This window comes from Lygodium microphyllum, chromosome 20, assembly GCF_053477565.2.
Source record: "Lygodium microphyllum isolate KBCC chromosome 20, Lygodium_microphyllum_v1.1.10, whole genome shotgun sequence".
Taxonomy (NCBI): domain Eukaryota; kingdom Viridiplantae; phylum Streptophyta; class Polypodiopsida; order Schizaeales; family Lygodiaceae; genus Lygodium; species Lygodium microphyllum.
This window is the reverse complement of record NC_141154.1, coordinates 86510724-86582812: the sequence shown is the minus strand read 5'-3', so window position 1 is coordinate 86582812 and position 72089 is coordinate 86510724. Positions and strand designations below refer to the sequence as shown.

General features: G+C 39.5%; 1 protein-coding gene across 1 annotated transcript; it reads left to right on the top strand.

Annotated features, from left to right (window-relative positions):
- Window positions 1-52004: 52004 nt before the first annotated feature.
- LOC148019107 (14-3-3 protein 7-like) lies at window positions 52005-55808 on the top strand. Its single transcript, XM_087701692.1, has 7 exons — window positions 52005-52214; window positions 54023-54329; window positions 54444-54531; window positions 54670-54779; window positions 55017-55165; window positions 55265-55314; window positions 55400-55808. Exons 1-7 carry the CDS (start codon window positions 52142-52144, stop codon window positions 55400-55402), a joined length of 780 nt encoding a protein of 259 aa, XP_087557818.1. The 5' UTR covers window positions 52005-52141; the 3' UTR covers window positions 55403-55808.
- The last annotated feature ends 16281 nt before the right edge of the window (window positions 55809-72089 follow it).

Here is a 72089-nt window from a genome sequence, read left to right as displayed (position 1 = left end):
CAAGTCAACAACAATCGTGTAAATAATCACCCTTCTAAACAAGGTCCTCATTCAAATCAATTTTGGCCTCGTCAAATAAGTGGATAGCAACCACAAATGAATGCCACAACAAATATACACTCTCCAATGTATGGACATCAAGTCTATGGATAGCCTCATGTTGTTGGCAACTCTTTTTTCTACCACAAGGACAATTTAATCAGCCAAATGGGTTTGTACCTACTCATGGACAGCAACAACCATATGTTCATGGAACGTGGAGTAACGATGTTCAAAAGCAAAATTCTTTTGGTCCAAACTTTAATGGATAGCAACACAATAATGGCAAATCTCATCAATATGAGCGGGAATATAAGGAGAAAATAACAATTTCTAATTTCAAGGGTAAAAATCCATCCTCTACCAAGCTAGAAGATGGTTTGACAAGCTTGAGATGTATCCTAGATCGAAGAATACCAATATTAAATTTGTAGCCCCACATTTGGAGGGGCATGCACACACTTGGTGGTGGTACATGTCAAAGATTGGTAATGAATTCTTGACATGGGATGCATTAAAGAGGGCAATGATCGAAGTTTTCGTGTCCCCTATTGAAAAAGAGAAGTTAGAGAAGAAGTGGTATGCTCTTGAGAAAAAGGGATTATCGGTTAGAGATTATTCTAACCAATTTCTTAACCCCTCCATGTAGGTGGATGGAATATCCGACAATGACAAGCTAAATAAGTATATATTTGGGCTTGAATCTTCTCTACCTTCGGAAATGGGAGCTATGAAACCATCCTCTTTACAAGCTGCCATACAATTGGCTGAAAGGTATGGTCTAAAATATAAGAGTTTTCAACAAAGAACAAAGCAACTTTTTCAGCCAAACCAGTCCATTAGAACAACTACAAATTATGGGCAAACAAAGACTGAATTTTAGCAAGGAGGGAAGCCAACAAATACCTACATCAAGATTCCTACATTTCCTTCTCTTTATGGATCAAAGCAGGGCAATTTTCACATTTAATGTTGAAAATAGATCAGATGGAAAGAGGACTGAAATAGGTGGCAAAAACTCAGCTCCTATGGTGCAAGGAAAGCATTTGTCTAATGACAAGCTGCAGGATTTGTATGCGAAAGGTCTATGCTTCAAATGTGGGGAGAGATGGTCTCCCGACCACAAGAATTGAGTGCTTTCCTACTCTTGAGGAGACACATGACCATGATGATGATTACCATGAAGAATCTTATGACCCTATGGATGACTCGGGTAGTTACTACATGGATGATTGTTGGACAAATTTGGATTCATTGAAGCTTTATTCTATCTCCTATGATGCATGGAATGGTTCCAAAGGGGACAATACATTACTCCTTAAAGGCTACATTAATGGAATAATTGCTCATATTCTTATCGACACCAGGAGTACATATAGCTTCATTAATACACAGTCTCTTGATGGGTTAAAGTTGTACACTCAAGAAGTGCCTTCATCACTAAGAATCCAAGTGGCAAATGGAGCTTATGAGAGCAGTAATCAGATTTGTTCTAATGTTCCCATCGCTTTATCGTCGTCTTGTACCACTTCGGTGAGTCTTATTGCCTTGGAGATGGGTCCCATTGATGTTATACTTGGCTGCAATTGGCTGAAAAGTATTGGCAGGTTTGCCATGGATTTGAATAGGCTGCAAATGGAATTTCAATGGCATGGATAGCAAGTTATTCTTCAAGGGATTGAGAAGAAGAAGCTAGAGGTGATCAGCCCCAAGAAGATTAAGAGAGAGATCAATGAAAAGGCATGTATGTTTGCCCTTCTCTTGTCAAAGATTAATGAGAATCAACCCTCTTCAAATCAGCCTTCTACGCCTTCAAAAGATATGGATCCTTGTCTTTGTGAATTGTTGGAAGAGTATGATGATTTATTTCAGCCACACCTTCCTCTTTTCCTCCAAAGCGTGAAGTGGATCACCCTGTCAACTTGCTTCCAAATACCAAGCCTATAAATAAGCATCCATATCACCTTTCAAAGGTGAAAGAGAAGAAGTTAAGTGCCAAGTAAAGGAGCTACTTGAAATGGGTCTTATACAACCAAGTCAATCTCACCTTGCTTCTCTCGTTCTCTTACTTAAGAAGAAGGATGGTTCATTCCGCATGTGCATAGATTATCGGGACTTGAACAAGGCTTCTATCAAAAATAGGTATCCATTACCAAGGATTGATGACCTCTTGGATGAATTGAAGGATGAAAATGTCTTTCCAAATATAGATTTTCTATCGGGATACCACCAAATACGCATGAAGGAGGGGGATAAATACAAGATTGCATTTAGAACCGAGAGGGGATTGTGTCATTTCATGGTTATGCCCTTTGGTCTTTCAAATGCTCTAGCCACATTCCAAGCTTTAATGAACAAAATACTTCCACCACTTTTTTCCAAGACAGTTTTGGTATTCTTTGACGACATATTGATATATAGTAAGGACAAATAAGAGCATTTACAACATGTTAGAGAAGTTTTTGACATATTGAGGAGTCACAAGTTGTTTGCTAAAACAACCAAATGTACATTCATGGCCAAAGGAGTCGAATACTTGGATCATATTGCTGGAGAAAATGGAATCAAGGTTGACCCGAAAAAGGTCCAATGTGTGAAAGATTGGCCTACTCCAACAAATACTACTTCATTGAGGGGTTTTCTTGGTTTGTCTTCATTCTACCGAAGATTTATCAAGAATTATGCTCATGTGGCTACACCATTGACTAATAGGTTAAAGAAAGAAGCTTTCTTTTGGAATGAAATAGTCGACAAAAACTTCAAGGAGCTTAAGAAACTCCTCATTTTAGCACCTATATTGGTTTGTCTCAACTTTTCTAAGGTCTTTGTGATCTATGCGAATGCTAGTGGGAGAGGATTGGGGGTTGTTTTAGCCCAAGAACATGGTGTCATTGCATATGAGAGCAAAAAAATTGATGAAAAAGAGAGGCAAATGCATGTGCATGAGCAAGAGATGCTAGCTATACTACATGCAGTCAAAAAATGGCATCATTACCCCTATGGAAGTCACTTTAAAGAGAAAAGTGATCATAGGGTGTTGAAGTACTTCCTCTCTTAGCCCCAACTTGTCTCCTAAGCAAAGAAGGTGATAGGCAACTCTTCAATCAAACGATTTTGAGATGGCATACACAGTTGGAAAAGACAATGTAGTGGCGGATCTCTAGGATGTGGATATGTAATGTATCTACCATCTCCACTATATATAAATATTGGATAAACAACATACAAGAGGAATATATGATGGAGGAGCATGCTGCCACAATAATGCATAAATCACAGCAAGGAGTAAAAGTAGAATATCCAAACTTCAAATGGCATAATGGACTTTTACGGTACAAGGGAAATGTCAACTTGATTCCTCAAAGCAACTTTAGGTTGAAAGTCCTTTAAGAAATGCATTATTCGCCCTTGGCTAGTCATCTTGGTCTAGGCCTTCTTTAGTTATTTAATTAGGTCCTATCGCATTTATGTGTGACATTTAAAATCAACTTCCTTAATTTAAGCCTTTTTAGGGAACAGGGTTCATTCGCATAATTTATAGCATAGACACAAATACAGAGCAAGCAGTCCTTGTGATAAACAAATTCAAACAAGTTCCTTAACTTATCTTCAAGTTAATCTTTGTCTCCTTCCCATCCACGAGAAATTATGTATCCCTTCTGCCCTTTGCAGAGGTAACTGGTCCAAATCACATGGCATCACAATTTCCATCCTTTATCTAGAATAGGATCTTCCAACGCCATACAAGTTGGGGCCACAAAGGTCCTCAACTCCTTTCCGAACTTGGAAAGGGGTGTCAAGAGCTCCACTTGACCCACAAGCTACCTAGGAGTGAAACATTATTTCTGTGGTTGGCCTTTTCACCACTTGACCTTCGGCCCATGAATCGAGCAGTGCTATTTTCAGGTTGCGATCATGGAGGTGATCCACCCGTGCAAAGAAATTTTCCTTAATTAATTCATTTAAGAATCAAGCACAATCAACGCAATCAGTCCTAATATCATCTTCCAAGAAAACATTCCTTTATCCCCGTGGCAATTTGTCATCACAAACCCCTGCCATGAATTTACCATCAATCACAAGCACTTGGAAAATAATCATCCAAATAACAATCCAACAATCCATTGAATGTAAAAAAATTTGGATGTTGTTTGATCAACCAATGAAACCAATTGTATTTTTCCAAACAATGCAAGAATAGACGCAGCAACATTTCCATCCGCATATTCGCACTCCCCCTTGGGATCTAAGGCGATACTATGAAAAATTTTACTTAACACTCCCTCTATTTGGCTAAGGTGTATGATGAGGTCTCCTACAATTGTACGAGATGTAAGTTCTATCATTTCAATGCGAGATAATCAATCTGACAAGAGCATTTATGCCTCCTCTCTAAGTGACATTTATCTTTAAGCCTTTCCCTAGTGCAATACTACGCAGAATTTTAACGTAACTTTATCTTCTTTTCTCTTAAGGCAAAGAATGCAATACAAATTTGTAATAATTATGATGCAAGGCTATCTTTCAATGTAAAATAATTCTTGAATTATTGTGCATGTTGTAATCAATCCATGGCTTGACAACACAAGGTAAACTCTTTAGCCGTTATTTAATGTGAAAGCTTCATAGGATGGATGCAGGACTTTTAATGCAAGATCATTTCATGTACCATTGATGTATGTTTCATATAATCTTTCCCATGCATGTACCATCTATGTGCATAACCCTCAAGGTAACCTTGCGAACCTTAAACAATATTGTCCTAAGTAAAGACTAATTGAAGACTTATCGATGCTTAATACTTTATTAGAGAGAGTGAAGAACTCGAACCTGAGTGGCTAGAGGTGGGGTGTTGCTCATAGTTCCATCAGCTCTTCTCACACCTACCGTAATTGGATTAACAATGATGCCCTCGCCCGAAGCTTTGTTGCTCGTTGTGGGATTGCCATCCGTGCATGAAATTCTCCGCTTGGGGGCCATTCTCGATCTTCCTCTCTTTTAGGCGTAATTCCCACAAGACTTCAGCAGTCTCTTACTCAAGAAGAGGGGGCCAATTGGGGGGAAATTAAGCTTGTGAGGTGGAGAACAATATCTCAAAAAAGGGAAAAAGATAAGTGTGTGTGGCCACCCTCTGAGGGGAAAGGGAAGAACCTTCTAGAAGGTTCTCTCTCTCTCTCTCTCTCTCTCTCTCTCTCTCTCTCTCTCTCTCTCTCTCTCTCTCTCTCTCTCTCTCTCTCTCTCTCTCTCTCTCTCTCTCTCTCTCTCTCTCTCTCTCTCTCTCTCTCTCTCTCTCTCTCTCTCTCTCTCTCTCTCTCTCTAAGTATGCCCAATGGAATCCTCTTCTCCTTGCTTCTTTTTGTTCTGATCGGGGGGGTTTGTAGTGGGAGAGTGGTGTGGAGGAAGTGGAGTGGTGCATGGTGGCAAGATTTCTAAGCCTCCTAGCTGGCTGCGGACTGACCAAGAGGCTTGGGGGGTGATAGGCTACGTGGCCTCCCCCTCGACTTCATCTTCATCATCGTCTTCTCCTTCATCATCATCGTCTTCCTCCACTTCAACTTCATCGGCGTCATCTCCATCTTCCTCCCCCCGCCACCTATTCGGCAACGACAGGGAGGAAGGATTAAAAAAATTTCAAATATTTTTATTTATTCTTAGGGGGGATTCCTATGCACAGAGGGGGTGGGGATATTATAGGAAGTGTTGAGAAATAGGACATGGGCTAAGTTCATATCATATGTGTAGAGAGAAATAAAGAAAAGGATATATGTAATGTGACTAAAAAGGAAAAAACTCAACAAGATATACTATTCACTTTTGTATCTCCATCATGTAGAAGAAAAGTGAAAGAAGAAAAATGAAGAACAACAATGGAGAATGAAGAGAAGACTACCGTTGAGCCTCTATTGTGCCCATCTATCTTATGTTGTGTCTAATCTCTTTCATTCTCAATCATGTTCATTTGGCATCAAAGCAAGAGCTTGGATTTGGAACCTACTTGGAATGAGGAATGAATCAAATCAACAACTATGCCAAACTCTATGCTTTTTTTCCATCATACTAAGTAAGTCCCCTAAAGGAAATAAACCAGTAACCCTACGACTTGGGATACCTTACTCTCAATGTGGGTCAATGTTTATGAAGATAGTTGTCATGCATCCAGGATGATACCATGTGTTGAATGCAATGCAATTGTAAATTATTCATAGCTCTCAACCATTTCTATTCATTTAAAACAACATTGTGATAGTACAAAACCATTTATTTTCATGCTTTCATTCTGAGCATAATTGTTGCATTGCATAGGGTCAGCATTGAGCATGCTCGTGCTACTGGACCCTTTAATTCTCAAAACATAGGTATCCTATATGCAATGTGCATTTAAAAAAATTAGATTCAGCATTTAATCAGCACTTATTATCCCCTCCTCTCCCTATCGTTTAGGGTTGTGCATTCAGTGGTAGGTTTAAAGAGTGTTTTGATGTATTTTTCTTCATAAAGAGCGATAAATGCTCACTTTAACATAAAGATAGGAACCTTATGCTTCAACTCTACCATACATCGATAAACACATATATTATTTTTTCCTATGTTTTAAGCGCGTAAAATCTATTTTTTATTTTTCTCTATTTTTATTTATTTATCAATAAATATTGATTTCTTGATTTTTTTATGTGACTTGATTAGAATTGCTAAAAATTATTTTCATTTCTCATTTCATCCCATGAGAACACCATTGACACAACAAAACCTCCAAAATCTATAATTTACCTTCAAACTGCAATTTTGTGGGTTTAAATCATTTTCAACCATTTGCAATCAAGGTTTATGATAAAACAATGAAATTTATCACCTATCATAAAATTGTGCTTTATCTCACATGTATCTCGTATTTGGAAGGCTGCTAATGCTCACTAAATAGTCGCTAATGCTAATCTAATCTTCAATCTATGCTCCATTGTGTCTCAACATCATCTCCCAAAATTGAAACCTCTCAAATTAGCCCACCCTCTTCCCTCATATATTAAGACATAGAAACATGCATCAAGAGGAGAGAGAGGGAGGAGAGAAAAAGACTGAATTTTGAAGTTTCCATTCAGGCAGCCATTTAACGTGAGGAAGGTAGTGATGAAGAGCAAAAAATTTAAGAATTCCACAAGTCTGATCAGTTATGGCACTTGTTCTTTGCCCCCCAACACCCTTTCTCTCAAATTGTCTCAAGAGGGAAAGGATGTGCTGTTTCTAATCGCCATCGCGACAAAAAATGCCCCCCTTCTCTCCCCCCCCCCCCCCCCATAATCATTAAATTTTTTTGGGGGCCCAAGCGCCCCCCCACCCCGCTCAAAAGGCCATAACCATTAAAATCTTGCACTTTTTGACCCTTAAAGTGCTCGGCTTCTTGCATCTTCCGTGTCATCCTCTAGAGATCGATTCGAGATCTTGAAAATCATGTGCATCTGGCTTGAGGTCTTGAACAGTAGAGACATCATCTTGCTTTAATCCGAAAGTCAAAAAAATTATTAAAATTTCTCGATCGCCACAAAAATGTCAAAATTTGCATTCCTGTCTTCTGCGGTCACTTAAAATCGTCAAATGCGCATCTTCCGCTTCCTTTGGGCTTTGAATTTCACATAAAATTTGCATCATTTTGCACTTTTTTGGCATGTCTTGGGTTGTTAAAATATGCTCTCATAAACCAAGAAGATAGATCATACCTTAATGAATCCTTCACGTGTATAAAAGAGCCTCCCATAGGGCAAACATAGTAGGTAGACTAAGAGTTCATGAGCAATTGTGTGTAGAACTAAAAAAGGATGCAATAAAGAACATATAGAAACTTTAAGAAAGATTAGATGAAACTGAGAATGACTACAAGTTCTTATGGAATTTGATGAGTAGGTAGATGAATTCTAAATACAACTCCAAGAAAAGACTCAAAACTTCAAGAAAAATACTTTGAATGTAAAGAAAAATGTTGAGCACTTAAGGCAAGGGAGAAAGATGTAGAGGATCTATGAAAAAAGTTGTTAGAAACAAATCACAAAAAATCACTTATGTCAAAAATCACCAAAATTGATTGATGTCACACTCTAATTGATTGATGTCACCAAAATTTAATAGATATCACACTCCAATTGACCCAAGAGACAGAAAAAATAGCCTTGTAGAGAGAAAGCTTGGAGCCTCAGTACATATAGGGTGCTAGCTTGATAGAGGCTATACCCCTTATGGGAAATGAGATCCAAAGGCTAGATGAGGCCAAACTAATGAAGATATCCAATAACCTAGGAGCAACAATATTAAACAAGGTTAATATAAGGTCCAAATTGAAGCTTACAAGCATGTGATGGCTAAGCACCAAGAACTTTTTAATAAGGAAGCTACATTGCTAGCTGACACTCCACAAATGGAAGATCTCAATGAACTCAAGGCTTTACTTGGGTTGATTAGTGGAACCTTAGAGGACATAAAGTACATCCATGAAATCAATCTAATGACCATAGAGCAAAAATGGAGGACTTGATCCATCATTCAAGGAAGATTGTTGGGGGTCAAGAATTGAAAGCAATTGTAGCCCAAAAACACCCCACCCAAAATCTCCCATTGCCATAGACCCACTAATGATTATGATTACCCCATTCATCTATTAGAGCTACTAGATTTCGATGTAGGTGAATTCAAAGAGCAGACAATGAAAAATGAGAATCAAGAGTAAAAAGAGGCATATGTCACCATGGTGCAGACACTAAGAGCATAGTCTTAGAAGGTGATAGAACATTATCTTCCCCTTGAGCTCCTACTGCAAGAAGAAGAGGAAAATCTGGAAGAAGTGATGCAAGGTATTAGAAAAGACATAGGTTAAGAACCTTAGTAGCCTTTGACTTCAAGGTGAAAGAGGATGGCAAGTTCAAAAGACTACTATCCATATGCATAATATGACTACTCATATGGATAGCCAAGAGCATAGCAAGTAAGTTGTTTGATCCATTAGATCTCATAGCCTATTGAAGGTCTTGTTGTGCATAGGGAAGCAAGGGCAAATATCTCAAGTAGAAATCGAGGGAAGCACAATTAAATTAGCTAGAGTGGTGATACCCCATCCTTGAAAACAAAAAAATTCATGGGAAGATTTTGTCACTCACATGAAGATGAGAGAGAATATCCACTCTATTGACCCTATCCATAGAGGCATGGCAAAGAGTATCAAGAAAGTAGACATGGTACATTTAACTTTCCTAGAATTCTGAATTTAAGGGACACCCATACAAATAATTTCTACTTGTTTTAACCCATAGACCTAGTGCCATCATTTGGTCATTTTGTAAGAGAATTCACAAATTTCCTAGACCTCTCCTTTATCAAAACATGGAATTATCTCAAACTCTTGATAAAGCTACTATAACAACTAGTTAAGCCATATGAAGATGGGCTCTATTTTTTGACATAAATGCAAGTATCGATCAAAGGGTGATGATTCAATGCTAGCTCAAAGTAGCATTGTTATCTACATTCTACATAAAATCATTAGAAGATATCGAGGATAGCATATTCATTGCCCATGTATGCACACCCCTTCTTCTTTGAGTCACCCCTTTATAACTTTGTGACACCATAAAGAAATGCCTCCTCAATAAATGATGCATTTTTGGAGAATATTTTGGCCACTTTTTGAGTAGTGCACTACTTTCCATGCACTTAGTCATAAAAGAGAGAAAAAAATAAAATAAAATAAAGAAAAAGTATTTCAGACTTTCACTACACTTAGGGGTCCTCAAGTTAGAAGCATCTGATGGCTTTGGTTAATTGATTCCTTCTCTAATACCCTAGCCTATACCCCTTACATCACAACCTTAGGGCACATCAAGTGTGGGACACCTTGGGCTTGCTCAAACAACGTGTCACCCTAAGATTGGCACATCATAATAACTTTAAACCAATTGGGTCCTCAAGTGTGGAACGACATTCCAAGTTCACTTGGAATTTGACCCAACTCCCACTTGCACATGCACATGGACAAATCATTACACAAATAAGGCAGAGATACCCCTTGCACACGCAAAATAATTGCACAAATAAGGTAGACATACCCCTTAGAAAGATTAGGAGTGACATAATAGGTGCAATGGATTCTTTGTAGATCCTTAAACATAGGTGGCCCATGTCAACCATGATCCATGCCTTTATTCAGCAGATAACCACCACCCTCCAACTATTTCACATAGCCATGTCAAAGTACACACAATTTTGTACCCTAACAAGTTCACCCATCTATGCCTAGTTCTTTAGTAGGTAAACACCATTCCTCCTCTACCAAGATTTTCCCACTGACCATCCTAGTATTTCTCTCCTTCAACACTTGCTACAATAAGTTGACTCTTGTATTGCATGAGAGCCATGGGATTGTCATTCATATATGAGGGGGGCATAATGTTAACAACATCTATAAAAGGACTCCATAATTTTTGAAAATAAATTGTTGTATTAATCAATTGGATATTTTATTAAGACTTGGCTCCCTCTTGTACAAATTGTATACAAATTGAATGGCACCATAAGATTAGGATATACATGAAATAATTTTTACATTTAGAGTAAGATCTAAGTGCATGCAAAAGGAGGGAAGACTAGTCATGTGACCACAAAGAGTTCTAGATTCCCAAGGGGAATGGGAGAACTGTAACCCTAGAAATCATGTGTATAAAGGATGAAAAATAATAGAAGAGGCTATTCAGATGCTTGCTAAATTTGGTTTCTATCTCTCTTCCTACTCTATTGTCCAAGTCTGTAAGAATGAAGGAGAGGGAGTGAGAGACTTGTGTATGGTAAATCCTTATATACTCTCTTCTTTCCTCTTTATCTCCTTCCCTTTGTGGTGAGTTGAGTGCTTGAGCAAGAGTGTGTGATGTTGAGCGTGTGTGAGGGAATGAGAGATGTACAATGTGGAGCTATTTTCCATGTCTTCATATCATCTCATTCATGGCATTGACTCCTCTCAAGAACTAGGATGACAATGGAAGCAAGGGGGCAACTGAGTGAGTACAAGTATGGATTGTGGAGGATAGCTTGTTGATACAAATAATGATGACATGGTAAGTATGGGTAAGTTTGCTTGATACATTGCAATGCGTTGTTAGATACACGTGCATGTGTGAGTAGGCTAGGTAAGAGATGGTTATGGCTTCATATGTTGAATCCTTTAACAAATACGAGTGTGTCCAATGATCTTGACATTGAGCTCATAAATCATAATATATGGCATAGGGCTTTGATTGCATGCTTTTGTGCCTAACTTAGCCTGTCACCTAACATACAATGTCCACTTTGCACCTATGTGGTCTTTGAACTTTGGTCTTGGTCAGGTGGGCTTATTGCCACCCCATAGCTTGGTAGCCTCATATCAAACCCATGCTTTCTAGATAGCTATTAGACCTTACGCTTGTCTACAACACTAACAAGGGCCATGTAGGCCAAGTTCTTAACATCTTTGACCCTTAGCGTTATGACTACTAGTGGCAACTAGACTACTTAGACACTCAAGTCATGTAGGCTGGGTTCTCAACATCTTTTGACCCTTAGCATTATGACTACTAGTGGAAACTAGACTACTTAGACACTCAAGCTATGTAGGTCAGGTTCTCAACATACTTTGACCCTTAGTGTTGTGACTACTATCGACAATTGGACTACTTACACACTCAACATCAACCATGGCCTTGGCCTCAACCACTCGGCCTCGTCATTTGCCTTGGCCTATCCAACTCCAACTTAGCCTTAACCACCTTCAACTTAGCCTTGGCCTCTCCAACTCCAACTTAGCCTCCTCAGCCGCCTCTAACTTGGCATTAGCCTTTCCAATTCCAACTTGGCCTTGCCCACCTCCAACTTGGCCTTGATCACCTTCATCCCCAACTCAACCTCTCATCTTCTCTTTGGAGGACCAACTACTACTTGGCCCCTCCCACCTTCAAACTAGAGCCTTGACCACACCTTCTTGGCAACTCTCAACTTGTGTTATGCCACATGTAATTGCCCATTCAGCTGCTCATATTTGCTTTCCACTTGCCTTCATGACCCAATTACTTGGACACCACCATCCTTGGCCTCTTGATGATAGCTACTAATATCTAACTTGGCCCTCACATGATTTTGTCAAACATATAATGATTGGAGCTCACAAATAGCATTCATACCCCTAGATATGCACTCTCAAGGATAGTTCGCATTATTTCATCCATTGCATACACATGATTAGGCACCTCAAGCCAACAAGCACCTCAAGCCAATATCTTAGTATATCCCTAAAAAATAGTACAAATGAGATGTTGGGAAGTGGTCAATACATTAGCATGACAATGTAGACAAATACTCTGCAAAGGAAATCTTTGTCTTATCAACTAGCTGCAAGTTTCCTTTCACCAATAAATGGTGGATACCACCCTGTCAGGCTATATTCAGCCCTATGATTAAGGCCTTGTATTCTACCATATTATTAATAAAAGTAGTGCTTAAATAAACTCCCATTTTCATAATGACACTACATCGAGGGTCTTTAATAACCATACCAACACTCGCATGCTTAGCAGGCCCTTGTGAGGCTCCGTCAAAATACAAAGTATAGACCCATTCTTCATTGATAGGCCACGCTATACTAATCAGCCTACTCATACTTATGTTAGTGAAAGTCTAGCCGAGAGAGAGGATGTATGATAGGTACAATCCCTCCTTCCTCACTAAACTCAATAGGGATGCTAATAAGAACCCTATGACAATGGTGGTAGTAGACCTTAATATCCCACGAGAAAGATTTGTCTTGCAACTCAATAATATGACAACCCTTACTCTACCAAATCACTTGACCTTGGTGATAACGCTCCTCTAAATACAAATGTTCAAGGTAAGGAATGATTCTACCCATTAAATTGCCTTGGTACCTACTGCAAGTTTAAGCTGGATTCTGGAAAACCTGCAAAGATAGCAAGTCCAATGTCAACCCCTACACATAATAGAACTTCAACATATTAAAGTTTACTTTAGATTAAACTCTTACCCCCTGAAAATCTAGTAAAGAGGCTATAGAGCCATTCTTTTATAATCTTACACCCATCTAGGAAGCTGGATTCTGGAAAACCTGCAAAGATAGCAAGTCCAATGTCAACCCCTACACATAATAGAACTTCAACATATTAAAGTTTACTTTATTTTTAAACTCTACCCCCCTGAAAATCTAGTAAAAAGGCTATAGAGCCATTCTTTTATAAGCTTGCACCCATCTAGGAAGCTGTAAGCTTCCTTGTCTACCACTCATTCAATCATACCTAGTATGTCTTAGAAAAGATTGGACGCCCTTGTGGTTGACAAGTGGTGGGAGATCCATTGTCGCTTTAAATCTTTGTGGTATCTCTCACAATGCTATTCTTAGATACTATGTGGCTAAGATATGTGGCTAAGATGTGGCCCAAAATGATGTTGTACTTAACCCAAATTTGGCATTTTAGGGAATTGAGTTGATACTATAAACACCTTTTAAAGATTGAGTACAATTTCTCAAGGTTTTCTCCCAACCAAAGTGGACACAAATATCTTCAATGAACACCTCAAGCCATTATATCAGTATACCAGTGAAAATGCTGCAAATGAGACATTGGAAAGCGGCCAATGCATTGCTCAAGCCAAATGACATGACAATGTAGACAAACACTCTCTATTCAGTGGTGGCAAAGGTGGTCTTTGGCTTATCATCTTGGTGAACTTACACGTATCTAGGAAGTTATAAGTTTCCTTACCTACCATTCATTTAGTCATGTGATTAGTGTATGGAAGTGGGTAATAGTCTCACTTAGTTGCAATTTAAGCTTTTTATAGTTGATGTATACTTGTATTTTATCATTTTTCTTAAGTGCCACAACAATGGGTGATACCCAATCCGTATGCTAAATCTCATAAATCAATTTGCTTTTTGCAATTGTTTTAGATATTCTCAAACATGGTGTGCATAACAAGGATTGTCATCCCTATGCAAGTGTTTGAACAGATGCCCGAACTAAATTATTGTTTCTTCAAAGACCAATTTCCACACATCTAAGTTGCTTGCAAGGACAAATAGCAATGGAAGCATCTACTTCAGCCTGGTAAAAATCCTCCTTAAGAGCATGTGGTTCAGTGTATGGATTGTCCATTGCAATTCTTGTATTTAACTTTTCATAATTTCTATTTGGTAGGATGCAAGAATTGAGCATTGAGAATATATGCAAGAAGAAGCATTCAAGATCCATGTGAAATACTCTTTGTGGGCTTTGTATATATTAATTAGATCCAAATCGGACTTTATTATTTGGCCCATCGATACCGTAGTCATCGATGGATTCAATATAAGTTTAATCTTCACTTCCCTCATCAATTATCTCTTCCTCTGCTAGTTCTCTTTCCTCAATGTATACACCTTGCTCTCACATTAGGGAGATAAAGTGGTCATTATGATAATCAAATAGGACTTGATGGAGGCTCTTCCATTGCTAATTGGGGCCATTGAACAACAAAAATATGGCTACCATTGCCTCAATGTTTTCTGTAGTTCAAGCCTGTTTATAGAAGTGGGATAGCCCTTGGTATGGTTTTGTGGCATTAAGTCAAGGGCCATTATGAAGAGAGGCACTACGACACAATCTAATTGAGAATTGATCATTTGAACTATGGATTCTTGTGCTTCATGCCGGCTCGGGTATTCATATGCTTCTTGATACTTTGGTTCCTCTATGAATGGAAATTCAAGGGTGGCAAATATATGCATCCAATATTGCTCTTCCTCAAGGACATGGGATGTATCTAGTGAGATTGTTAGGTAAGAGAACAACTAGTATCTCACACAACATGCTAGAAAATATATCAAGATCAACTGGAAAGGTTCTCCACATATGTTGGCCAAAGTATAATGGTTCGGTGGTAGACTCGCCAAGGTTTGGGGGTTAAGTAGGGGAAGACACATGCAAAACATGAGAGAGGTTGGGAAGACTAATGGTCTCCATAGTTGTCTATGCATGGTAGTTTCTCTTGCATTACTTTAGCCCACTAGGAGAAGCCTCAAAAGACTTCGAGGCCACCATTACCAATTTCTAGTATGCTTCTAACTTTGATGTCTCAAGCATGATCCTTGAGGCCATGCAATTGAAACTCCTAGAGTTGAATAGGCAAGGGACAAATACCCTCAACTAATTTCTGGGCATCAACAACAATATTAGACATCTTGCAACCATGTAAGCGATGCATATTTCACTGCATAAGCATTTTGAAGGCAGGCACCCACACTGCTCAAATCCTCTTGACTAGAATAGGGAGCATGTAAGGAAATAAGGATTGGTAAAAAATCCCACTCTTGGTCAAGAAGTTTGCGCAATGAACAACCTTATGGGTGATGCTAAGCAAGTGTGAGTAGTTGGATTGTGCCTAGGTGAAAAGGGGCAAAATTTGGTTCATCGAGCTTGATGCCACTAAGAAAGCCTCATCCATACTCCTCAAATATCTCTTTATCATATGCTTTGTAAAGGCTAGTTGCAATGACAATCTCATTGTCTAGTTAATGAATATTGAGCAACAAGAAGAGCAGAGCATGCAAGACTATGTCTCAAAGGTGAGTCTCTTTAAAGGTAGTCTAGTTTTCAAAAGACCCACTACCAAGGCCATAACTAAAGCTTCCATCAAGGATATTCATGATGAAAAGATCCACGAGACCATAGCAAGAAACTTTGAGACTTAATTGCTTCGATATCAAATATGTACTTGATGAGACAATTTACATTAATGACCTACACAAGGAGAGAAACAGAGACAATAAAGCCCTAGGTAAGTGATAGGACTCTCAACTAAGCTAATAACAAGGCTAAAGCAAATGTCATACAAGAACTTATCGGCAATGTTAAGAAACAACTACAAGAGCACTTACAAATAGTGGAAACCCTAAAGTTGTCCCAACCTTATCATTAGAATATGTACTGTATCCATTGTGCCAGAGACCACCTCCCTTTGTCTTACTTGAGGCTAGTATGCACTTGCACAAATTGTGGACTCTTTGAAGCTATTTATTGTACAGCTCCTCAAAGATCCCTAGGCCCTAACCCTAGTTTTGGTTATCCTCAATTCAACCATGGTATCAACTATCTAAGACAACTAGAGATAGTGTTACTACCCAATAGCCTTACCAACTTCCTAGGAGCATAGGCAAATAGCACAAAGAAATGAAATTAATCCTTCAAGAATCCCTACATGACCAAACCTGATCATTACTGACTCTCCTAGCGATGCTCTAATTCATTACATTGAAGTGCTAGTGGAGGATGAGGAGTACACAAACCCCTTTGTTTGCTATGACGAAGAGGGTCATCCTATCTTGATGGATGATCATGATGTTAGGATAAAGAAGAGGGCACAAAATAATCTAGCCTCAAGAAACAATGGCTTGTTGGAACTATAGGTAATTGGGACATTTTTCCTCGTGCTATCCTCAAATACAAAACAACCCAAAGAAAACATAGTAGACCAATGGTGCCCTGAATGTGGAATCAATCAAATGTATAAAGATAGCCCTAGATGCAAGGCCAATAGTAGCAATGCAATTATGCCCTTGGTGTCCTCGAGTCTCTTCTTTGTTGAGATAATACAAGATGAAGATGTTATCTCTTGGTGGATTCTTAGTCTAATTCTATTGATTCTTGCATTTTGGCCTTTTCAATTTTGGTTCAATCTTAAGGTTTTACCCTTTTTATTCCGATGTATATCCTGTTATTTAGTTGATATTTGTGGTTTTGTTGCCCGATAGAGTGTAAGGGTCTATTCTTGTGCACGTGTGTGTGATGATGCACTATCTATCTTATATACCCTAGTGTTGTGGGTCATGTGTTTGGTAAGTATACTAGGGAGGTGTACTAGTACACATGCACATGTGCACTAGGTTATATGTGCGCTAGCCTAGGTGTAGTGGATGTGAGACATTTTTGAGCCTATATGTAGGTGAAGGGGTGGTGTACAAGGGTTAGTGTGCAAGGGTTATGTGCACAAGAGTGTGTACTATGATACATGTACAGGGGTCACCATGCACTAGGGTCATATGCTAGTGTAGTAGTGTAGTGCATGTGCACTAGGGTATGATAATGTGGATATATGGTGGATAATGCACAAGAGCACATTGAGTGTGCACTAGGTAATGTATGCAAGAGGGGTACAAAATGGTTGTGTGTGTTTGTGTGAAGGACTAGTGCACTTGTGCTTGTGCACTGTGCACTAGTGTTGTGTGTTACTAGGCATACTAGTGCACTAAAAATGAGTTGGGGTGCCTATGTGTAGTGATTTGTGTGTGGAATATGCAAGGATGAGTGCATTAAGATGGTTTGCAATGGTGTAAGAGGATATGCAAAGTGAGTGCACTAGTATGTGTACCAATACACTTGTGTGCACTAGGGGTGGGTCATGTGCACTAGGATGAAATATACCCTAAGTGTAATGATGTGTATGAGTGGGATTTGCAAAGATAGGATCACTAAGAGGAATTAGGTTGGGGAGCACTAGTGCACATATGCACTAAATGTTGTGCACATGTACAAGTGCATGTGTGCTAGTATAGTGCATTACTATTGTGTATCTAGACTTAGAGTGAGGTGTAGTGCACTAAGGTGTGGTGTAGTGGTGATCCTAGTGCATTGTGCACTAATGGTGGCCTATGGCTAGGTGCACTAGTGCATGTGTGCACTAATGGGTGTACTAGTACACTTGTGTGTAATAGGTGTAGTGCACTTCAATGCACCATACATTGTAATAAACTAGAAAGTGACTAGGTGTTATGAAATTGTGTATATGCTGCTCTAGTCAATGTGCAAGGTGGTGTGGTGCTTCAGGTGTAGTGCACTAGGGGAGAGCTAGTGCATAGTATATTTCCACTAAGGTGCACTAGTGCACTAGTATAGTGCATGGCGCACGTGGGTGTACTAGCATGAAATGCACTAGTGGAGTGCAAGTACACTACGTATTGCACTAGTGCAATGTGTTTTATGTGCAAGAGTTATGTGTGATGGCTCTAGAATGGGTTGGGGGGGTGGTACACAAGTGCACTACAAGGTGCCACCTTTTTCCCTCTTCCTTTCCCTTGACTCTCCCTTTTGAATAAGGTGGGTGTCAAGGGTGAGAGAGAGATGAAAAAGGAGCAGCAACACCATCTATTGCTCTAGGTCTAGAGATGGTGTGTACGTGTGTACACTAGGATATGATAGTGCATGTGTTGAGATATTTGCAATCACACCTAATGGCCTTGGTGTTGAATCTATATACCGAGACATTTTGGGATGTAGATTGTTTCCATTCATACAAGGGATGAATGAGAGCCTTGGTGTTGAATCTATATAGCCTAACTTCTTTATAAAGGATGTAGATTGTTTCCATTCATTCGGGGGATGAAACTAGGGTAGGGTAATTTCCCCACCCTTGCCCTCGCGTATGAAATGGGGTTTAGGGGAAGAAGGTGTGATCCACCCGCACTCGTTACACACTCAACATGGCACAAAAAGGTAACACGATATGTGAGCTCAAGGTATACTCTTGTATTATTCAATCCAAAAAGTAGGACAACATAGACATATCCCAGGACTACACCCTCATGACGCCGCACATAAGAGGGTTCACCACTGGGTATAGGGAATCACATGAAGTGTGGAAACAAGGCAAGGCTTTGAGTCACTACTACTCCCTATATAGGTGTTTTCGGTGATAACGGCATGGTATAGCTACAAAGCCCTTACACTCACCCCCGCTTATTGGATTGCTGTCCTCAGCAATCTAAGGGTAGTGCTTTATTTGACTCATCCAGGGTCATAACACAAATTTTCCTATCAAGCTGGTCAGTGTCTGCCGGGTCTATGTGACCGCAGGGTCTTAGCACAATCTATACTATCAGACTGGCCAGTGTCTGTCGCACTAGGACTTGAAGGTCTTAACATAGCCTTTTCTAGCAAGCTGGTCAGTGTCTGCCCATCTAGACTGGTTTTTGGGGGCTTTGTTGGATTTATTGATGTTGGGATCACCATGCGGGTCCACCCTCGACTCAATTACATTTGAGGAGTGGAGGCATATTGGGGTCTATGATTGAGAACCGCTTTGTTTGGTTTGGAGAGGCTCAAGGGTCATTGGAAGGAGCAAGGGGCTTCTCCTTGACCCAAAGGGCGAAAGCGTCCTTGCCGCGTTCGCGAGCCTCTACTTCTGAGATCCAAGTGGCCTCCTTGAGTGGACGCCCGCGCCACTTGGTGAGGTATTTGGGGAATCCTCTTTGTTCCCGGTATCAGAGGAATTCTTCTACTTCGAAGGGACTGTTGGAATGGAGCATTGGTACGCACCGTCCCCATTGGTTGTCGGGATAGAACCTGCGCAGAAGACGAGCATGAAAAGCATTATGAACACAAACACTATCTGGCAGGTCAAGTTTGTAGGTGACTTCGTTCAGCACTTGAGTGATTCGGTAGGGTCCATAGTAGCGGTGATTGAACTTGGGAGTCATGTTCTTGAGAAGTGACATATTATTAGAGCTGACTAGGACCATGTCTCCTTTGGTGAATAGTACGGCCTTCCTCTTTTTGTTGGCTTGCTCAGTCATGGTGATTTTGCTTTGTTCTAGGCTCTGCTTGGCCACTGCATTTCGATCTCTCCATTTCTTCAAGAACTCCTCTACATCTTGATCTTCCGCTTTGGCCCGCTGTCAAAGAGTTTACTGTTCATAATATAAATTGTGGGATTCTTATGAACACAGAAGAGCTTCACTGGAAGTTATATGAGGAATTTGCATACAAAATTCGGACATTGTTATCCAATAACCAACTTAGTTACACAAGTTCTTTTGTATTTAGCATATAATTTTCAGTTATACCATGTATATTTATGAAAAATAAGTCTATGGGAACCTACAACTTGGTCAGCTGGAAGTAATTGACAATCTGCAAGATAAATCACATTGATTCAGGTGCAAAAATATGGTCAGAACTCAAGAAATTTGCCAAAAGTTGCCAAAAGTCCACTAGGTTCACGTGGGACCTGAAGTAATAGACTTAAGTGACCAGCAAGTGACCTGGGTAGGTCAAAAAGTGACCAGGGGGGCTGAGCAGGGAGCAACTCGCATTTTTCAGCACAAAATGTGGGCTGCACAGTCTGATGCATAACTGGAGAGAGCTGGAACTATGGTGCATGATTTGGAGCATACAAACTGAAGAACAATAGGCCCTTAAACTGAAGGAGTAAACATGGTGAGATCTCCACTTCTCTGCCCATTTGGTCTGACAAAAATGCATGCTGAAACAGTCTATAAAAGAGGGAAATCTGAGAGAAAAGTATTCAGCATGCTCTTATGCACGACTTCTCTCATTTTGTCTACCTCATTCTTGGTCCAATGAAGCCCGACTTGTACCCAAGTACTTGAGTGACTTTGGGGCAGGCAAAGGGTGAGGATTTTGAAGTAAAGAAGACAGAAGGAAAAAGAAAAAGTAAACATCCCAGTTACAAGTTGCAGTCTGACATAGAGACCGCAACGGATCTTAAACGAATCCTAGAAGAAAGGATTCTTGGAAGTAGAATTGAATTTACATTAGGTGAAATTCTCGGTATTGCAAAACGAGGATTTCATGATGTAATAATTGATGTAATTAAACGAAAAAGATAATATGTTGGTGAGGAAACTGAATAATCTGTACATGCTTTTTTGCAAGTACTTCAAGTGTATTTGCAGGATGAAGAGAAGCTGAAAACTTAAGGGATTCGATTGGAGGCAATCAAAGAATTGATTGCAGCCATTGAAGCCAAAGATGAAGACATTTATGAAGCAGAAACTGAAGAAGCCATTATGGTGGGAACTTCTCAATCTAAAGTGCAGCCCATGCGTTAAGAAAGAGACTCTTCTTCACAACATGCAAGAAGAAAGCGAATCTCACTTTATTCCTAGTAGTCACTACTCCCATACCCATTGGGCAAGGGCGACTACTGAAACTATTGTTAAAATCGGTGAAAAAGAAACTCCATGCATTGCCCTTATAGACCATGGTTCGGAAATTAATGTTATGTCAAGAAGTCTCTATGAGAATGGTGGATGGCCCATTGATGTGGACCCAGGATGGCGCATGAAGGCAGCCAATAACTCTTCTGGCGATCTTTATGCAGCATGTCCTTATGTACAAGTTACTATTGGTAATGTAAAAGATGAATTTCATTTCTTTGTTCAAGATTCCTGCAGTTATCCTATCATTCTTGGACAACCATTTATTTCCGAGTCTCGTTTAGAGACAAAGGCTCTTGATGATGGTTCATCATATGCTCGGATAAGAAGCAAGGATAATGATAACGCTGTTCAATTCCTGACTGTCTGTGTTAATCACCACCGGAATAGGGATCGATTGAGAGATCATCCTATTCCTCCTAATGCCCGAGAATTTAAGGGTTTTCGGGTAGCGCTGCTATAAGTGGAGGCTATGGCAGTGCATCATGTCACAAAAAATTGCCTCCACATGTGAAGAAGGCAAGGCCAAAAGCTGATTTGCAGGTATTAACAGCCAATAGTGTGGGCTGTTATAAACAGTTTTCAGCCATGAACAGGGCTGAAAGAAAGTATTTGAGTCATATGGAGCAAGAGCTGAAGCAAATTGATGTTTTACCTAAAGATGAAGAAATTTCAGGACTATTTTATGGGCTGAATTATAATGATGCAATGGCTGAAATTTATACAGCCGTTCATGCAGAAAATCAAGCTGAAAATCAATCCATATAGGTATGTGCATTGGATATGTATGACATAATTCAAGAATTTGCAAATTATGAAGCTTTTGGATAGCCAAACAAGGATGAAGTAAGAGTAGAAACAAAGTATAAAACAGTTGATAAGAAGGTCAAGCCGGTAGCTACTCCTCTACTGCCTGAAAGCGAAGGACTAGCAGAAAGGGTATCCAAGCAGCCAAGCCTTCGTGATCCTAAAGATAGTGGTCACCAATTTACAGCAGAAAGTCTACAAAAGCTGAAAATTGGTGAAGACTCTTTCCTCTTGCCGGCTGAAAAGCAAATCTTCATGCAAATGTTAAAGAATCATGGAAAAGCCTTTTCATTTCAGCCATGTGAAATTGGCTGTGTGGATCCAAGCATTGTGGCACCAATGGTGATTTTTATGGTCCCACATGTTCCTTGGAATCTTAAACCAATTTCGGTTCCAAGGGCTCATTTGCCTAAGTTATTGGAATTTCTAAATGAAAAGATAAAAATGTGAATATTGGAGCCATCTTCAGCTCCATATTCCAACCGATGGTTTACCGTACCTAAGAAGAATGGATCTTTACGATTCATTCAAGATTTACAACCCGTCAATAAAGTCACCATTAGAAATGTTGGATCAGGGCCAATTGTGGATGAGTTTGCTGAAGCTTTTGTAGGTAGGGCAATCTATTCCATGGGAGATTTATATTCAAGCTACGACCAATTTCAGCTTGCTTTGGAAAGCCGTGACATTACCACAATGAAGACGCCTCTTGGCCTAGTCCGCATGTGTACTCTACCTCAAGGGGCTACAAATTCAATAGCTCGCATGATGAATTCTATGCATAAAGTATTGAGGGATTATATTCCTCAATTGACTCTTCCTTTTCTTGATAATATTCCAATCAAAGGATGTGAAGTTCATGAGAAAAATGAAGAACTCAATGAACTTGGATGTCGAAAGTTTGTTTCTGATCATATTAATGATTGTGCTCAAATCTTGTCTAAATTAGAAGAAGTCCATCTTACTCTTTCAGGAGCTAAATCTGTTTTTGGAGTCGAAGAAGTCCTTGTGGTCGGACATATGTGTGGTCCATATGGCCGAAAGCCTTCTCCATCCAAAATAGATGCGATCGGCAAAATGCAAGAAGAATGTACAAATGTTTCAGAGGTGAGAAGATTTCTTGGTGCATGTGTCTTCTACCTTATTTGGATACCACATTTTGCCCATGTTGCTGAAAGTCTTTATCAGCTTCTAAGAAAAGGCCAAAGGTTTATATGGGAAAAAGAACAGACTCAGGCTATTCGAAAACTCAAGAAAATGTTGATTTCAGCCCCCACTTTAAAGAGGGCTAATTACTCTAATGGACAGCCCATTATACTCACAGTGGACATAAGTCCTATTGGAATAGGATGGGCAGTTGGTCAAGACGACCTTGAAGGCAACAGATATGTAATCCGCTTTGGAGTAAAGGTTCTTAATGAACGACAAAGAATGTATGCTCAAATTAAAAGAGAACTTTGGGGAGTAGTAACTGCATTAAAATGTGACAGGGAATACTTCATGGGCGCACACGCTATAGTTGAAACAGATTGCCTTCCACTCTTGGGCATGATCGCCAACTGTTCCACTCCCGACATAGCCATGCTAAGATGGATAGCCTATATTAAATCCTTAAATCCTGATTTGAAACATATTGCAGGTAGAGATAATCCAGTTGGCTGACATGCTTTCACGTGCCAAATATATGGATAAAGAAGAAATGATGGATGAAGAAGAATCAGAGTTTATAAATGATGTTGTTAATGCAGGTACAACAAAAATTACAGCAAGAACAACAGGTTTAGCTGCTAAAACAAATTTTACATCAGCAAAGAAGGATGAAACAACCAAAGAAGAACAATGGACAGCTAGGAAACAGCATGTTCAATGTTATGTTATGGTTTGTTCACACTTTAAATAAGAATATTATGCAGATGATTGGCTAAAAATTGGCCAATTTTTTAGCACTATGACAAAGAAGGAAGATTGGACTAATGAAGAGTTCAAGAGAATTAAGAGAAAAGCTTATGGTTTTTTTCTTAAAGATGGTTACCTTTGGAGGCATGCGAAAAAGAAAGGAAGGGCACCTGTTTGTGTCTTAGGAGACAAAAAGACACAAAGGCAGGTCATGCAAGAATTTCATGAAAGCCTATTGGTTGGTCATAGAGGCATATGGGACACTTTTGCCAAAATAAAAGAGAAATTTTGGTGGCAAAACATGTATAAAGACATTGAGCATTTTGTTGAGTATTGTCATGTTTGTCAAATGTATTCTATGGTAAAGCATAGAGATGGGCTTCAGCCTACCTATCCTTTATCCATTCACTATAGATGGGTTATTGATTTAGTAGCCATGCCTACAGGAATTTGGAACATGAGATATCTAGTACTTGCTAGAGAAGATCTCACAAATCAAGTGGAAGAAAAGGCCTTGACAACAAAGTCCACTCATGCTATTTGTAGATTTTTACTTGAAGAAGTATTTTGCAGGTATGGATGTGTTGCTAAAGTAACTGCTGATAGAGGGGAATTGGATGCCGATGAGGCTCGCCATTTCTTAGCTCAATTGGGAATTAAGCTATCTCTAACTTCAGCCTACAACCCTGAAGGCAATGGTAAGAGTGAAAGAGGTCATCAACCAATTCTTAAAGCTTTAGCAAAATCATGCAAAGGAAAGTTGAGGGAATGGCCTAAAATGCTACCATTCGCATTATGGGCTGATAGAACTACCCATAGTGCAGTGACAGGATATATGCCAGCTAAACTTATATATGGACAGCCACCTGTTATGCCTATTGAGGAATCCATTGTCACATGGAGAATCTTGCCTTGGGATGAAGGCATGAGTAGAGAAGAATTGTTGTCTTTGCGCATAAGGCAACTTGAAAGAAGGCCAAAAGATGTCAAAACAGCCATTGAAAGGCTGAAAACAGCAAGATTAAAGAATAAGAAGAGGTTTGATAAACATCATCAACTCCGTCCAAGAGCTATTCAAGAGAATGATTGGGTTCTTGTCTATGATAGCAGCCTGGACAATCAATATAGTGCTCATAGGAAGTTAGCCAAGCAATGGTTTGGACCATATGTTGTAAAAGTAGTCCATAATAATGCTACTTACTCTTTGGCTGAAATGGATGGGACCATGATTAAGATTCCAATAGTCGGGAAACGAATCAAACTCTTCAAACGAAGAGAATCTTCAACTTATGAACTTGAAGACCTAGATATGAGCCCTCTACTTGAAGACATGCATGAAGAAAAAGACTTAGAGAATGAAGATGAAGAAGAAGACCCTCCTTGACCTGTAATCTTATGAAATGGCACATGCCGGAGGATGTGCAGGTTAGGAGGGGGTGAATGTCAAAGAGTTTACTGTTCATAATATAAATTATGGGATTCTTATGAACACAGAAGAGCTTCACTGGAAGTTATATGAGGAATTTGCATACAAAATTCAAACATTATTATCCAATAACCAACTTAGTTACACAAGTTCTTTTGTATTTAGCATATAATTTTCAGTTATACCATGTATATTTATGAAAAATAAGTCTATGGGAACCTACAACTTAGTCAATTGGAAGTAATTGACAATCTGCAAGATAAATCACATTGATTCAGGTGCAAAAATATGGTCAGAACTCAAGAAATTTGCCAAAAGTTGCCAAAAGTCCACTAGGTTCACATGGGACCTGAAGTAATAGACTTAAGTGACCAGCAAGTGACCTGGGTAGGTCAAAAAGTGACCAAGGGGGCTGAGCAGGGAGCAGCCCGCATTTTTCGGCGCAAAATGTGGGCTGCACAGTCTGATGCATAACTGGAGAGAGCTGGAGCTATGGTGCATGATTTGGAGCATGCAAACTGAAGAACAACAGGCCCATAAACTGAAGGAGTAAACATGGTGAGATCTCCACTTCTCTGCCCATTTGGTCTGACAAAAATGCATGCTGAAACAGTCTATAAAAGAGGGAAATCTGAGAGAAAAGTATAAAGCATGCTCTTATGCACAACTTCTCTCATTTTGTCTACCTCATTCTTGGTCCAATGAAGCCCGACTTGTACCCAAGTACTTGAGTGACTTTGGGGCAGGCAAAGGGTGAGGATTTTGAAGGTATATGGGCTGTTATGGGCTGAAATAACCAGTCCATAAACAGGGCAGCCCACTGTTATGGTCCATTTTCATGAGCAAACAAGAGATTTATGTGGTTCTAATGGAAGGAAATGTCCTCTTTTCATCAGGACTTTGATCATTAATGATTGGAAGTGCTTCTTCTTGAGTTTATGCACTCATTTTGAGCTTGATTATGGGCTGGAATTTTCTATTTTAAAATAGGGCTGAAGCTAAAATTATGCTTCTTCAATTCATTTCATGTATCTTTGGCCCAAATCTTGAATGCATTTGAATCTATCAACAAAATACTTGTTCCAAAGGGTTGAAATCCATCTATGTGCTTGAAATAAATGCCATTAGATCTTGCATTTGATATTCATAATTGAATTGAGAATCTAAAAATATCCTTTATGATATGATGTATGTATCCAGAGGCATTTGATGTAATCAAGATAGACTTATTTCTTCCAATCATGTTTGCTAAGTACATAGTGAAAAAGCTTGAATTCTTCTTCCGTACCTAAATCATTTCTAATCCCGGATCTTATTAAACCCCAATCTATTTCCCCTTCCTGAACCTTGAATCCTAAACTCCTCTTCTGCACTAAAGCCCCGGTGGTAGACCTTCAACCCTTGACACGACGACACCGCTCCAGATGCTAAGGCCAGCGGGGTAATGACTTCTTTGCTTGTGGCTAATTCAAAGGGGGTGTACCTCGTTGCTGAGTGGATGGAGCTGTTGTAGTGGAATTCCAAGACATCAAGATACAAGGCCCAGTCTTTTTGGTCCACGTGGGCATAGCTTCGGAGATAGTCTTCGATGCCTTGGTTGGCTCATTCTGTCTGTTCCGGGTGGAAGGATGAGGAGAATCTCAATTGTGTTTCCAGGGTCTTAAAGAGTTCCTTCCACATATCGCTCATGAATCTTCCATCTCTATCTGATACTATTACCAGTGGTAAGCCATGGAGTTTGAATACATGTGTGAAGAAGAGGCGTGCTACCTCCTTGGCATTCAATGGTGGCTTGGTTGGGATGAAATGGGCCGGCTTGGAGAAATCATCCACCACTACAAAGATGATTGTGTAACCATGGGACTTGGGTAGTTACACAATGAAATCCATGCCGATGACATCCCATGGCCAGTTGGGTATGAGTAATGGCTATAGTAATCCTGTTGGTTTTGAATGTGGTGCTTTGACCAGTTGGCAAGTGGTGCAGGTTTTGATGTAGTCAATGATTTCTTCCTTCATATTGGGCCAAAAGAATTGCTTCCTAAGGGCTTCCAAGGTTTTGCTTTGCCCTTTGTGTCCTCCAAGTTTGCCATCATGTATCTCATGTAGGATAAGCTTCTTCAACTCCAAATTGTTGGGGATATACAATCTCTTGCCTAAAAATAGGATACCCTCCTCAAGGGTGTACGCTCCATGTGAGGTCTTCTCTGCTTCCACATCTCTAATTATTTTGTACATCTCTTGGTCATGCTCTAAGGCCTCCTTAACTAATTCTATGAAGTTGCTACTGACCACACTGACAGCTTTCAGGTCAGCTTTCCGGCTCAAGGCATCTGCTATTTTATTAGTGGAGCCAAGCTTGTGTTTAATCTCCAAGTCGAATTCTACTAGGAAGTCTAGCCAACAGGCTTGTTTTGCCGATAACTTGGATTGTGATTGGAAGTATTTGAGGGAGATATTGTCGGTGAAGACTATTGTGTGCTTGTCTTGAACATAGTGCTTCCATTTCCTGAGGCAGTGGATGACTGCCAACATTTCCTTCTCATGTGTACTCCACCTTGTTTTAACATCAGTAAATTTATTGGATTCATAAGCTATGGGGTGACCTTCTTGCACTAGTACACCTCCTATGCCATAATCGGATGCATCTGTAGAGATTTCAAAGGGCTTGGTGAAATTCGGCACCTTTAAGATAGGAGTTTGACTCATGCATTTCTTCATTTGCTCAAAAGCTTCCAGTTGCGCGTTCCCCCATGTAAAAGAGTGATCTTCTTTGGTGAGGCGGGAGAGGGGGGCTGTGATGAGGCTGTAATCTTTGATGAACCTTCGGAAAAATACTGTGAAGTCGAGGAACTCCTGCACTTCTCTTGTAAGTTTCAGTACAGGCCATCTTTGGAGACAGCTTCCACTTTCTTAGGATCCACTTTGATTCCAGCTGCTCCTACAATAAAGCCTAAGAATTCCAAATCTTTCACTGCAAATTCACATTTTTCAGGCTTGGCATATAACTAATGTTGCCACAGTTTCTCAAAAACCCGGCATAAATGTTGCTTGTGCTCCTCCAATGTTTTGCTATAGACTAGGAAGTCATCGATGTAGATAATGACAAAGACATCTATCTCGGGCCTGAAGACTCCATCCATGAGGCCGCAAAATGTGCCTGGCCCATTGCTTAGGCTGAATCCTAATACTAACTGCTCAAAACTACCATAGTGGGTGCGAAAGGCTATTTTAAGGATATCCTCTTCTGCTATGCGGATCTTATGGTACCCTGGTCTAAGGTCTATGCCACTAAAGTACTTGGCCCCGTGCAATCTATCCAAGAGGTCTTCCGCTAGGGGCATTAGGTATTTGTTTTTTATGGTGATTTTGTTAAGGGCCCTATAATCTACACAGAGTCTAAGTCCCCCATCCTTCTTCTTGACAAATAACACTAGGGCACCAAAGGGGGATTTACTAGGGTGGATGAACCCTTGTTCTTCTAGTTCATGTAGCTGCTTCTTCAATTCCATGAGCTCAGTGTGGTTCATGTGGTAGGGTTCTCGGGCCGGTGGGGCAGACCCTGGAATCAATTCAATCTTATGATCCATATCGGTGGACCCTGGAATCAATTCAATCTTATGATCCACATCCCGTCTGGGTTATCCCGTCTGGGTGGTAGACCCTTGGGTAGCTCCGCTGGCATTACATCTTTGAATTCTTCAAGTATCTCTGCCACTTCTGTGTTATTGCTTTGGTGTTTGGGCTTTTTGCCATCTTCTTCTTCAATTGGTCGGATCATACATAAGTAGACCATATCTCCTTGTTTGACTGATTTTTCTACCTGCTTGGCACTACATGTCATGATGCGTGGCCTGATAACGGTCCCTTAGACCGGTGTTGTCTGGGTTTGGCCTCTTGGTTGGGTTCCATTTGGATTCACTGTTTGACATGACACTCCTGGCTTATTCTCCTTCATTTGCACTTTGATTGGGGTCCTGCCAGGAAATTGCATTCTTTCACAGGGTACTCTAATGCCTTCTCCTTGCATATCTAGCATCATTTCATTTACACATTTCCCGAACATCACAATGACATATTTGTCATAGAATTCCAAGCCTAGGATCACTTTAAAATCATCCATGGGTATTACTAAGAAGTTGAGTTTTGCTTTCCACTTTTTAACTTCTACTTGGACTGCAAAGACTTGTTTCACTTCCTTGGCTTCTCCTTGCACGAATGTTACTGTTAATCCTTCTGGGGCCTTAGGTAGTTTCAATCCATGTTTTGCTACACACTCTGGGGTGATGTTGTGTGTGGCCCCTGTCTCCACCATGATGGGTTGGTTTCCTTCTCTCATTCAGGCTTTGATGTATAGGTGGTGGACTGCTGCTACTCTGGCTGCCATGCATTGGGATCGGGTGCTGACTGTCCCTACCCTTGGGTGGTCCATGCTTTCATCACTTCCACTTGGGATTTCTTGAATACGCAGGGGTTGCAGTTTTTCTCCTCCATATGCGCTAGTCGCATTCACCCTCAACCGGCTTGATGAGGCTGTATCTTCTACAGGGCATCTGTTTTGGTAGTGTGGACCCCCGCATCTGAAGCATCTGATCACAATGGAAATTCATGGGGGTCTCCACCATGATGTATTTGATCCTGCAGGTCCATATGATGTGCTAGGGATTGGCCTGTAATGGTTGTTTCCCCATCTTGTTGCTACTCCTCTTGGTACCAATGCAGTTTGCGACACGGCCGTTGTGGTGGTGGGGGTTTGGCTCCTTGTATCTATGAATGGCCCTCTAGGGGCATTGGACCTTTGGTTCCATGAGTGGTTGTTGTTGAAGTTGATGTTGAACCTGCTTTGGTTCCCCTAGGCCGTTCTTCTGCCTTCTAGGTCCACTAATCTTTCGACCATTCTCATGGCTTCTGCTAAGCTTGTTGGCTCCTATCTCTCCACATCTCTTCTAGCCCATTCTTGCATCCCAAACAAATATCCATGTAATTTGGTGTGTATATCCATGTTTGATAGCTGCAGCATAATCTGCCTATATTTGCTAATGTATTATTTCACCTTCCCTTGTGTTTGTTTGAGGTTCCTCCATTCATCTCTCACTTTGAATTTCTCCATCTTTGGAATGAAGTAGTCTTTGAGTTCTTCCTGGAGTTCTTTCCACGAAAAGATGGTGTGGCCCTACTCTTGCTCCAGTAGAATGGTTGCCACTTCCGCCTTCCTGTCTTTGGTTATTCGAGAATACTTCAAGTACCTATCCACCTTTGCGATCCATTTCTTTAGTACCAACCCGTCTCTCTCTCCTTTGTACTTGGTTGGTTGGGGCATCTTGAATTTTCCATAGTCATCTTCTAAACTATCACTATCTTCCTCTTCTCTTCAATTGTGCTTCTTCTCCTTCTTCTTGTCTTTCTTTTTGCTTCCTGCTTCTACTACCTTCTCCTTCTCTTTCGTTGTATCTTGCGCCCTCCTAGATGTCTCCTCTCTACCCATCCTATCCATCTCCTCTTGCATTTTGTGTCTTTTCTCCTCTTCTTGTTGTTGTAACACCCATTCTATATAGTCCTGCTCCACTTCTAGTTTTCTCTTCCTTTCCTCGTCCTCTTCCTTCATCTGCATGTTCCTCCATATTGACTCCAACATGCCTGACATGCCCTCTAACGGCCTTTCCAATCCGGCTACCTTCTCCTCTTAGGCCACTCTCCATTATTGCCCTCTACTCTTCTTCCTCTCCTCCATTGTTGGGAGGGTAGCATTCTCCCTTTCATCCTCCATGTGGTTGGTGGTGTTGTCGACGCGCGGAAGCCGCGATGTGGTTGGTGGTGTGGTCAGTGCGGGGAAGCCGCATCTTGCATGTGGTGGAAGCAGTCATGCCGCGGGGAAGCTGTCACGTCTTCAAATGGTGGGTGGTGTCGAGGTCAAGACGTCACGTCAGGGGCCGACGCGATGGGGGTTTATGTGACGCGAGTCGACACGACGGGGGGCGATGCGACGTGGGGCGTCACACTGTGGGTCATTACAACTCCGTTCTCTTTGGGGCGCTGGAACTTCTCTCCTGCTTCCGTGAACACTCCTTCACTCCGAGCAAGAGTTGCTATGATACCAAGTGTGATGCACATGCACTCGTTACACACTCAACACGACACAAAAAGGTAACATGATATGTGAGCTCAAGGTATACTCTTGTATTATTCAATCCAAAAAGTGGGACAACATAGACACATCTCACGACTACACCCTCGTGACGCCACACATAAGAGGGTTCACCACTAGGTATAGGGAATCACACGTAGTGTGGAAACAAGGCAGGGCTTTGAGTTACTACTACTCCCTATATAGGTGCTTCTGGTGATAACGGCATGGTATAGCTAAAAATCCCTTATTGAAGGAAGGGGGTGGGGGGGTTTTGAAATTAAGGTTAAAAACATTTAACTTTTTTTTAAAAAGAGTAAAAGAAAAAGAGAAACTTACCTGCAATCATCACCATCGACCCCTCATCGTCAATCCCACCACCATCATCTCCATCGTGAATCTCTGATTCGTGGTCTTCATCGCCACCATCCACAACTACCACATTGCTGTCATCATGCTGCCGCCTGCAAGCTGCTTGATCACCACACGTAACTCTCTCGGGTCTATCATCAAAAGGGTGAGATCCAATAGATAATCGCCACAGCGTGGATTACAAGTGTTGTAAAGGCCATGTAAGCCTTACCATTAAGCCTTATGGCTAGCCTTCTTTTGAATTTCTAGAGCACGATACGAGAGAGAGAGAGAGAGAGAGAGAGAGAGAGAGAGAGAGAGAGAGAGAGAGAGAGAGAGAGAGAGAGAGGTGTGTGTGTGTGTGTGTGTGTGTGTGTGTGTGTGTGTGTGTGTGTGTGTGTGTAGTGGGAAAGGAAGAGAGAGGAGAAGAGGGAAGGAAGAAGGAAAGTTGAAGAGTAGAGGATAAGAGGTAGGGAGGAAGAAGGGAAGTAAGAGAGTGAGGTAGAGGGTGAAGAGAAGAAGAAGAGAGTGTGTGTGGAAAAGAGGAGAAGAGGGGGAGATAGTGGGGAAGAGAAATAAAAGAAGGGCAGATAGTAAAGAAGAGAAGAAAGAGAGAAAGAGGTAGAAGGAGAAGAGAGAGAATAAGAAGAGAGGAGAAGAAAAAGAAGAGAGACCTCTCTCTTTGTTTTTTTCACTCTCCTTCCTCTCTTTACCTCGGCCTTCTTTTCTACCTCCTCCTGTCTTTCTTCCTTCTCTTTCCCTTTATCTCCTCTCTCTTTGCTTCTCCCCCTCTCTCCCTCATTGTTTCTCTCCTCACCCTCCTCTCTCCCTTCCTTCATCTCTCATTTCTCTCTTCCCCTTCCTCTTTGTTTCTTTTCTCCCCTTTCTCTCCCTCTTCTATCTTCCTCTCCTTTCCTTCTTCTCCCTCCCTCCCTCCCTCTCTTTCAATGCATCTCTTCGCAAACAAAAATGAAGAAAGAAAAAAAGAAACACAAAAACAAAGCAAGAAGAGGCAAATGTACCTACCTTAAAGGCCCAAAGATGAAACCCTTCGTGCTTCCTCTTTGTGGCTTCCCTCCCTTCTCCCTTGCACCCTTCTCCTTCTTCTTCACCTATAGTGGCAGCAGTAGTGATGAGCTCTCTCTCTCTCTCTCTCTCTCTCTCTCTCTCTCTCTCTCTCTCTCTCTCTCTCTCTCTCTCTCTCTCTCTCTCTCTCTCTCTCTCTCTCTCTCTCTCTCTCTCTCTCTCTCTCAGAGATAAAGTCCATCCCATCTTGATGCTATAGCAAAATCTTTGCTAAATCTTGAAGGTACATTGAAGAGAATAATCCTTGAAGTGATTGAGCTTCACAAGCCCCTTGAAATACTTAATATTTAGTAAAAAAAATTAACCAAAACTCATATTGCCCTATTTTAATTATTTCAAGAGAGCATAAATTAGGTAGAAGATGGAAGATGGAGGCTTGAATCTCTCTCTCTCTCTCTCTCTCTCTCTCTCTCTCTCTCTCTCTCTCTCTCTCTCTCTCTCTCTCTCTCTCTCTCTCTCTCTCTCTCTCTCTCTCTCTCTCTCTCTCTCTCTCTCGCAAATGTTTTCGGCAAATTATATGGAAGCTTTTTTTTTTCTTAGAGTAGTGTCGCTATTAGCAATGCTAATAGCACCACTAAATTATATTTACAATGCTAATAGTGATACAAATAGTTATGCTTTTAGCAAAGTTGCTATTTTAGTCACAAAGAGCCATCAGTATCGCCCCATTTCCTTGTAGTGTTACTCCATCAAACCAAGGAGCAATCAACCCACAATTCACAAAGGACCCTAAGTGTTCCCCTATATTTCCTTACTTTTGGTTATACAATTGAGTTTAGATTATGATTGTCATATAGTTCTACTCTAAATCATAGCTTTAATAATTAGACCCCTTTGCTATTGCATGGAAATAAAGGTTGTTCATGGGGTTGAAATGCAAAGAGTTGTGCATGAATTTGCCTTGTAAAGTAGCAACTCATATTGCTAAATAATATTTAAATTCTTCATGTTGTAGAGAACCTTAGTCACCTTGATGGAAGATAGGAATAAAGATAGATGTCTTCTGATATAATGACGAAAGGGATTGTCCATAAATAAGTATTGATTCATTTGGAAAGAAGCTTATAATGTAAAGAGAAGCTAGAGACGTGTACTTTAATATGAGATCTAGGTCTTATGAGTTTAGCACGTGCAATTTTGCAATTGCTCTCTAAGGAAGAATAAGTTGTTGTGGATTACATTATCCTTGGCAAAGTATCCAAAGAGAATTGTTTAGTTATTGACCTGTGTTTTAGAAAAGGCTTGTTGTTTTGGAAAAAAAGATTTCCTTCCTAACCAAGATAGGTTGACTTATATGGAACATTCAAAATGATTATCTGGATTGATACTATGAAAAATGATTTTTTTTCCTAGCTATTGTTGATAAGTTGATTGCTTGGTTGTATTTGCACAAAAGTTTTTGTGCTCCCATAGGTGAATTTATAGTCACGCACTAAACCTCGCCCAAGGTTATTGACAGGAGCCCTTCACCAAGGGGCTATTTGATCACGTTGGAGGTTAGGACCGACCCCAAATACGAGATATCTCTCTATAGGGAACCCTTAGGATGGGAGGAGGTGAGGGTGCCAAGGGGGCTTTAACTAGTAAATTCCTCATGCTTCTCTAGGAACTGGTCCTTTGCATGACCTAGAATGGATTTCTTAGAAGGCCCCAATGCTAGATAAGGGTGGATTGGTGGATCATGTGCCTAGGATTGGATACAAGTCCCGTATTAAGGGATGGAGTACCGGGTTGGTTTTGCACCGAGATGAATATATTATTTTTGCAATTGCTTTCAAAGGATTGTTTGATATTATCTTTGTGTATGTGACCATCATTAATGTGAAGGAGCCAGTGTTAGTTATTAATTAAGAAATCTATATTTATACGTCAAACATAAAAGTGTTAGGATAATTAGATAACTTAAACAAACCCCCAAGGAAAGTGGGAGGACGAGATCCTTGACCAAATTTGTCCTATAGATGGGTGGTCTTGGTGAGCCAAGAGTTTTTCTTCAAGGTACTAGATTTAGGAAGTGACCAAACGTGTGACTACATAATGTGCTAACTTAGACCTTGATCAATGTCATTTTAGGGGAATGGAGTTGAGACTATACCCTACAAATAGAGGAATCGATACATATTGCTTCCCCTCATTTCTCACTCACTACGAACCAAGTGCGGCATTGATCTGCTTCAATTTAAGTTGACTTATGAATGTAGTGGCTTAAGGACCCAGATACTAGTATCAAATTATTGGCTTAGGGACTGACGCTAGTTAAGCTGATAGGTGACCTTAGTATCAACTTAGAAACCAATGCTAGTTAAGCTAATAGGTAACTTATGAGTGTAGTGGCTTGAGAATCAACACTAGTGAAGCTGATAGATGACCTTAACATCAAATGAGGAACCTAGATTTAGGTCGATCCTTATGGGTTATGGTCAGAACCTTTCGTTGTAGGGTGGAATCAAAAGAGCCTAGGCAACAAACCCCATGTTATTCTAAGGAGTATCAGGCAGCATCACTTCGGAAAAGTCACTCAATGAACCACTAAATTGTGTCACTGAGGGCTCCTCAATTAGGCACGCTACAGGTAGGTTGAACGAATGAGGCTTTAAACAAGGGGAATGGGCATGGGACTAGAATATTTCATGTGAAATTTGGTGAAATTTTCCTGGGTGTATTTGTAACATGCATTTGGGAAACATTGAGTCCGAGGCAATAGGTAAGGGGGAATAGAGAATTTGTTTGTAATTGAGGTTTTAATGTGGTGATGAGACAAGAAAGATGTTGGGGATAAGCATATCATGTACACAAAGTCCAAAGATAATGAGAGATGGGCCTTGTTTGAAATCATAAATGCTTTTATAGTTTATGAGACAACAAAAATCTATAGATAAAGGGTGATCATTAACCTTATGGTATAATTGGCTAGAAAAGAATCCTATTTGAAAACATAAACACCTTTATGTAGAGGATATGCATGTTTAAGCTAGTGTGACAATGTTTAAAAAAGTAGTTAAGCATGTAAATATCCTTCTCTTAATCCCATATAGATATACAAATACATATTGTGCAAGGAATAGTTAAACTAGAAGATCATTTCAAGATGTTTGAATCAAATGCTTGGTTGACAGATGAGTTGAAAATTCCTTACCCACAATTGTGAACTTGTATTTGCTAGTCCATTTGCTCTCTAAAAGTAGTTTTATATAGCAAAATTATCAAGATGCAATTGCAATATCTTGTTTAAACAAGGACTAAGCAATTGTGTAGCTTTTGTACATTATTGTTTAAGTAAAATTTAAATTTATACTCTCGAGTCTTAAACATAGTCTTCATTTCTCTTCCATTTCAAACATCCATTGTGATCTATTTCAAAGAGTCCATTGCCAAAGTTTCCAATTATAAGAACATATCAACATGAAAGTCTCGTATTGAGAAGATTTGAAATGGCATTAAAATCTAACAACAAACTTGCATGATCAATGGTTGCCAAGATAAGCCTCCTCTCAATGGATCTTTAGAAAGAAACACCTATTGCTTTATATGTAATCCATTATAGATTCAAACTAAAACATGAAAGTACATGAATAAAAATAGGAATAAGTTAGAAACAATCTAATGATATTTGTGAGATATCCACAAAGTACACCTAAAATACAAACATGTTAGAAGTGAACATGTGAAATATTATGCTATATGAAGAAAATGATTGTTCTCAATAGAATATAAAAAAAGTAATCACCGTTGAGCTATTTTATAGTTTTCAGTCTCATGAAAGTGTAAATAGGATATTAAGAAAATACTTTCATATATAAAGGTTAAGGATCGTAGCTAAGTTATGAACCTCAGATCCTAGGCAAGTCCTTTTCTTGTAGCTCCCCAAGCTTACATGCTAAAAGCAATACCACTTTTCTTTGTATATCTTCATCCCCTTGGATTTTTACTCTAATCCCTTCAAAAACTAGCATTGGTTAAGTGTCCCAAATAACTTGAAGGGTAAGGATTCTTAAAATGGAAACCAAACTCCCTACACTAATCTTGCATTTTCATTTTTCCCAAGATGTAGAATGCTAATCATCCTAGCTTTCTACTTGAACACCAAGTCTAGGTAGAATATTCTACCATAAGCTTGTAGTAGACAACCATCCCAAAAGAGGTGCTTCAAAGGTTCTCCTTCTTTGCAATGACATTTCCTATCTACTTTACCTATTTCTTTGGGTTTTTCCCCTATCAAGTTGGCACCCATGATGATCTTCCATGTGAAGACTCTATCTTCAAGTGGCAATTTTAAGACTAGTTTCTTTCAAGGACTTCAACTTATGCCTTTTTGTAATGTCAAGTCCCCACAGGTTAGGCACCCTCTTAACTTCTAGTTCCCATTTAATTAGCATTGTTCTAATTATCTTGCTATTAAATCTCTACAACACATCCCTCCATACAACTTTAAGAGATAACTCAAGCATATCACCTTTTGCGCGCAACTTGCAATGGAAAACCTAGAGTATTTATTAGTCACAACTTCCCAACGTAGCTTGCATGCTTTTGGTAGTCCACATCTCCTTTCCTAAAAGGTGATTATATTCCCGTCAGATTTGAGCCAATGACATGCTTTGCTCATGCAATGCTTGGCTAGAGATCTCCCTCTTCTCCCTAGGATTTCAGTGCGAGTGGTTGAATAATGGTTGAATGAAGTTCTGTGACTACAACATATAAAAGGTGGAGTAGGAGTGGAAGCACGAGCAGAGGCAAGACAGAAGCAACAGTTATGGAGGTTCAAGCAAGAGAGATCAAGATGGTGTGTGGGAACTTCAACGATCACAATGTGTGACATGCCTTCCCTTATTCTATTGTTATATAAAGAATAAAGGATGAAGTAACAATGACGAGTAGCTACTACCTATAGTGTACAAGTGTGTGGCCAATAAGTGTAAGTGAATGTAGACGGCTAGGCAAATGTGGCTTTTAATCCCCCAACAACCTCGCACTTAAAGGGAAAGGTGCCTTAGTGTGGATAAAAAAAGAAAAATGTGACAAAGTACAATGTGGACATCTAAGTAAAGCATGATGAGAGGAATAGACATCATCTCATCCTACACCATCATCTTCCTTACGCATGCATAACATTCCATTAGGAGACTTTTAGTGAGTAAATCTACAGGATTCTAGTTAGTCCTCCAAGCTCGATCACCTTCCCTCAATCACCTCTCTAATGAAGTCATAACATATGTCAATGTGCTAAGTCTTTGCATAAAAGACTAGATTACATGCCAATTGAATGGCACGCATAAAGTCCAAATGCGATGTAAGAGTCATGGTCATACTAAGGTCTTCTACTAGACGGCCTAACCATAGAGTCTCCTTGTAAGCTTCAATGGCTACAATATACTCAACCTTAGTAGTAGACAAGGCTATGCATTCCTTGGAATTTCAAGAAAAAACACCTCTAGCAAAAGTGAAGACATAGACAAAGGTGGACTTCCTACTATCAACATGTCCTACATAATTGGACTTTTGTAGCCCACAGTGCATGTATCCTAGACACCATAACAAATATATATACATGCAACACCCTTAAGGTATCTCATGATACCATTCACAGCATCCCAATGTTACCTGCCAAATGTTGCCATATAATGAACCACAACTCCCACTGCGAATGGTATGTCACATCTAGTGTCTATCATGGCATACATCAAGCTACCCACTACAAATGCATATGGAATCTTGGCCATCTCAACCCTCTCATCATCTGATTAGGGATAATTTTCCTTATTGATATTCACATGATAAGGTAATGGGTAGCCAATAGGCTTATCACCCTGCATATGTAACCACTCAAGGAATTTATGAATGTACTCCTTTTGTGAGATAGGTAGAGGAGTCCCTTAGAGCAATTGTGTGTAATGCAAATACCAAGTATATGAGAGGTATACCTTGTGTCCTTCATCTCAAAGCTCTTCTTGAGCCAAGTCTTCAAAGCATTCAACTCATCATGGTGAGCACTCCCAATTATCATTATATCATCAACATATGGCACCAAAATGATAAGGCTAACATCACGAACCTTCTTTGTGTAAAGATAGAGATCCATATCATACAAGATTAACCTTGTGAATTCATGCAGTCATCAAATTTATGATGCCATTCCCTAGGTGCTTACTTAACTCCATAAAGACTTCCTCAACTTGCACACTAGGTGTTCCCTGCCCTTTTTCTCAAAGCCCTTAGACTACTGTATATAAATATCCTTATGCAAGTCCCCACGAAGAAAAGCCATTTTCACATCCATCTAGTACAAGTCCAAATTCATCTTTGCAACCAAGGCCAATACTAAGAGTAGGGTATTCATCTTGACCATAAGAGAGAATATCTCATCAAAATCAATACCCTTCTACTACTCAAAATCCTTAGCAACCAATCTAGTGTTATATGTTGGCATACGGCGCAATTAGGGGTATTCTTCAACTTACACACCTACTTGCACAACAATTATTGTTTTCCATTTGGTAAAGGAACCAAATTCTTTACATGATTTTTTTTGTAGTGCATCATACTCAAACTACATGGCCCTCTCCCAAGAGTGATTATCACCACTACACATAGCCTCATCCATAAGGGGCTCACCACAATCTATCACCATGACATGATTCATAAAAGGATCAAAACAATTAGGAGAACGTGAAGCTCTAGCAAAGTATCTCAAAATTAGATGTGGGGCCTATACAACCTATCCTCTTTGTTTAGCATCATGATCATGCACAACAATCACACCGATCTTGGGCCATTACATCATTAGCACAGTTGTAGGCTGTTTAGGGTTGGATGTACTACAACATAAGGCTCCCCTTGAAAGATCACCCTATGTATCTCAACTACATGCTCTACTCTTATATGCAGGTTTTTCTCATGGAATATGACATCGTGGTTGTAGATAACCTTATGAGCCTATGGATCCCAAAGTGATAGCCCATCTCACTTGCATCACCATATCCAAGAAAGATGCATTTGATAGACTCAAATCCAGCTTATTGCGTTATTCTTTGGGAAAATGGTAAAAAGCCTCACATCCAAAGACACACAAGTGTGCATACAATAGAGGTTTACCATACCATCCTTCTCTACCACCAAGAGTAGTACATGGGGATCCATTAATCAAATGTACATTACTACTAGTAACTACCTCAACCTAAATGTGTTATGGTAAGCTTGCCTAACTAAGGACACTATGGACTCTTTCCTAAATAGTCGTATTCATGTGCTTTGCAATACCATTCTAGGGTGGGGTATACAAGGCAATCAAGTGATACTTAATATCCCTCTTGTCACAAAATTGCTTAAATGCCTTAAAGACATATTCATCTCCATTGTCAAATCATAGATATTTCAGCCTATGTCTAGACTATTTCTCAATTATAACAAGAAAGCGTTGAAAAGTGGGTAACACCTCTAACTTTTGCTTAACAAGATAGGCCCAAATCTTTTGTGAATAATCATCAATAAATGTCACAAAGTACTTAGCACTAACTAATGACTGATAGGGCATGGGACCACAAACATCTGAATGCACAAGAGCCAACAGCTCACCCACACATATAGAACTAGATTTTTTATGTGAGTTACAAGTCTGCCTACCATATAAACAATGATCACTAGAGTTAAAACATAAGTAGTCAAGAGGCAGCAAAGATTGCAAACAAGTGAGTACTTTCATTCCTTTAAGGAACATATGCCCAAGATGATAATGCCAATGAGATACATGAGGAAGATTTATCATAGCCAAAACGTGATCAACAAATACAAATATAAGCAAGGGATACATGCTGCCAACCTTGCCATGTCTAACAAAAATGAGGTTGTCACATGCAATCTTCCATATAGAATCACAAAAAGCAACACGATACTACTTGTCATTATCCAACTGTCCAATATATATAAGGCTCTTAATCAAAGCTAGAACATGACATACATCATGAAGCACAAATGGAGCATCAAACTATAATCTCACATCACCTATGCTAGCAATGTTGCATACATGATCATCACCTAGTCTGACTGAACCTATAATAAACTATAGGTATAAAACCACTAATAATATAGGGTAACATGGAAAGAAGCCCCCGAATCAAAAAGCCAACACTAAGAATTGTTGAGATATCGAGCTCCACTCGTGATACGCCAGGGTGACCGTTGTGCATTTATGTCACCGACGTGTCAGTTGCAGATGCGGTTGGTACACCGCCCATGAATAATAGCTACATGATAGCTATCCTTATCTACTCTAGTTCGTGGCTCAGTTAGTATGCCACCTTAGTTAGTTGAGTTTGGTTTGAGACCCATATAGAGGGTTCTTCTATTTCTTTGTACTTGAGTTCTTTTGGCTTACACAACTAAGAAGAGGAAAACTGTTTTCAGCCTCCACCCTTGTGTGTCTTCCCCCATTGTGCAAGCAAGAAAGCTTCAAGCGAGACTCCTTCCTTCTCTCCCACAATCTTGACATGGTATCAGAGCCTTGTTCGTGGTAAGGAGCTCAAGAAAGCAAGCCAAGCTCGCGGTGTTCTGGTAAGAGGAGCAGTGTTGCTTTCATTTTATGTTTTGGGAGCAGATCTCTGCAGGTAGCACAGCTGGAAAGTGCAGGAGTGCATTGTCTCAGGTTGAGACGCCCTTCGCGGTGAAGCAAGAGGGCAGTATATGCTGCGGGGCAGGCCTTTAGCCCTTGGCAACCTTGTTTTTTTTATTTGAGGCCATTTCGGGGCCTGTTTTGGAGGCGGAAGTTTTCTGCACGCACTCAGGAAAAGGCCCAGTTTTATGCTGTGCAACCACTGTTCTACAGGTCGGTGAAAAGTTACTGTAGAAATTGCATTGTATGCCTGTGCGCAGAGACATTGGGAGTTACAGAATCATCCCTGTTGCCTGTTTATGCAAAATCGTCACTAGGAAGTGACTGTGTGGTCAAATACCACTTTCGCCAGTTTTGCAGATTCGCTCTTGTGAGGGTGAAGCTGTGTTTTTTGCAGTGACAGAATTTTTTGCAGTGTTCTGTAATGGCGTCTGATTCTCTTTCACAGATTGTCACTGAAAAGCTTGACAAGAACAACTTCCAAGCATGGAAGTTTAGAATGACGAATTTCCTTATGGGAAAATGATATTGGGAATTTGTTGCAGGAAATGAAGAAGAACCAGTTCTTCCTGATGTTCCCAATCAACAGCAAATGCAGGCATTCAAAACATGGCATGAGAGAGCCAGGAAAGTTATGTATTGGCTGTCTATCAGTATTTCAGACTCTATGATTGTGCATATTCAGGATGCAAGTACGCCAAAGGAGGCATGGGATACTTTGTCAAAAATGTATAGCACAAATACGCAAGCCAGGAAAATGCAGCTCAAGCAAGAGTTGCATAATGTGCAAAGAGAAAGTATGAGTATCAACGACTACCACATGAAGGTGAAGAAGATTGCAGATGCACTTGCTTCCATTGGGTCGCCAGTGGAAGATGATGATTTAGTTTCCGTGACCTTGAATGGTCTAGGAAAGGATTATGCACAGTTTCGGACATCCATTTCAGTTCGTGAAAGATTTCCTGATTTTGAGGAGTTGATTGCTCTTCTAATTTCTGAGGAACAGAGAAATGGTGGTGCATCTTCTTCAGGAGGAACTTCAAAAGAAGCTGTCTTCTACTCAAATGCTGGAAGAGGTAGAGGCAGAGGTAGAGGAGGCCGATTTGGAGGCCGTGGCAGAAATCAGAATATGCAGCAAACTCAAGAAAACCAGTCCTATGGAGGAGGACGTGGTAACTCTAGAGGCAGGGGGAGCCAAAGAGGTCGTGGTGGATGGCAAAGAGGCCAAAATGCAAACAGTAATGTTGAATGCTACTACTGTGGTAAAATGGGTCATATGGCTAAAGACTGCTATAAAAAGCAGAATGACATCACGAATGGAATGGAAAATTGCAACAAGGGAATTATGCATCTTCTAGTAGACAGGGTGATGACAGAAATGAGCATTTGATCATGGTGCAGCACATGAACAATTCTATGACAAGTGTAGAAGAAAGCAATGATGTATGGTATGTTGACTCAGGTGCATCAAACCACATGACAGGTCATGCAGAATGGATGGAGGATGCAAGGAAAATGGAAAAACCAGGATTTGTGGAGACTGGTGATGATACTGCACATCCTATTGTGCAGATTGGAAAAATTCCCTTGTCTATGCAGGATGGGAAAAAGAAATACCTGTCTGATGTATTTCATGTCCCGAATATCACCAAGAATCTGGTTTCTGTTGGTCAAATGGTTGAGCAGGGCTTGCAGGTCAGATTTAATCCTCATGGATGCTTTGTTGAGGATATGAAAAATAAAGGTCGCTTGATAGCAAAAGGAAAGAAGAAGGGCAGAATGTTTACATTGGATGCAGACATGCCTGAATTGAGTGCAGCAATGTTTGCACATGGGACCGGTGTAGTTGCAAATATTGATATCTGGCATAAACGCATTGGTCATGTTAATATACAGCGACTTAAATCAATGCAGGCCCAAAACATTGTTGCAGGATTGCCTAAGTTCAAGGTTGCAGAAATGCATAAGGTATGTGAAGCCTGTCAATTTGGAAAACAGGCAAGGAAACCATTTCCTAGACATGTTCAAGAGAGTAAGAAGCCATTGGAATTAATCCACTCTGATGTGTGGACAACTAAAGTTGCATCTCTTGGAGGCTGTCATTATTTTGTCACTTTTATTGATGACTATAGCAGAAAAGTTTGGGTGTATTTTATGAAAAAGAAAAGTGAAGTTTTTGGGCATTTCAAAACTCTTAAAGCGATGGTTGAAAAAGAAACAAGCCTGCAGATAAAATGCCTAAGGTCAAATGGAGGGGGAGAGTACCTCTCAAATGAGTTTGCAAGGTTCCTGCAGGAGCATGGCATAAAGCAGCAATATTCATGCAGTCATACCCCACAACAAAATGGAATTGCAGAAAGGAAAAACAGGCATATTGGAGAGGTATCTCGTGCCATGCTCAATGAAAAAGACTTGCCAGATTTTTATTGGGCTGAAGCAGTTGCTACAGCAGTCTACATAATGAACAGGACTCCCACTGTAGCAATACATGGAATGACTCCAGAGGAGAGGTATACTGGTAGGAAACCAGATATTTCTCATTTGAAAATTTTTTGTTGCATTGCCTATGTACATGTGCCAGATGAGTTGAGATCCAAGTTGGATCCAAAAGCTGAGAAGTGCATCTTTATTGGTTACTCTCTGCAGCAAAAAGGGTATAGATGCGATAACCCTTCTACTCGTAAGTTTACAGTGAGCAGAGATGTTGTTTTTTATGAGATGAGTAGCTGGTATAAACCAGTAAATGTGATTGATGATGTAGATGCACAAAATGGTAATGTTGCACAAAATTCACAGCAGCAGTCACAAAATATTAGTGGACCTGGAGCGTCCTCTAGCAGTGGTTCACAGTCTTCGCCATGGACAGGCAGATTGAGATCAGGAGAATCTTCTCAAAGCAATGCAGATAGTGGTATGCAGGTATCACGAAAAGGAAAAGAGAAGGTTGACCAGCCCATGTTTGATGTGAATGCAGGTCACTCTTATGTGGATGGTGAATCCAGTGGCTCAGAACAGAGCATTGATGATGAGTTGGGTATTCCTTCTATTGTTACACCTGGAGTAAGGAAGACCAGGGATGTTTTGAGAGCATCTGGGAGTGAACCTACTTTGCGCAGGTCTACGAGAGCTAGGTATCCTGTGGATAGGCTGAAATATGATGAATTTACAGCCATTCACTATGCATATATGGTTAAAGTGATACAGGAACCAGAACCCACTTCTTTTGAGGAAGCCATGGGAAAAGAAAAATGGGAGAAAGCCATGGATGAAGAAATGGATGCCTTGGAAGCAAATGCTACATGGGAATTGGTACCTTTGCCTAAAGGTAAAAATGCAATTGGCTGTAAGTGGGTTTATAAGGTGAAGCATAATGCAGATGGTTCTGTGAATAGATACAAGGCAAGATTAGTAGTCAAGGGGTATGCACAAACATATGGCATTGACTATGAAGAAACATTCAGTCCGGTTGCAAGGATGGCAACCGTAAGAGCAGTCATTGCTATGGCTGCATCAAAGGGATGGTCTTTACATCAAATGGATGTAAAAAATGCCTTCTTGCATGGTGATTTGCAAGAAGAGGTCTATATGGAGCAGCCACCAGGTTATGTGCATGCTGTTCATCCTGAGTTTGTTTGCAGGTTGAAGAAAGCCTTGTATGGCTTGAAGCAAGCACCTAGAGCATGGTCTGACAAGATAGGACAGTATCTTGTCACTATTGGCTTTCAAATTTCCAAGGCAGATTTCTCACTTTATGTGAGAAAAACAGAGAAAGGTATTATGCTACTTGTCATTTATGTTGATGATTTGATTATGACAGGTGACAGTGATGAAGATATCCTTCATGTGAAAATGCTATTGAAGCAGAAGTTTGAGATGAAGGATTTGGGAGAGCTGTGTTATTTCTTGGGCATTGAGGTGATTAGATCACCAAGTGGGATACAGCTCTTGTAGAGGCAATATGGATTGGACATGCTGTCCAAATATGGGATGACAGGCTGTAAGCCTATTTCAGTTCCTTTGGAGCAGAATGTGAAGCTGAGCACAGATGCAGGTGAGCTTCTAGAAGACCCTACTATGTACAGATGCATAGTAGGAAGTTTGATTTATATGACTATTACTAGGCCAGATTTGAGCTATGTTGTTGGATTGGTAAGTCAGTTTATGCAGGCTCCAAGGAAACCACATTTGGATGCGGCTAGACGCATACTCAGGTATGTGAAGTCCACATTGCAGTATGGACTATTGTATAAGACTGGGGTTCAGATACAGTTGCATGGATACACTGATGCTGATTGGGCTGGTAGTATTTCTGATAGGCGATCTACCAGTGGATATGTGCTCTCTTTTGGGAGTGCTGCAGTCACTTGGAGCAGCAAGAAACAGCCTACAGTTGCCTTGTCGAGCACAGAGGCTGAGTACAGGGGTGCAGCAATGGCTGCATGTGAGGTAGCTTGGTTGCATAAGCTACTTTATGATATGCATCAGTCTACAGATGGGCCAGTTGTCATTTATTGTGACAACATGAGTAGTATACACTTGGCAAATAACCCAGTCTATCATGTTAGAACAAAGCACATTGAGGTGCATTATCACTATGTGCGAGAGAGGGTTTTACTAGGTCTTATTGATCTAGTTTATGTCAGTACAGAGGATCAGGTAGCTGACATATTCACGAAGGCATTGGGCGCAGAGAAGCTGCGCAAGTTTAGAGACCTGCTTGGTGTGCAGGAATTGGGATTGAGCTCGAGGGGGAGTGTTGAGATATCGAGCTCCACTCGTGATACGCCAGGGTGACCATTGTGCATTTATGTCACCGACGTGTCAGTTGCAGATGCGGTTGGTACACCGCCCATGAATAATAGCTACATGATAGCTATCCTTATCTACTCTAGTTCGTGGCTCAGTTAGTATGCCACCTTAGTTAGTTGAGTTTGGTTTGAGACCCATATAGAGGGTTCTTCTATTTCTTTGTACTTGAGTTCTTTTGGCTTACACAACTAAGAAGAGAAAAATTGTTTTCAGCCTCCACCCTTGTGTGTCTTCCCCCATTGTGCAAGCAAGAAAGCTTCAAGCGAGACTCCTTCCTTCTCTCCCACAATCTTGACAAGAATAAGTAGATAGAACATCAAGTAACTCAATAGCATTAAGTGATGAAGCAACAAGTATATAATCATTTGAGATGTACTCCAAGACATTTATCTATTCTATCTTAACATTAGACTTAAGAACAATGTTGTGATCAAAAAAATATTTGCATTATCACGTGCTTTCCCTTTGCCTTTTTTGTGCCTATCATTATACATATTATGGCATTGTGGCCTCATATGACCATGATGCCCACAATAATGACAAGTAAGAAAGGACTTAGAACCACGAGAGTTACTGCATGATTGCCCATGAGACTTAGACTTGCCCCTATTGGGTTGTGAGTCTCTACCACGATTATTATTTCCATTACAACCATGTTTTCTTCTCATTGTAAGTGCACAAGAAGTATGGGCTACATCAATATTTCCTATTTACTTCTTCTGTAACCAAAGCACCCTCTTCATCTTTGAGCTAAAAGCCACCTTTAGGAGGGTTTGCACTCATAGTAGTGTGGAATTTATCTCTAGACTCAAGCAATGTGACAAGCAAGAAAAGAGACTTAACATTCTCATTGTACTTAAGGTCCTATGAAGTAAGCTAATTGAAAATGGAATGAAACTCATTTAAGTGAGAAGACATAGATGTCTCTTCCTTTATACAAAGGTCCATGAGCTTCTTGAGCTAACATGGCTATGTTGTAGGAGTTTGCTTATCATAGAGATCACAAATCTTTTTCCATAATGCATAATCACCATCGTTAGTCTCAACAATGGCATTGAAGTATAGCTGCTTTGACAATGACAAAATAATGGTAGACTTACATAGCTCATCAAGCTCTTCCCAATCATTTGAATCATAAAGTTTGAGCTTTATACCCTCTAATTCAATGGCTTGACTTGCTCCTTTTGCACCAATACTTGCCTATTTTGAGTCTTCCAATACTTGTCATTGGAAGCATTTAAGGCACTTGCCATAATGTTTGTGAAACAAAGAGAGTATAGACTACTATAATAACAACAAATTGGCCTCAAAACCAAGCCAATAAGTGTGCACCATGAGAAAGACTGAGCCTATTCATCATTGTCCATAAGCAAGAAGCACTAAAGTGCTAAATCCAAATGGCTACTCTCAAAGGAACTGCTCAAAACTAATTTTGAGCATGGATGTCCATAAAACTACAGTAAGTCAACATGTGACTATAGGCAAACATACAAAAGAGTAAGCTCCCACTACTAGGAAAATTTGGGATGTACATTGCAACTAGTAGTGTAAAGTCAAATCATAAAATACCAAGTACCAAAGATTGTTAAAACATCCAAGGTGTTAGGTACATAGATGCATACCAAGCATGTGTCCCTTTATTGATAACCCATTGACAATAATAGCATAAGGTGTCCAAATCAAAGGCAAATTAGCCCACAATCATAAACCTCTGCAAGTAGTGACAATATATGCATAAATCAATAAAGCATAAGAGAGGTTCACACTGACTCAAATGAACTAGACTTTGCAATGGAAAATACCAAATACTCCCATTAGAGCAAATCTAAAGTATCCAAAGTAGTAAAGAAAACTCAATGCATAGAGATCATAGCATCCGGGTGCCCAAAAAAATCATGTATACAACTAGAAGTATGTAAGCTATTTAGCCTCAATGCGTGCCCAAATGCAAGCTCTCAATGCCCAATAGTATGCCCAAGCAAATAACCAATGCTAGAGGAAAACAAAGAGCTAGAGCAAGCTATAGGTGACTGAGGGAAACTGATCCAAGGCGGCCAAGACAATTGGCACAAATCACATTGGCTATCTTAGCGGCTTCTATTATTGTAACTGAGCACAATGAATGCTTGTTAGGGCTAAAATCACTGGTTAGAAGATCCTAGACAATGCTAGAACAAGCCTTAATGAAGAAAAGCTCAATGTGAATGATGCATACCTTGGTGTGTATCTACCATGAAAGCTTCAAGTCAAGCTCTCTTCACAAGACGAATACAATGTTGAAGAAGCTCCTCAAATGCTTGCTCTGATACCAATTGAAAGGTGAAGTAGGAGTGGAAGCAAGAGCTATGGAGGTTCAAGCAAGAGAGAGCAGGACAGTACATGGGAAGTCCAACAATCACAATGTGTGACCTACCTTCCCTTTTTCTATTGTCATGTAAAGAATAAAGAATAAAGTGATAGTGACAGTTGGTTGCCACCTACAATGTACAAGTGTACATGCAATAAGTGCAAGAAAAATATAGGCGGCTAGGCATGGCCTTTAACCGGCTAATTCTAAACTTGCAAGGTTCCATGCTTCATAAAACTTGCAATATTCCATGCTTGATAAAACTTTTAATTCTTATGGTGCAAAATTTTTGTTAGCGTTTGATCCAAGGGGCCACTTGATCCCCATGTCTCTACCAAAAATTTTCCCTTAAGGCATCACTTTCTTCCTCATGTCTCATGGGCTACAATGTGTTTAAATTCTATTCCTTCTTTTAGCCATTTCATGGTAATGAGAGCAATATGTATTGCTTTTTTATGCTTTCCCTTTCATATGGAATAATCTTATTCTTTTTGTAGTGAATTGCTAGGTAGATAAATATCAATCGTAGAATTTTTGAATTTGACATACAATGGCCAAGCTTTCAAGCTCCAACAACCCATTTTCTTCTTTCTAACTTTGTCCAAGTCCCATTTTGTTATTTCAAATTCCTTGAGATCTATTCCCATTGGGAATCCCATATATTGAAAAATTTGCCCTCTCCTTGGGACTTAGCCCTTCCAGACTAAATTTATAAAGTCATCCTCAGTAACACTAATCAAAGATGCCTTCTCATAGTAAATTTGAAGCTAGCTACTTCCTCATATATTTCCAAAAGCATACATGAGTTGTTCAATTTTTCTTTTTTTACTTTAAGCATCCTCCAATAGGTCATCTACAAACCCTTGCCCTACTACCTTCTCGACCCTATATCTAATCCCTTCCAATTTTCCATCTCCAATCACGATCTCTATTGTGTAAAACATTGGATGCATAGCTATGGCAAAGAACAACCGGCTTAGGGAACACTACTACCTAACCCTGTATCTAATAGTGATACATTGAGAGATGCATGTGCTTGAGATCCTCCTTCTAGGAAGAAGGCATATTAGTAAATTTCCTATCAAATCCCATCTTTAGCATGACTTGTTGCAAGTAGGACCATTTGAATTTATCAAATTCTTTATTGGCATGTAGTTGCAAAATAGTGTACTTTTACCTTGAATCTTTTGCCAATTTAGAAGCCTTAATGACATTGATAAAATTATCCAAAGTGTTCATTCCTTTATAAACCCAAACTGATTCTTTTTAATACATCTTTATATGATTGAAGTTAGCCTATTGGTTTAAAGCTTTGATTAGAATTTTGTAAAGGGAACCCATCAAGGATAGCGGCCTTTAGTGACTTAAATTCATACAATGACTCTATTTAGGGAATAAACTAATTATGTATATTTTTTGGACTTAGGCAATGATCATTTCTCCCAATGTTCATTAATCATTATAGGAACATGCCATTTTAGATCCAATCAAGGATTTAGGACATTTCAATGGTTAAGCCATTTTAATCCAACAATTTCCCTTGCCAAGGTTCTTCAATGTTGAAGTAAGTATTCTTTAGTGAAGTTATTTCTTGAAATTCCATTGTCTTCCTCCAAACCACTTTCCTAATGGGCATCAATACAATTTCAAGGCTCTTTGATTAGTGAAACCCTCTTGATCATATAAAATTTTGAAGTGATTTTTACATAGGGTTACAATGCTCATTTGATTAGTGATTCATCTATCATTGTTGATCGAAGCACAACTAGGCATTCCATTAATCTTAAGGAAATTCAATGCAAGTCTAGCATAATCCTTTTGTAGTAAAGAAGACTCAAATTTTCCATCCCCCTACATAATAAAGTTGGCCTTATGATATGAGTTGGGTTAAGCACAACACTCTCTATTGAGTCAAGTTTCCTTCCTTTATTGCATTAAATTGGCCCACAAGGTAGTTCTGATTTTTGGCTTTATACTATTTAGCTCCATTAATACTTGATGCCATCTAGATCTTTGCATCCACTTTTGGATACTCCAAAATCCAACCTATCTAGAGGTACTTTATTAAGTGGGTCAAAATCACTAGTTTTCCCTCCATTGAACTTAGGTATCATAGCTTTTTTTGAAAGTCTTTTACTTGAAGTGGTTTGATAAAGGTACTATATGGGATAACCACTTTTTACATCTAAGGGATGTTTTTATCCTTTTAGTTCCTAACTAGCTATGAACTTTCATCCTTATCATTCCTTTGAGGATCAGGATCCAAACCCTTACTCTCAATTGTTGGTTGTTTCTAACTATCTCCCCACATGAGGCTTTGTCAATGAGTAGTCTTGCCAATTCATTATTGTATGCTACAATTTTTCTCTAGTGTCCTAGAGAAGGCAAAGTCTTTTGTTGATACATGAGGACACTATACTAGAATAAGGACAAAAAAAAGATGATGAAGAAGAAAACCTCACTAAAGTTGACTAACTGTACTAAGGATGCTTGCATGAGCAAGATGCTCTATAAGCAACTAGAAAAACAACACTAGTGCAAGATGAGCTTGGGGTCCTCAAACATGAACAAGACTATGTTGTTAAAGGAGTGAAGGGTAAGGGGATGGTATTATAGGGTAAGGAGGGTTGATAACAAGGTGGCCCTTGAAAAGGTTGCATTTTTTGTGGCAAGAAGGGTGGCATGTTGGAGGATGAAGTGGATATTGAGATAATATCATGTCCTTCATGTACTATAGGAGAAGGGTGCAAAACCCCATTTTTATACTAGCTCTCATTAGTGCTTCATTCCATTGTCATGTGTCTCACTTCAACATGTATTTTTATTACTTTGTTGTAGGTTTTGCATTCATCATGGGGGTGAATGTGAGGTGCAGGAATTTTTGCGAAGCTTTGTTGAGCCATAATGACCATGTTAATGTGGACATGCCATGGAATTGCTGTGTTTATGGAAAGAGTATACGTATGTAATTTATGCAATTCCTCCAGAGAGATGAATCTATTAGAGATATTGTAGAGATCCATGATTGATCAGCTTCAAATATAGCTATAAAATCTTTATATACATTTAGCACAACCCAACTATTTGCGATTTTGCAAGTTGTCGATCTTTCGAAGAATTTCTACAGTTCTGAAGAATGTGGGCTAGGATTAGGAGAGTTTTACCATCACAATCGATGGGTGAGAGGTAACTTGGTAGCTTGACCCTACGTGTTGCTTGACCTGGGTTGCTGTGAGCGCTTCTGGTGGCAAAATGTGCATATGCAACACCTAAATGGAGACTAGGTGGGTTGGGGGGGGGGGGGACAAAGGGAGGGGCAACTTGCAAGATGGGGAACAAGGGGGGTCGGGACAGAGGCCCTTGATGCCCATGTGAGAGAGGCCTCATCATCATGATCCATCATCACCACCTTCTCTTCCTTCCATCATCATCATTTTCTTCATTCATTCATTCTTTTATTTATTTATCACCTCCTCCGCCAGGTGTTTTTTTCACTTGCCTTCCTCCCCTCGCCTCCCCCCCCCCCCTTTCTCCTGGTGTTCTTTTTCCCCTGCGAATTGTAGTACAGCAGTGCCCTCCTGTGTGTTAGGGTTTCGACCCCGGCCTTCCTTTGCCATTCCTTCCTGTTCTCGTTGCACGCGATCATGAGCACGGAGAAGGAGCGTGAGAGCCATGTATACATGGCCAAGCTCGCGGAGCAGGCCGAACGATATGACGGTATCTCTCTTTCTCTCTTTCTCTCTCTCCCTCTCTGTATGTTTCATTCTCTCTCTTTCTGTCACTCTTGCCTCTCTCAGATCGTCTTCTTTGTTCGTCTCTACCTCTATTTTCGGAGGTTTCTGTGCAACGTCGCAGATAAACGCAGATCTCGAGGCCTTACGACATAGTGATCGCCTCTTCTTTAGGCTCTTTTGGAGGAAGAAATAGCAGTGTCATACTGGCATTAGCATGTATCGAGCTAGAATGTCTTGAAAAATGAATCATTACATCTCTCCGATCGCTTCCTTACTCGCAATTCCCCACTAAATGCTCCACATGCGCCAAGATCCCGATTAAGGATGGCTTTAGAGCACTAAATACGCTCTGGATCGGCGGGCACTTGTACATTGCGAACTGAAACGCATTTGACGCATGAGAACCACGAAAGTGAGCAGTTGTATAGATAGTGCAATCTAAGGGTTTTAACACATAACTATTCTGTAGAACCTGCACCGGCAGAATTGTCTGCTGTCGCATGTCAAAGGGATTTCGTCTTATGAACGTTCATTAGAATTCTAATTTAAAGATCTTTTTATTCATCTGATCTGTAAGTGCGCAGCGGAAAAGGAAGCACATCTACATCAGTCATGTATGGTCGAATCTGCCCGCTTTAATTTGTATACATGCAATGATGAAGAAAATTGTTGGTGCCTGAAGAATCAGGTGCATCTTACTAAACGCTTTGGTCGGCTCGCAATGAGTCATGGCCTTGTAGTTATACCTCTTTGTTTCTTTGCTGTGTTGCACCTTTAAAAGCCAGAGGGCTTAAAGTCTTGAGGAACTGCCATCTTTTTCTTGCAATGGGGCATGGTAGCTTTGTTGTGGAGGTGAACGTGCGGTTTGAGCTCCTGTGAAAGGTCCCAGATGTGAGCTTGTGTGTTAGGCTTGAGCTGGCCTTTACTCTTTTATTTACATGGGATATGTTTTATAGACATCCCCTTCTTGAAATGCCTGTGTTCGCATGATAATGATCCTTTGTGACTTCTTGAGTTGCATCAGAACAAAGGATAGCGTGGGCTGAAGGTGTCACAGGGTTGTAATAGTCTATATTTTAGATCCAAAATATGCTTCACTCTTGACGCTTCTGATAACCTGGAATGTATCAGGAGTTCTGTTTCCAATTTCTAGAGCTTCTTGAAAAAGGAGATGTCTCACAGGCATCCTCTTTCGTAGTATTTGTTTGGATGTTAATTTTTCTTATTTTTTTCCTGTTTCATCAAAACAAAGCTTGAGGTGGGCTAAAGATATCATGTGCGAGCATGTCATGATTTGTATTTCAGATCCAATAACTGTTTCATTTTTGATACTTCTGATAGTTTGATATATATATATCAGGAAACCTGTGTCCTATTTTTAGGTCTGTTTTTATTTTTGAAGAAGACCTGCACCCTCTTGGTGTTGGCTTATACTTGTCCATGTGATTGAATATCCAGTAAGTGTTTCATTTTTTGACATTTCTGATAGCCTGAAATATTTTGGGAATCCTATTTCCAATCTTCAGGTCTATTATTATTTTTTGGAAGATCTGCACCCATTTAATGTTGGCTTAAACTTGTCTAGATGATTGAAGTTTGACACACTTTCTCCTAAGTAAACAATGTTGAAAAATGATGTAGACTTGTTAATGATTTTGAGAAAAAGAATCTGTAATCTCGTTGCCTCTCAGTGAGGCTGGAAATAATATGCACAAGTTTTTACACCAAAGGTGTAGGAGATTGAGTTTCAAGTTTATTGATGTAATTTTTGTTATTGCCTGGTTTTTATAGAGATGGTGGAGTCTATGAAAAAAGTGGCAAAACTTGATGTTGAGCTCACTGTAGAAGAGAGGAATCTACTTTCAGTGGGCTACAAGAATGTTATTGGTGCACGCAGAGCTTCTTGGCGGATAATGTCATCTATTGAACAGAAAGAAGAAGCAAAATCCAATGAACAGAATGTAAAGCGGATCAAAGAGTACAGACATAAAGTAGAGGAAGAACTTTCAAAGATCTGTAATGACATCTTAATGATCATTGATGAGCATCTTATCCCTTCGTCTAGCACAGGAGAATCCACAGTATTTTACTACAAGATGTAATGCTTATGTATTTTTTTGTACATGGATTTGCTCACTGTGAAGGATTCAAGCACTTGCTGAATGGATTTATCCTATCTGTAACTTTATCAAATCTGTCTGGATGTGTGCAGGAAAGGTGACTATTACCGATATTTAGCAGAGTTCAAGACTGGTAGTGAAAGGAAAGAAGCTGCAGATCAGTCCCTTAAAGCTTACCAGGTAGGTCTAGATTTTGAAGTTGTAGCCTTATAACTATGATTGGTTGGGTTTAGTAGCTACTTTTGCCTATGGCTTTTCACTGGTTAATGGTATTTCATGTATATGAATATATGAATTGCCATGATTTGATGATGTCAGGCTGCTACAAATACAGCTGCGACAGATCTGCCACCTACTCATCCTATTCGGCTTGGATTAGCCCTGAACTTCTCTGTTTTCTATTATGAAATCATGAACTCTCCTGAGCGGTGAGGGTTTCCTTTTTGCTTAACTTTGGTGGTATTACTGGTGGAGGTGAAGTGTATTGACATGATACTGGTTCATTTGGATCCAGTGAAATTGTTGTGAGCCAAAGTTCTATATTAAAGAGAGTATATAGGTGTCTTTTGTAGTTTAAATATTCCCATCTTTTCAGCAGCTACCTCTCTGCTCAATGGTATCTGGTATGTCTGTTTTTTGAAATTGTAATTCATCATCTGGTGCAGTGCATGCCACCTTGCGAAACAAGCATTTGATGAAGCAATAGCTGAACTTGACACATTGAGTGAGGACTCGTACAAAGACAGCACCCTAATTATGCAGCTGCTACGGGACAACTTGACGCTCTGGACTTCAGATCTTCAGGAAGATGGAGGTACTGTGCCTATGTTTCTTCACTCAGGACTTTGAGAGGGGTGTGTTGGGTATGCAGTTTTGCTCTTTTGGTTAATGCAGAATTTCCTTTATGTTACAGTAGATGAGCCACAAAAAATGGAAGACTCTGGGAAGGTCGAGGATGCAGAGGTTTGATTTGTGCTGCTAAAGTCTAAAGCATCTATCTGCATTATGTAATGCAAGTGCTGATGTAGTGTTTGCTGTGTATGTGCAGTGAGGAGATGAAGGGAGGAACAATAACTTTTTGTGCTTCCAGGAAGCACTACCTTGTATCAATTCTATCTAGTTTTGCAGTGTATCTTCTAGCTGTGTGTTATGGATTCCACATGCCTGTCTTCCCATTTTTTTGGAAGTTGGGATGCCTTGTCACGAAGACATAGTTTAGAGCTTGTTTTGAAAAAGTTACTAGGTATTTGTGTCATGAAGCTTATTTTTCTTCATGTGGCCTGCCAGGTCGGTCTGTGGCTCATTGTATCCACCCTTCTTTGAAGGTGTCCTTTAGTGTTCTTTCTCCTACATGAAAAGCAGAATTTCAATAACAGACAGATGTCTGTTTGTTTGCTCTCTGAGGATTGAGACTAATTTCCTGGGATCTCTTCCTAATGATGTTATCTTTTGACTCAGTGAAGATGTCATGATAATTTCCTGGAATCTCTTCGGAATGATGTTATCTTTTGATGCAGTTTTAGATGTCATGATATGGCAAGTGCTTTATTTTAAGTGTTGATATATTTTAGGTGCATTGGACCTGTGCTAAATGTCTTCCTGTCTTTACAGTATGAGCTATCTTTTTTGCACCTGCTACTGTTTACTCCTTTATTGTTGGCTCAGATTTCTGCTTTTGGTTAATTTGATCTCTTATTTTGTTTTGAGGTCATCCATCTGTTTAACTGGCTGGGCCAAAAAGCCTTTTGTTTGCTGTGAGTCTCCAAAACTTGAAACTCTGTTCAGAGTGTATGTGCCCAAAGGTTCACAGGTGTATGTTTTGCATCTGGAAAATAAAATGTGCGGAGGGTGGATCGTGTTTGCATGAAGTGAACTGATGAGCAGTAAAATTGTAGATGTGGATGTTTATGTACCCTTCAGTGCACTGGCACTTTTACTGATTTTCTTCACCAAACACCTAAGCTCAACGCCTAAACTAGAGGTTTTCTGAACCAAAAACTAGTTTTCAGCCGGTTTTCTGGTTTTCAAATCAAGTTTAGAGTCACATGAGCTAGTTTCCAAATGCATCTTACTGGCAAAAAAAGTACTGGTCTCATCTACCTTCTGTGCCCCATTAGCGCATTCATTTTCTTGTTTAGAAGACCTAGAAGTTATTTTTAGCCTCTTTTGATGCTAGGTTTATTGATAAAAGTATCAGAACCCCCAAAGTTTTTTTCAACTGCAGGATGACGTAATAACATTTTAATATTAAGGGAGATATTCTATAACTGACCTTGAAAAACTTGATAAGAAGGATTCAATGTGGGATGTGCCACTCTATTGGTCCCATGACCCAATACTTGTTTCCTTACTCTTTGCAAGCCTCCTCTTCTACATCCTTATACAATTCACTTCGTAGCTATATTAAAATCTGAGTGCAAAGTCCATGCGTGGTATTAGTTGATTATGTACCTCTAAATCAAAGCTCGTCAATTGGATATCTATTTTTAAAAACGATTGTATTTACAGAAGACTCGAATTTTGAGCTGCGACAAGGGTGGTGGTGGCTTTTGAGTGTGGGTGTGTGTACATGGTAGCTGAGTTCCAAATCTTGGTAAAATTGCAGTTTGCATTCTTAAGTGCATTTGTTGCCACTACAAATTGTTGTCATAGGCTTATGAACAGATTTACACAATGTATCCATGCATAGGGCCGATGTCTGAGTTCCAAATCTTGGTAAAATTGCAGTTTGCATTCTTTAGTGCATTTCTTGCCACTACAAATTGTTGTCATAGGCTTATGAACAGATTTACACAGGGTGTCCATCCATACGGCCGATGTCTGAGGGTATGTTTGTGGTTGGATAGGTATGAACTTGTATGTTGTTTATTCATGCCTCTGTTTAATATCATCTAAGAACTTGGTTGTAGCTTTACATCTATTGTAGAAGTGGTTCTCTACTTTTGATTGGCCATGTGCAGAGATGCATATGCCACTTGGCCATTGTAGGAAGCAAGTTAACTTGTATTTATAGCATGGTTGTTAGTTTTCCCCACTACTGCCATCATGCTTTGTATTTAGATATTGTAGCATATAATTTAACTCCTTTGTTGTGAACTTGCCCCATTGGCTGTATCGAAGATTTATTAAATGATTTGGAATTAAATTGGTATTGTTGGATTCTAATTGGTAGAAACTCTTTAAAGTTTGGGAGAACTTTTGTATCTCCTCGTATACCATCTAAATTGTAGGTTTAACTAAATCTCGATAGCAACCATGATAATGATATTAATAATGGGAAAACCTTTGCTTGAAGATCTTGCATATTCATAATATGCTTGGTGCATCAGAAAGCCATTTGATAGTTGGAGTTGATCAAGAATCTAGTCATTTGATTGACCAAATAGTCTACATGAAGAACTTTTAATAGCTCGACGTCTGCCATTATGTAACTTAAGAACCTTAGAAAATCTTCTAGAGAAGTGGGAAAAGTGAAGATAATACATAGTGATGTAATTTAGCCATAGACTCGAGGAATGGAATACTTTGCTCTCTTGTAGCTGGTAGCCCTTGGGCACACATCACATCCTACTTAGATACTACAAATGTTAACATGCTTAGTCTCTCCAATTAATAGCAAGTATATTTTGTAATGATTATGTTAGTGTATGCAAGTTTGCCAAGAAAACAAGAATGGCTATGTTGCTAAGCTTTGCTAAGCTTAGACATTATCTATTGATAAAGGCTAGGTATAGGTTGTGTGCAAAAAGCAACAAGACCAATCATGTGCCTTTGATACATTGATTATAGGTTTGACCTTTTTGAGTATGTCCTTTTGACCAACAATATTGACAATAAAAGGAAAGAGAGGAGAAAGGATGATAAAAAATAAGAAATGTACGTAATGTGAAGTACTTTTTGCTTTATAGGGCCACTTTTAGACTTCCAATTTGAAAAGTTGTATTTGGGAAAGCAAGGTATGAGATTGAGACTTTGAGTGTGTTTCCAACCCTCGTACATTGTGGGACTTTTTCATAACTATTGCAATGCGTGAAGGGTATGAAATATCTTGTTGCACAAGGAAAAGTTTCCAAAGCTCTCATTTTCAAAGAAGCAAAATATGTTTAGACCTCTTGAGTGCATGAAATGGTTCCATTGAGTATTTATTGTTTTTGTTCTTTGTCCAATGTTCAAGCTTATCGAGCAAGTAATGTAAGATTACAATAGAAGGAAGTTGTCAAAGAGGTGATAGTATCTTAGTGGTTTAAGTTCTACTAGGAATATAATAAATGACATTAAAATGGAATTTTGAAGGGACAAAAACTACCACCAAGGATTGTGATTTAATCACTATCGCATGCCCTTTAACCTAAAATCCAATGATCATGTCACATAAAGAATCTCAAAGAGTATGTGACCCAACTTCATCACTTTTTGGACTACATGATCATGAATATAATAGTAATCTTTAAATTATCTTGAGCAATAGCATCTTTATAGAGTTTGAAACCATTATCTTTTAGATGCGAGGTAAACCATCATCTTCTAGATGTGAGGTAAACCCATTTTTGACCTTTTGAATTCGACTCTAAATGCTATCTACATGCTCCCATCTTTTAGGATCCTTTTTATTGCATTGTCTTCCAAAAATAATGATATATCTTTGCACAATGGACTCGAGTTACAAGCAACAAATGATGTAAAACACTAAAATAGTTTGTAAGGAAGAATAACAACAAAACAATAGCTTGTAAGGCAGAATTACTATTGCTCACTCTTTAGAAAAATGCTACCACACTAGTAGTTAAAGTTATTTTTTGCGAGATTAAGAAAATCTAGTGAATTTCTTTTCTAGATTAAGAAATTTGCATAAGTATTGATTGATTGTCTTGTATTATTTTTATTTCTTCTAGCATTCCCTTAACTTGAAAATGTATTACGTAGATGTAATGCATTTTATAATTCACCTTGAACAAAAAAACCTATATGATTAGGTGACGACACCATATGCAATCCTTCCCACACTTGAATGCTTTCTTGCTCATCTAGTATTTCATCATCATTTCCTATAGATTATATTGAATACCAAATTTCAAGCATTAATATTTCATCTCTAAGCTCTTTAGGTTTCAAGTTATCATACTCTTCAAGTATTCACATATAAAATTAGTAAACGATTTGAAAAAATGGAGTGCAAGAACTACTAAGTGTGTGGTACATGCAATGACCTAGGCTTAGAATCCTTCAAATTTGCATTAGGAGAGATTCTATAAAACCAAAAACTCAATCATGTTGATCATAAACAAGACTAATAGACTACTATATATCAATTAACATGAGCATATAGAGCCAAATAGAAGATTATAAGTTTAGCTTAATTTCCATTAGCCATAAAGTTGACCTAAAACATTATAGCAACACTTAGAAAACCTTCTTGATCACCAAGCTATAACATGGAAATATTGAGAGAATGATCCTCCTAATCATCAAAATTTAGGCATTGTATGACACAAGATGGGACAAATCTACTTATTAGTATGAAACACACACTCAAATGGGTAGGTTAGATATATCCATTGCAAATCTACTTTATACAGGTCTCTACAATAATACTAGCTCACAAGCATTTAAGATCCATAATATCATGCTAGTTGATTTGCCATGCTTGCATTGTGGCAAAGGCCAAAACATATCTAAATCATCCTCAAAAAGAGATCCAAGTTGATGATATGTTGTTATTCATACATTTTTCTTAAAGTACTCAAGGCCCATTTGAAGAAACCCCATCATATAATGATACAACACTATCTAAATTAGGGTATTGACATATGTACACACAAAAGTTACTTGTTTTGTGGTGTTAATCATGGTTGAATTCAAATATTCACATCCTCTTCATCTTCAGAAGAGAGTGGAAATCTATAGATCTATCAATCATCTTCTTCATACACAAGCTTGTTCAAAGAGCATAACACATCTAAAATAGCATCCTCTTCCACATTCTCTTCACGAGAGAGAGAGAGAGAGAGAGAGAGAGAGAGAGAGAGAGAGAGAGAGAGAGAGAGAGAGAGAGAGAGAGAGAGAGAGAGAGAGAGAGAGAGAGAGAACCATAATAAGGCAAAATCTTGCAAATGACTAGTATTGAAGATAATTATTGCTCTCCATTAAATATTCAAATTAAATATTTAAATATTTTTGAAGTATATATAATAATTAAGAGCTAAAAAAATACACCTACTTTAGAAAAATTGAAAAGATCACAAAACACATTTGCCCAGTCTTTTTATGGGACAAAAGGTTTCCCTCTATACAAAACAACAAACTAAGTGGTCTCAAAGGTTTTCTTTGCTCCTTGTTACTTGGTAAGCAAGGTAACAATATAGACACTAGAAGCCAATGGAATAAAAATATTGCCATTATTTTTATTTATATGATTTTGGATCTTAGCTTTTCAAAAAGGATTTTTACTTCAAGGTTAATGAGATGACTAAAGATTGACTACTTATAAAGGTGAGTATGGCATTTGTATCACATGTATGAGAGAAAACTGTGCTTATTTAATGCTCTTTAAATCATGTTTTACTTCCATGACATTTGTTGGTTCTCCACTTAAACGCATACATGTTCACTAGGAAGGCCTTTACCACACTAGAAGCACTTATACTATGTTGATGGTGGTGGAGCATTAGACAAATATCTCATAGACCAAGGATCCTTGGAGTTCATGATGCACATTTTAGATGTGAAAAGATAGGATTGAAATTAATAAACATGTTTACATGCAAAGGTTTAGGACCATGGCTAAGCAAAACTCTTCATAATCTTAACCATGTCATTTTCCAAGTTTACATACTACATCCCAGTACCATGTTGCTTTGTCTGCCATGTCTTTGACTTCTAATCTAATCTCTCTCTCTCAAAAAAAGCTTTAATCTTGCTTTCTATATGGCTTGTGGGATGAGGATTCTCATGGTTTGACACCCAAACTCTCTATACTTGTCTTGAGTTTGTATTTTCCTTAAGCCACAAAGCATTAGCTTTGGTTGATTGTCTCTTTGTAGACCAAGTCTAGTGAGAATACTTCTCCATAGATTCGGCTAGATAACCATGCCAAAAAGATGCTTGAGAGTTTCTTCTTCTCCACACTAGCATTTCCATTAGAGCTGCTAATCCCTTTGAGATCATCCTCAATGAAAATGGCACCCATGATAATCTTCCATACATAGACTCCATCCTTGAGTGTCAATCTTAAATACAAGTTCTTTTTAAATGCTTCAATTAACTATCTCTATGTGATTCTAAGTCCCCATGACTTAGAAAATCATTCAACTTTATGTTGCTGTTCAATTATGTAGCCTTAATTATCTTGCATTGAGGATTTGCTTCATACCTCTACTTTAAATTGTGAGAAATCACGCATGCACACATGCATGCATGCACCCTGATCCACCCACCCACCCACATTTGTGCACCATTCAATAGTGAAATCCAAGTGTAGTTGTTGGCTACAATGTCTCAACTCAACTTGCTACCCTTTGACAGCCCCCACCTTCTTTTGTAGTCCTCAAAAGGTAACTATTTCTGTTGGGCTTTACCCAATGATATACCTTTCTCAAACCATGCTAGTAATCTTCCACTCCTTCCAAAGATCCCAATAATTGGGGATATAAAAGCCCAAGACCAATATAGGTTTTCTTCCCCATTGAGATTCTTGATATTCTTATCCCATTGTGCCATATTTAGTACCCTCTTCCATAGTTTCATAATGCCCCATATTATGCCTTGTGCTCTAATATCCTTGCCATCTTGCGATGACACCAACTCCTCACTTGTAAGACCCCATACCCCACAAAATAATTTTAAGGCAATGTTGGAGCCATTACTCATTAATGTTGGCATTAATTGTTAAGGAAAATGCTTAAAAAATATGATGTAGAATAAGAATAATAACCATAGACACTATTGACTACAAATAACTCTAATCCAAAAGAGATCTCATAGATTGGTTAGGAAGCCAAAAGGGTTGATGCTCTCATATGATAGAAACTACAACCTCAATGTAGCTGAAAGTTGGGTACAACACCACACTCTTAGGCCACGATTGGGTGGAACAATGTTTTGTAAGGGTATGTACACAATACAACTCATTGAGAGATGGAACTACAATGAATAGCTCTAAGAGGGTATCACCTCAATCATTGCAAACACAAAGAAACTCTCATCAATCGAAATGACAACTTCTTTATACACACAGTCCTCATATAGATTTTCACAGTCTTGACCCATGGCTCACATATCAATAACATTAACCTCATAATCCTTTTCAATCACCTAGCTAGTGGCCTCCTTCATACTCATAATCCTTGACCCATGGCTCACATGTTAATAGCATCAATATCACAATCCTTTGCAAATCATGTAACTAGTGGCCAAGTAGAAGCTCTCAATTAGTACATCTAGGAGACCTCAACTCTAAAGTCTCATCGATCCCACAAAATCACCACCAACTCTTAAGCCACCTCCACACCTCCATGAAGACCATCACAAGGTTCTTCTATGATCTTGCCTTTGCTTATATAGTGCCTCACCTTGATCTTGCCACCTTCTTCCATGAACCTCCTCTACAATGATAGTATGTCTGTCTCCTCTTGCCACCACCCTTTAACTCCTTCATCCTCATTGATGTGCAAATCATTAGGCTTTATATGTGGGATCCATTGCCTAGAAAGCATCTCTTTCTCAAAATATGGCATTGTAGCCTCAAAATTCCCTAGACCGTTGCTTTTGAATTCGTTAAACTACCACTCTCAACATGTACTTCATTGCCATAACAACGATGTTGCCACCCTTCATCTTCCACCAAAGCTTTGCTTTTATGATATAAAGCTTTATAGCCTTATAATCAGGTTAAAAAAAGTCTTAAGACACCCCATCACATGCATTCTTTCTCTCTTCCTTGTGCAACTTAGCTTCACCATCTTCTAGTCTTCTTGTCACATTGGTCTAGTTGCTAGCTTCTTTCATGAACCTCCTTTCCATTGGTAGCACATTGATTTCTTGTAACCGCCATGCTCAAATTCCCTCCTCCTCACTTATCACAAATTGGCAAGCTTTATAGGTAGCCCATCAGCGTCCAAAAGCATCTCTTGCTCCAAATATGGCCTCATAGACCCAAAATGGACTAGACCTCTAATTTTGCGTTATCACAAACCACCACTCTTGGTGTCAACGTCATCTCCATGGCAGCCATGTTGGTAGCCTTTGTCTTCCACAAAAAGCTTCACTTTTATGCTTTAAAGCTTTCTAGGTTTATAATTAAGGTTTTAAAATCTTAAGCCCCCCATCACTTATTTTCAAGTCTTGAGGCTTTTTTCCTTAGTCCACATAAATTTTGGTCCTCTTTGTCATGAGAGCCATGCCCTATAAACTTGTCCTACATATAATAATGTGATCAATTGAAGCTATCCTTACATTTGGTCAACACAAAATACCCTTCTCCTACATCTTGGATAACCATGAGATCTTTAGGCTATCTAATTGCACCTTTGTACTATCAAAGACAAGTTAGTGATATGATACACATTCTTGAGCTTATATTCTCAAGCCTCACACTTTTGATCGTGTCTACCTTGGCACACTATCCTTGAAAATTGGAAAATCCCTTTAATTAAGACTTCCTTAGATCATGTCTATCATAGGATGTAAAACCTGCTTATCCCCTTCTTATCATGACTCTTATCCCTCTTATCCCTAGATCCATGCACATCCTTAGAAAAATGATCATAGCATCCTCTTCTTTGATGCTTCCTTCCATCTTGGAATCAACCTCTCCTCTTGTCGCCTCACCCCTTCAAAATTGAACAAGAAGGTAGAGGGAACATGTACACATGACATAATATAATATGGAGATCAAATGAATCATTGTCATGTATCTTCAAGTCTCTTCAAATAGAATTTTCATCTCCTTAATAAGATCTAAATGAGTCTTAATGTTCCACATCCAACACACCCATCCTTATCGACCATCTTCATCACTCTATCTCTATGACTATGATGCTCATAAAACTTAAACACTTAAAAGACAAAGATCTCAATAGTTTGTTGAGTTTTTGGACCTTCTCTTTTGGCCCAAGAAAAAGGTTGGGCAAAGGAGGCTCATCAAGTTCCCATACCACTTTTTATGCAACTTATCCTTAGTCAAGTGCATGGTGGTGATGTTTAAGTGGTGTGACCAAAGTAATTCTGTTGCAATACCTCTCTTCATAAGAGCTGGCGTGACCAAAGAAGTACCCATGCATTTTTTAGCTTCCTAGTATGGTGTAGTTAAAGACTTGGGCCTCACTTCATTAGTGCATCTCTTCATCCAAGTTGATGAGACCTAAAGAGAGAGGTTTTTGCCTTCCTTGGATGCTTCCTAGTTCCCTAGCTTATAACATAGTAGATAGTTTATGGCTGGGGGCTTTTCCTAGGTGGAGGCATGCACTAAAGTCTATCTCATACATGCAACTCTCTCTCCTATAATCTAATCCTCACTTGGTAAAAACTTGTCTCATGGAATGCAATTTGCTAAATCTTGTCTAATCCAAAAGTTTATTTTAGACAAAGTGCTTAAACATAATGAGCACTCTTAGACCTCCATAATTTTTGGGTGTAGGATTTGTGCACATGTGCATGGGTGTGCGTGCGCGTGCGCGCGCACACGCACACACACACACACACACACACACACACACACACACACACACACACACACACACACACACACACACAGAGTTATTTAATTAAGCTTTGCATGCTCATTCTTTCTCTCTCTAAATAGAAAACCAACTATTTAAGTTTAGTGAACTCTCTCCCTCCCTCCCTCCCTCCCTCCCTCCCTGTCTCTCTCTCTCCCCACCTTTCTCTCTCTCAATTAATATCAAAAGGATAAACACTCACATGCACCTATGCACTCTTTTTATAAATTGGTTGAAGTTAATGTGGCATACATGGAAGACAAGGATATGAGTAATTATGAGAATCTATATGGATTTGCTAAGAAGTTTTAGTCAAATGTGGTCAAATTTTATTCAATGGAACATTTGCTTCTTTAAGAAGGTTAAGATTATGGAGATCTTTTATGGTGAGTAAGGGTGTGGGAGCCTCTCGCTCAGTTGCCAAGACCCACATATCACTTATTGTTTCAAGCGTTTCAAGCCAAGTGCAATGGCTACCCCTCACATAGCCGTCTGCGCTCTACACCTACAAGTGTAATGAGCTTACCTCCATGCTCGATTGAGTTGCCTCCTCCCACAAGCACTCTAATAGCTCCACGATCCAAGATGCAAGCTCAAGCAAGCTCAATCCTCAAGCTCCAAGCTCCATGCTCCATTGCCACACACAAGACATGAGAGGAGAAGAGAAGAGAAGAAGAAGAGAGGAGAAGATGGAGAGCTTCTCCACCATGGTCCCTCGCCCTCACACACTCACTCCCTCTCTCAAGCACAAGTTCATGCAAGTAAGAATAAAAAGAAGGAGAAGAAGAAGAGGAGAGCTAGTTTTGGCCACACACAAGAATGAGCTTCTTCATTCACTTTTTACCTTTTATACAAAACCCTAATCCACTTTGGGCACCCATACCTTTTTTACATGCATGGCCATTTTAGCCTAGGTCCTCTTTTCCTATTTTCTTCCTATTTACATTTTGTCTTCACCCATGCCCGTCTACATTTACAAATTGCACAGGAGGGAGCCTGGCACTCTCTTACAAAAATTTACAGTGCACCTTTGCATTTAAAATGCACATTTCCTCTTTTGCATTTTCCCTAAACTTTTAAGGTTGTCCTTGTGCTTTTGGCCTTTTTTTCCTCCTATTTCTTTGGTCGGGCCGTCTTTTTTCTCTTTGTCTTGTGTTTTTTAATTTTATTTTTTCTTTGTTTACACTAGGGTTAACCTTACCCCCTCTTAGCCGAGTGCCAGTCCCATGGCACTTGTGGGCACTTGTTGTGATGAGGGCTTGGGTGGTTGAAGTGTTTCCATATGGGTTGGTGATGGGGCTTTATGGAGATTGGATGGGGAGAGGAAGCATAAAAAAATTGGATAAGAGATTGTGGGGGTTGAGGATAGATTTGAGTGGGTAGTGGGGGCCTTCGATGTTGGTGGTTGATCGCAGTTGTTGAGTGTACCTGAAAAAGAAAAAGGAAGTGCACTCCTTGGGGGTGTATCTACCTCATCGTACAATGTATGGATCCTATGGTGTTGTCCCACACTTGAGGACCCATCTTGTGTATGGGGGGAGGTGTTGTGGGTGTTACTTAGGGAGACACATCTAACCATAGGCAAGCACAAACTCCCTAGGTGTGTCCTGCCCTTTTGATGTTCCCTAAGTGTGAAGTGGGGGGACATGGAGGGGCTAGGGGGTTAGGCAACCCCCTGACCAAGGCCACCAAATGTACCTAACTTGAGAGCCCCTAGGTGTAGTGATTATGGCACCTTGATATTACACGTGAATTCCATTTCCTCCTTTTCTTGTACTTATTCTCTATATTTTATTGTCATTTTCTCTTTTCTTTTCTTTTCACTCTCATTCATTCTTTTGTTTGTTTGTTTTTTCTTGACACTTGATACATGGTGAGAAAGTACACTAGGCGTCATCCCTATGCTCTTCATGGTCTATGCTATGAGGGGACCTAAGGGACTTGGTAAGGAATGATCTACTCTACAAGTAGTCTTTTATGTTAACCTGTATATTTAGAGGTGTCGTTGATAGGAAGGGATGGCTGTACTTGGTGAAGCGACTATCATTCATATCTTCTGGGATGGCCATGCCAAAAGAAGGCAAGGCGCAGCCCTCATCATTAGACGGGCCATTGCAACTCAAGCTCAACTCTATCTCTACAACTCTATCTCTGCAACTCCAAGTAAGCTTTGGAACTTTTGAAGCTTCTATGTACCCAATGTCTTTGTGAAAATGTTAGCTATTTAATCATGTGTGCTGACATATACCAAGTCAATCTCTCTTGCAAGTACCTTCTCTCTCACAAAGTGGTAGTGCACATCAATATGTTTTGCCCTAGCATGGAAACTTGATCCCTAGCTAGATGTATGTTGCTCATGTTGTCACAATGAATGACAACTGGACCATCTCCTTGTATATCCAAATCACCTAATAACTTTTGCAGCCATACCACCTCACATGCTGCTATAGCAGCACCTCTATACTCAGCCTCTGTGCTTGATAAAGCAACTGTAGGTTGCTTTTTGCTGCTCCATGTAATTGCTGCACTACCAAGGGAAAACATGAATCCACTAGTAGATCTTCTGTGTGACATGCTACCAGCCCAATCTGCATCTGTGTATCCAAAGACCTGTACATCCTTACTTGCCTCATTAAAAATTCCATAATGTAAAGTGGACTTCACATACCTCAATATACGTCTAATTGCATCCAAATGAGGCTTTCTAGGCATTTGTATAAATTGACTAACAAGGCCAACAACATAGCTCAAGTCTGGCCTTGTGATAGTCATGTAAATCAAACTCCCTACTATCCTCTTGAACATAGTAGGGTTTTCTATCTCATCCCCAATGTCAGTTCAGTACTCAACTTCACATTTTGCTCTAATGGTACTGAAAAAGGCTTACATGCTATCATACCATACTTGGATGACATATCCAAGCCATACTTCATTTGGAATAGCCATATACCATCATCACATTTGATCATCTCAATACCAAGAAAGTATCTCAACTCACCCAAATCCTTCATCTCAAACTTCTTCTTCAAGAAGTCTTTAACTTTAGCAATCCCATTGTCACTGTCACCTCTAATAATCAAGTCATCCACGTAAATGACTATGATGAACAAACCTGCATCTCCCTTTCTCACATAAAGTGAGTGATCAACATCGAAAATGCAAAATCCAATATTGAGAAGATACTCTCCAATCTTGTCAAACCATGCTCTAGGTGCTTGCTTCAGCCCATAGAGCGCCTTCTTTAACCTGCACACATATGTGGGATGCTCTAAATCCTCATAACCTGCTAGCTGATCCATATACACTTCTTCTTGCAATTCACCATACAAGAAGGCATTCTTAACATCCATTCGCTACAAACACCAACCTTTGGCTAGTGCCAAGGCAATCGCACATCTAACAGTTGCCATCCTAGCAACTGGGATGAATGTCTCTTCATAATGTATGCCACATGTTTGAGCATAGTCTTTTGCAACTAGCCTTATACTTGGTAACAGAACCATCTGCATTATGCTTGACTTTGTAAACCCACTTATAACCAATAGCTTTCTTACCCTTAGGCAAGGGTACCAAATCCCAAGTCTTATTGGCTTCTAATGCAGTCATCTCCTCATCCATTGGTGCATCCTAATGAGCATGACCAACCGCATCGTCAAAACAAGTGGGCTCAACATCCTCAACTAGTTTCACCATATAAGCATAATGGTGAGCTGCATAACCTTAGAAACCAAATCTTTTAGCAGGGTATGCTAGACTTGCGTACCACTAGATCACTCAATGGAGCCTTTACATTACTATGAGCTCTCTGTACACCTGGTGTCCTGACTGAAGGAATACCAAGTTCATAATCCAAACTCTTTGAACAACTAGAATCTTCATCAAATCCCAAATGACTAGTAGATGATGTTTTTGGTCCACTAAGACTCCGTGATTCTTGCTTTTCTTTCTGCACATAGCTATCATGATCATTATCATCATCTGATACATCACCAACAGGTGCATACCAACTGCTCATCTCATAAAAAATAACATCACTGCTCACTCTGAACTCACCCAAAACATGGTTATAACAACAATACCCTTTTTGCTCTAAAGAGTATCCAATAAAAATATATATTTTCAGCCTTTGGATCAAGCTTCTTCTGTAGCTCATCTCGTACATGAACATATGCAACACAACCAAATACCTTCAAGTGTGATACATTGGGATTCTTGCCAGTAAAGCATTATTCGTGAGTCATCCCATGAAGTGCAGCTATGGGGGTTTTGTTCATAATATAGACATCAATATGGACAGCTTCAGGCAAAAAATATTTTGGCATATTCTTTTCATCCATTAATGCCTATGCAACTTGTGAAATATGCCTATTTTTTCTTTTTGCAACCCCATTTTGTTGTGGGATATACCTGCAAGTTAATTGCCTCTTTATCCCATGAGTCCTCAAGAAGCCACTGAACTCATTAGAGAGGTACTCTCCCCCTCCATTTGATCTCAAGCATTTCACTTTCAAGCTTGTTTCTGTTTCAACAGTTACCTTGAAAGATTTGAAGTGCTCAAATACATCACTCTTTTTCTTCATGAAATATATTCATAGCTTCCTTGAATAGTCATCAATAAATGTGACAAAGTATTTGCTGCCACCAAGAGATACATTCTGTGTAGGCCCTCAAACATCTGTATGCACTACATCAAGTATAATTATGTTTACTTCTTTGTCATGCGAGAAGGGTTGTCTTGCCTACTTACCAAACTGGCATGCTTCACAGACTTTATGAAATTCTGCAACTCTAAAAGAAGGCAACCCTGTAACTAATCCTCTGGACTACATTATTTCAGCCTTTGCACATTTACATGTCTAATACGTTTATGCCATATTTCAATGTCTACAACCACTCCTTTTCCTTTAGCATACATAACAACATCCATTGCAAGAATTCCAGCATCTAAAGTGAACATGCGGCCAACTCTACTTTTTTTTGTAGCCAACTTGCACTTATAATTAAAGTCTTCTACAAAACAACATTTTGCATTGAATCGAAACTGCAATCCTTGCTCTACCATTTGGCCAAGAGATACTAGATTCTTTGTGATCGATGGCACATGCAATACAACTGTTAGACTCTTTGTCTGGCCATCATGTAAGGATAAGGGAACCTTTTCAATATGTGAAATTGGGTGGCATGAATCATTACTCGTCTGCACATAACGTAGATTTTGTAAGTCCTGCATCTCTCCAAACCATTCAACATGACTGGTCATATGATTAGATGCACTTGAATGGACATACTATGCATCATTATGTGTCTCCTTTCATGTAACTGCATTCATCATATGTTGCATAATAAACAGACGCTTATTTTTGTCTTCATTCTATCATAAAGATGATGCATAGTTTCCTTGCTGCAATTTACCATTGCGAACATCATCATTCTTAGCATAAAATAGGTTGCAATATGACATGTTTTGCCACAATAATGGCAAACAATAGGAGAATTTCAAGAACCTCTGTTCTACCATTCACCTCTTTCTCTAGAGCTCCACCTGTCTCTAAAATTTCCTCGGATTCTTGAAACATGCATTTCACCAATTTGCTGATTGAACTTGTTTTGCTAGTTATCGCCAGCACGTCCCATACCACGGGCTCTCGAAGAGGATCTACCATGTCCCATTCCTAAACTGGAGTAAAATGGTTGGACTTGTTCACCATTTATTTCGGATGAGTCACCTTGCATATTAATCTCTTCTGTAATCATGAGAGAGACTAGCTCATCAAAATCTGAAAATGGCTTCCGTACGTATACTGAAGTAACAAATGATTTCCATGCCTTATCATTATTAAGGCCACTCAAAGTGGATGAAACCAAATCATCATCATCAGGCATTGCATCAATCCGCTGTTAAAGCATTTGCAATGCTCCTCACCTTCAAAACATACTCATTGATAGACATTTTTCCTTTCTTCAAGGTATTCAACTCTTGCTTGAGTTGAATCTTTTGTGCCTTCATATTTGCTGAAAACATGTTCTCAAAAATTGTCCAAGATGCATGTAAAGTTTTCGCATTCCTGATATGTCCTAGTATAGTATTATCAATGATTGCAGATAGCTAGTACATCATCTTTTTGTCTTTTGCATTCCATTCTTTCCATGCCTTTAATTCATCTACAGTCGGAGGGATACCCAGCTCTGGTTCCTTTTTTTCACTTGAAACAAACTCATAAAGACCCTTTCCAATGAGGAAGTTTGTCACATGAAACTTCCATGAAAGGTAGTTGTTCTTGTCGAGCTTCTCAATAATGGCACAACAAGCAATTCTTTTGCAACCTTTCACACCAACAAGTGCACAATAATACACCAAGCAACCTTTTTCACTGATTACTCAATAGTACATGTAATTTGCAACCTATTTGTAGATAAACCTTATGTTTTCTTCCTGGCAATCACCTAAAAAATTATAGATTCGAAACCTACAACATGTGCACCCACTTTCGGTTAATACAGCCAAAATCACAATGTATCTTGAAACTAATGTCTGGAACCTTGTGACTCTAAAACGGGGCTTGAAATGGCCTTAGATGTCCAAAAAAACTTTGGAAATGGCCATAAGGGCATTCCTGTAAAATATAGAGTGCTTTGCTCACACAGATTTAAAATTTAAAATATCTAGTTTATCTTCTCATGTTCACATTGCAAACAAAGTGGATTTTTGCATTTTGGTGGGGCAAAGGAACTCAGATTTGAGATCCGATGGAACACATGACTCCGTGGCATCAAAATTTGTAAAGTTGGCCTTTGTCATGCACTTTGCAGCTCTCGAATCACGTAGCTACTTTATAATCCACTGGATTACCATAAAAGGGCTTGAGCTGACTAACATGGAAGACATTGTGAATCTTTGTGGAAGAGGGAAGCTCTAATCTATTTGCCAAGTCTCCAATTCGCTTAAGGATCCGGTAAGGGCCATAAAACTTGTGGGCAAGCTTATTACTAGATCCATCTTTTAATGTAGAGTACTTAGACTTG

What these genes read in the sequence shown, in the direction of transcription:
- LOC148019107 (XM_087701692.1), top strand. Translation starts at nt 52,142, where the DNA reads ATGAGCACGGAGAAGGAGCGTGAGAGCCATGTATACATGGCCAAGCTC. An exon ending in GCAGGCCGAACGATATGACG is followed by an intron (nt 52,215 to 54,022) that starts GTATCTCTCTTT and finishes TGGTTTTTATAG; the next exon opens with AGATGGTGGAGTCTATGAAA. An exon ending in ACAGTATTTTACTACAAGAT is followed by an intron (nt 54,330 to 54,443) that starts GTAATGCTTATG and finishes GGATGTGTGCAG; the next exon opens with GAAAGGTGACTATTACCGAT.